The sequence below is a fragment of the Apium graveolens genome, chromosome 2 (assembly GCF_009905375.1).
Source record: "Apium graveolens cultivar Ventura chromosome 2, ASM990537v1, whole genome shotgun sequence".
In the NCBI taxonomy this organism is placed as follows: Eukaryota; Viridiplantae; Streptophyta; class Magnoliopsida; order Apiales; family Apiaceae; genus Apium; species Apium graveolens.
This window is the reverse complement of record NC_133648.1, coordinates 115,464,711-115,536,799: the sequence shown is the minus strand read 5'-3', so window position 1 is coordinate 115,536,799 and position 72,089 is coordinate 115,464,711. Positions and strand designations below refer to the sequence as shown.

The 72,089-nt window shown below is 35.0% G+C and overlaps 5 protein-coding genes across 8 annotated transcripts; 1 reads left to right on the top strand and 4 right to left on the bottom strand.

Moving 5' to 3' along the window:
- Positions 1-5,615: 5,615 nt before the first annotated feature.
- LOC141692365 (uncharacterized) lies at positions 5,616-6,038 on the bottom strand. Its single transcript, XM_074497178.1, has 2 exons — positions 5,711-6,038; positions 5,616-5,620 (listed from the first exon to the last, which is right to left on the bottom strand). Exons 1-2 carry the CDS (start codon positions 6,036-6,038, stop codon positions 5,616-5,618), a joined length of 333 nt encoding a protein of 110 aa, XP_074353279.1.
- A 5,349-nt stretch (positions 6,039-11,387) lies between these two features.
- Positions 11,388-14,070, bottom strand: LOC141692356 (uncharacterized). Its single transcript, XM_074497167.1, has 3 exons — positions 13,945-14,070; positions 11,757-11,945; positions 11,388-11,585 (listed from the first exon to the last, which is right to left on the bottom strand). The coding sequence occupies exons 1-3, from the start codon at positions 14,068-14,070 to the stop codon at positions 11,388-11,390; spliced, it is 513 nt and encodes a 170-aa protein (XP_074353268.1).
- Positions 14,071-28,123: 14,053 nt separating this feature from the next.
- Positions 28,124-28,486, bottom strand: LOC141692347 (uncharacterized). The gene has a single exon (XM_074497156.1). The coding sequence runs from the start codon at positions 28,484-28,486 to the stop codon at positions 28,124-28,126; it is 363 nt and encodes a 120-aa protein (XP_074353257.1).
- Positions 28,487-36,202: 7,716 nt separating this feature from the next.
- Positions 36,203-48,467, top strand: LOC141707771 (putative E3 ubiquitin ligase SUD1). Of its 3 annotated transcripts, none has more exons than XM_074511121.1 (9): positions 36,203-36,574; positions 42,206-42,889; positions 43,412-44,167; positions 44,249-44,460; positions 44,551-44,907; positions 46,177-46,328; positions 46,432-46,595; positions 46,677-46,823; positions 47,586-48,467. In XM_074511121.1, the coding sequence occupies exons 1-9, from the start codon at positions 36,335-36,337 to the stop codon at positions 48,090-48,092; spliced, it is 3,219 nt and encodes a 1,072-aa protein (XP_074367222.1). In that variant the 5' UTR covers positions 36,203-36,334; the 3' UTR covers positions 48,093-48,467. The 3 variants fall into 3 exon arrangements, with proteins under 3 accessions (XP_074367222.1, XP_074367221.1, XP_074367223.1); XM_074511120.1 differs by having other exon boundaries at positions 36,204-36,574; positions 46,171-46,328; XM_074511122.1 differs by lacking the exon at positions 36,203-36,574 and adding an exon at positions 39,322-39,472 and having other exon boundaries at positions 46,171-46,328.
- Positions 48,468-49,186: 719 nt separating this feature from the next.
- LOC141707770 (polyadenylate-binding protein 2-like) lies at positions 49,187-57,149 on the bottom strand. 2 transcript variants are annotated; one of them, XM_074511119.1, is made up of 9 exons: positions 56,488-57,149; positions 53,814-53,932; positions 53,057-53,713; positions 52,900-52,977; positions 52,723-52,812; positions 52,328-52,462; positions 50,279-50,422; positions 50,017-50,190; positions 49,187-49,669 (listed from the first exon to the last, which is right to left on the bottom strand). In XM_074511119.1, exons 1-9 carry the CDS (start codon positions 56,714-56,716, stop codon positions 49,424-49,426), a joined length of 1,872 nt encoding a protein of 623 aa, XP_074367220.1. In that variant the 5' UTR covers positions 56,717-57,149; the 3' UTR covers positions 49,187-49,423. The 2 variants fall into 2 exon arrangements, with proteins under 2 accessions (XP_074367220.1, XP_074367219.1); XM_074511118.1 differs by having other exon boundaries at positions 50,279-50,443; positions 56,488-57,148.
- Positions 57,150-72,089: the final 14,940 nt, after the last annotated feature.

The following is a 72,089-nucleotide window of genomic DNA, read 5'->3' as shown; positions in this document are numbered from 1 at the left end:
TCAGGGTTTCAAGGATTTGGTCTTTCAAAGCATAAGATATCATGGATTGAGTATATAATACTTCAGTTCAGTGTCTGGTATTTAATTTGTATGTATTTGTGGAGTAGTATCGTAGATTTGTGGTTCTTGTTTGGGTATACAATAATCAATGGATTAGAAAGAATATGGTTCATAGCTCAAGAACAATAACTGAAATCAGGATTTAGGTTTCCGTGCTTCAAAGCACTTGCAATGTCAACAAGACTATCAAGAATTACAATATCTCGAGAAAGTTCAGAACACTTGCCTGATATTAGCTTACTATCCTGCACTTGCTTTCAATCACAATCGTCTTACTCCTCAACTACCTGTTTCCCTTTCCTACGCCTTGCCTCTTCTGCTCACATATCATAAGCATCTATCAATCATCAACTCACAGGATTCTATTCAACACATACTTCTATCTACCCTTCGTTTTACCCAAATCCGATTAACGGATTGAAATCTATGCAATAACCAAGTAAACATCGAATATATAGACCGATAATCAAACAACAGGTCACGTATAACACATAATACATCACGTAATCAATGACATATCATCTATAAAGAAGTCTCGGGTCATAAATATGCTTTCGGGTATTTAAAATGATTTTTAAAACATTTTTCGGAATTAAAACGGGTCGTTGGATCAATTTCGGGTTAATAAACAGGGTTCAGTTGGCCCATTCTGGCTCCAAAATAATTTTAGAATAATTATCGAGCCTTGGAAATAATTTAGAATAATATTTTAAAGCTCGAAACTATTTTTCAGAATTTTTAAATCATTTTTTAAATAATTAAATCTAATTAAATAACTAATTAAAATCAATTAATAATTAATTAAATCAATTAATCAATTAATTTTCGAATTAATTGACCAATTGATCAATTATAAATTAACTGAAATTAATTAACTAATTAATTCAGATTTATTTGTGAAATAAAAATAATTTTCGGAATTAAAATAATAATTTTCAGAATTTTCAGAAATTAAAAAAATGAATTTTTATCATAAAAATAAATAGGAAATATGATTTTTAAACATTTTATAAACAGAAATCCTATTTTTGAAAACTTTGCAAACTACAGGGACTAAACTTTACCATCTTCAAAAATACAGGGACTAAACTGCAATTTTGCAGTTTCAGTCGTCGGAAAATCGGGGGTGGCCGGAGAAGACGATCCCGGCGTCCTCACCCCACCAACACCTCCAGATCAACACTACACAACACCAGGAACTTATTCATGCATTCAAAACATTCTAATCATCCCTGTTCTGGCCGGAAATTGGCCAAGAACATAGTCGGTTTCCGGCGAACATCGCAAATCTTTAAAACACAACTCCCTTCGATTCAAGCATCCTCTGTTAACGAGCTATATATCAATCGATTGCAAATTTTATAAGGAACACAACCCACTATAAATTAACAGCTAATAACCCCTGAATCAAAAACCCCCAAATTTCAATTGAAAACATTCATACGGGTTATAAACCCTAATTTTGAAATTCGAAAATTAAACTCAAATTTGAACAAGTTATTGAACTCCAAATCAGACGTATGACATATGAAATCATCAGGAAAACAAGCTCTACAACATGCAATCATCAAATCATACAAACAATCATCCGAACAAAAATTCATAGTTTTAATAAAATAAATTCAAAAATAAATAATTTTTTAGAAAAATACCCTTGATTTCTGTAGTGAAATAAAGCTCAGAATCTGATAGAACACCTCAAATCCTTCGTTTTGGTTACTCAAGCTTTAAAAACAGAGATCGGTAACGCCTTCGTTTTGCTGTTTGATTCTTAGAACAGTTTATGTAATTAGGGTTTTTCTCTGAAAATTATATAATTAACTATCTGTAAATGATTTTGATACGAAATAAAATACGGTAAAAGGCTATTTATAATTATGAAAAAATTGTATCCCGTTGGATCATTCCGGATATAAAACGGTACGTTTATTCGTAAAAACTGATCCAAACGGTATCGGTTTTCGGGATAATTATCCAAATCAGTACAATTTGTACTGCGGTCTTGGTCTCAGCGCCTGGTTACACGTATTACGAAGTGATAATTGGGATAGTTTAATAAAAAGCTCTCGTTTATCGAAAATACGGGTTTTATTGATTTACCGAAACGAATATTGTATCGAAAATGTTGCGCCGGGACCCGCACAGGACAAACCGTAAGCCGGATCGAAAAAGTCGAAACATGAAAAATGCTCGGAATATTACAATTAGGTTAGTAAGGAGTTCTCGGAAGAATTTCGGGTTTCAAAAATGTAACAACGGTTGACGTCGGTTGGTTCCCGTTTTTATAAAATAGATTTTAATTACTCGGAAAAAGATTTTAGAAATTTCATATGATTCTTATAAATCCATAAACCAACATAAAAATAATTAGGAAGATATGACAATTATCTATATTTTATTTTGGACATATAAGAATTAAAATACTCAATTAATATTATTTTTGAATATTCAAGTACATATAACACTTAACAATTAGCTCACAGAATAGATACTGAACACACATAATAATTATATAATAGCAAAATAATTACACGATATGTCCCGGATATTACAAATTACATAACTCTTCTATGGCGACCTGAGCAAGCTTCTGTGGCGACCAGTGCCTCTGTAAAGCTCTAAGGCGACCAGGTGATCTCTATGGCGACCAAGTGAACTCTATGGCGACCATGTGATCTCTATGGCGACCAAGTAGCCACTGTATCTTATCTATAGTGACTACTTTCTATGGCGACCACTGGTGCCTTAGAGAATCTCTATGGCGACCACTGTGGTGCCTTAGAAAACTTCTCTATGGCGACCAGTTGTGTGGCGACCATAAATAGTCTTTGTATACTCTTCTATGATGACCTGTGAGAAGACTGTCATGCCTTAGAATGTTCTTGCTTTTGTCAAACCATTCTTCATTATATCAACATTTTCTTCTGTAACTGAATCATAATTATTTCTTGAGTACTGATGTTTGGTGCACTGGTCTGGTTCACAAACAAATAGCATTGATAGAATCCTAATTTAATTTGTCTTGTGTTTCTGAGCTGATACAAATTTGATTATCCATTACTTCTTTCACTTAACCCTTGATCTGTAACACTGGAAATCAATTCATGAAACTGATGCTTAAATTCCCTTGTTGTCTTATTCTTTATGGCTGCTTGAACATGACAATGAACTTCTTTCCATGATCTGTTAGAGGACTTAAAGAGTCAATTGCATCTTTTGGTTCTTTGTGTTTATCCTGTCTTCATCTGTAGGGTTCCTGTGCTTCACAGTTTAATATTGTTTATATGTTTCTTTTTTCATGTTGAGTTATAAATGGCACTAGTCTTGTCACACATGATAAGAATATTTTGTAATACTGGGCTATAATCCATTAGTTAATTTCTAATTCAAAGCACTTGAGCACAACAACTTCCATAAACTATGTATTTAGCCTCCGTTGTGGAAGTTGACATAAATTGTTGTTTCTTACCATACCATGATATAAGACTTTGACCAGGGAATTGACAGCTCCCACTGATACTCTTCATGTCCACCCTGCATCCAGCAAAATCTACATATGTATGTGTATCCAACATCTTTAAAACCAATTCCTTAGAATACCACAATCCCAAGTTTGGTGTTCCCTTCAAATATCTGAAAGTCCTCTTGACAACCATTAGATGTGATTTTTTAGGATTTGCATAAAATCTTGTACACAGACATGTAACAAACATGATGTCTGGTCTACTTGCAGTCAATTAAAGTAAAGATCCAATCATTCCCATATAGCTTGAAATTTCTACAACTTTTTCCTTTCTTATCTTCATTCAATTTGGTAGCTGTAGACATAGGCGTAGATGAAAGTGAATAATCTACCGTTCTAAAAAAATTCAGAAGATCTTTGACATACTTGGTTTGGCTGATGAAAATTTCATAACTTCTTTGACTAACTTGAAGGACAATAAAGTAACTTAATTCTCCTATCATGCTCATTTCATATTCATTTTGCATGAATTTTGAGAATCTTTGACACAACTTCTCATTAGTAGAACCAAAGATGATATTGTCCACATATATTTAAACCAGGATGATGTCATCACCATATTTCTTATAAAATAGAGTTTTGTTAATTGTGCCTCTATTGATTCCATTCTTGTTTAAAAATTCTGACAAGGTATCATACCATGCTCTTGGTGCTTGCTTTAAACCATAGAGATCCTTTAATAGTCTGTATACAAAATTTGGAAACTTTGGATTTTCATATCCAGGAGGCTGTTGCACATAGAATTCTTCCTCTAGTTCACCATTGAGGAATGCACTTTTCGCATCCATTAGATACACTTTGAAATTTGAGTGTGCATCAAATGCAAGGAAAATTCTTATTGATTCAAGTGTTGCAACTGAAGCAAAAGTTTCATCATAGTCAATTCCTTCTTAATATGATTAGCCTTTGGCAACTAGTCTTGCTTTATTTCTAGTAACAACACCATTTTCATCCATTTTGTTCATGTACACCCACTTTGTTCCAATGATACTTATGTTTCTTGATGCAGAAACTAATTCCCAAACTTTGTTTCTTTCAAATTGATTTAACTCTTCTTGCATAGCAGTTATCCAGTCAGGATCAAGTAGAGCCAAAATATATTTCAACGTTGAGTGATCCGTGTGAACAATGACTTTGGAACCAATGAGATAAGCTCGAAACTTGTTAAGGGCATAAACAATAACTAGAAGCTCCTTCACAATGGCAACATAATTCAACTGAACTTCGTCCAAGGTTTTACTTGTATAATAGATTGCGGCAACACCTTGTCTTTTATTTGATCGAGAACTGCTCTAACAGCATAGTCACTTGCATCACATATGATTTCCAATGGAGGACTCAAATCTAGAGGTTGTATGATTGGTGCACTTATCAAAGCTTCATTAATCCTGTAAAAAGACTCTAAAAAACCATAAGTAAACATAAAAGTGGCATCTTTAAGCAATAATTGAGTGACGGGTTTTGCAATTTTTGATTTTTTTTATAAAATGACGTTAAAACCCCCCATGACCTAAGAAACTCCTCACCCCTTGACATTAACAAGAGGAGGAAGTTTCTCTATCACCTCAATTTTTGCTTTGTTAACTTGGATGCCACGTTCAGAAATAAGATGACCAAGTACCACTCCTTCATTGACCATGAAGTGACACTTTTCCCAATTCAAAACCAAATTTACCTCTTCACATCTTTTAAAGCACTTTTGAAAGATTATGCAGACATACATCAAAATCAGAATCATAAACACTGAAATCATCTATAAATACTTCCAAAATAGACTCTATGAAATTCAAAAATATGGTTGTCAGGCAACGCTAAAAAGTAGCAGAACATTGCACAATCCAAATGGCACTCTTCGAAATGCAAAGGTACCATATGTACATCTGAATGTAATCTTTTTCTGATCATCAGGGTGTATAGGGATCTGAAATAACTCTGAGTACCCATCCAAGTAACAAAAAAATTATGTTTAGAAAGTCTTTCTAACATTTAATTAATGAATGGGAGAGGGTAATGATCTTTTTATTGGCGGTGTTTAACCTGCGACAGTTAATACACATTCACCAATCAGTGACAACTCTAGTGGGAATTAATTCATCTTTATCATTCCTAACCACTGCTCTAAGGAACCAGTCAGTAAAATATGAGGTAGCACATCATGCACAATTTTATCAATGACATCAATCCTGCAACAAGTATTCTCAAGCAAAGGGGGCTTAAGAGCAGAGCTTAGAGTAAAAGTAATTTTATCATCATCAACACTCAAAGTAAGAGTCCCATTTTTAACATCAATAATATCACATGCAGTACAGATGAATGGCCTACCCAAAATAATGGGGATTTGGCTATCCTCTTTCATATCCAACACTACAAAGTCCACAGGAATATAAAATTTTCCAACCCTAACAAGTACATCCTCTAAAATACCCAAAGAATATTTTATAAATTGGTTCGCCATTTGCAATATCCTTTGTGTATATTTCAACTAACCCATGTTTAATTATTGAAAAAATTGAGAGAGGCATGATAGAGACACTAGCGCGTAAGTTACATAAAAATTTGTCAATAAATAATGCACCTAAATGACAAGGGATTGAAAAATGTCCAGGATCTTTAAGTTTAGGGGGAGACTTATTTTGTAAAACAACACTACACTCTTTAGTAAAAGCTACTGTCTCCACCTCACCAAAATATCTTTTCTTTGTCAAAATATCCTTTAAAAATTTTGCACAAGATGGAACTTGAGAAATTAAATCAGTGAAAGGAACGGTTACCTCAAGATTCTTGACAAGTGTCATGAATTACCAAGCTGCTGATCTACCTTTGTTCATTTCATCCTGCTAGGGAACGACAACTTTGGCACCAATGGTGGAGGAGCATTTATAATTTTCTCGTTATCAGCTTTCTTGCTTCCTTCAGTTCCACCCTTGTTGTTTAATTAAAAACCTCATCCACCTTGTTATCTTTACTAATTTACTTTTCTTGCTCAAAAGACACATCAACAGTAGGCATTGGAGGACCATCATAGGTAAGACCACTCCGAAGAGAAATAGAATTCACAGTCTCCTTTAGATTTGTTGGTTGTGATGGTAAAGAGCCAGGATGTCTCGCAATTGAAGAACTAGCCAATTATGCAATCTGCGTTTCCATCATCTTGTTATGGAATTTCATATCTTTAAACTCTTGCATCAGTAATTTTAGCATATCATTTATCTGATCAGGTTGTGCAGCTTGACTAGCTTGAGGAGCATAGTTTTGAGGCGGCTTCTGAAATCCAAGAGGATTTATATGTCCCTGAGAATGCCTATATTGTTGTTGATTAGAATGTTGATATGATTGTTGATACTGTTGTTGATGATTAGGAACATAAAGATTCTAAGCATTGTTATTCCTATATGATAAGTTCAGATGATCTCTCCAACTAGGATTGTAAGTATTGGAGTAAAGATTATACTGTTGCCTTTTCTGAAAAACATTTGCTTGCTCCATCTAAAAATTTTGTGAATTCTAAAATTGTAAGAACATTCATAACTTAGGTGGCCTTGAATACTACACACTTTATAAACAAGATTATTCATAGGAGCCATGGATAAAAATATATTAATGCTTATAGGAGGATTAGATGACTTTGAATTCTTCAATGAATAGATCTCCTAAGTTAATGCAGCGAGCTGAGATGATAAGAGAGAATAAGCATCCACTTCAAGTTTACCTCCTTCTTAGGTGCTCGCGAGTTATTGAAGTGATTTACAACCAAATTTATAAGAAAATATACGCATCATCAACTTCTTTGTCTAGAAATACACTACCTGCAGAATTATCAACTATACCCTTTGTTTCAGGGCCAGGACCATTGTAGAAGCGTTTAAACAGAAACCATTTCTCAAGACCATGATGAGGGCACGCACGTTGAAGGTCTTTGAATCTCTCCCAAACATCTTTAAGAGACTCCCCATAATCTTGTTGAAACTCGTCATCTTGTCAATCAAATCGTTAGTTCTGTTTGGAGGGAAAAACTTAATTAAGAAAGCTTGAGCAATTGCATTCCATTCAGTCGCATTGATATCATTTAACCACGTTTGAGCTTTATCACGAAGAGAAAAACCGAACAACATGACTTTCAGTTGGTCTGCAGTGACACCCCAATGTTTACTGGTAGAGCGAAGTTATTGAAACCTTTGTAGATGAAGTGTGGGGTATTCAGAAGGAAGACCAGCAAACTGATTTTTTTTAATCATGGTGAACAACGCCAGTTTGATCTCAAAGTTTGTTGCTTCAATAGTAGGCATAACAAGTGCATTAGGCACACCACTTGAAGAGGGTTGTGAATAGTTCTTCAAAGATTTAATTAGAAGTTCTGCCATTTTGATCTTCGAATCACCAAAATTTTGTTGTCTTTTTTTCCTTACTCGATCTATATATTGTTGACAAGTAATTCCAGAATCTGTACTAAGAGGAGTTATTTCTACTTCTTTTTTGGACCTAAGCATTAATAACTAAAACAGTAAAAGTAGTGAAATATGCCTCAATTGGAAGTAAACTCCCAATATGACAATGGAAACAATCTAAAATTTATATAAACTAGGCTTTACCCCGGCAGCGGTGCCAAAAACTTGATGTGTTAAATTATAATACCGCAAGTGCATGGTGTCTGCTGTTAGTAGAAACTGGCAAGTACGGGCCGAATCCACAAGGAGACAAGTTTCAAGAAGTTTAATTTAATTATTGAAAATTGTTTATATAGTGACAACAATTGTTGAGAATTTTATCTAACTAAATAATGCAACTAAAGGTGTGTTTAAATCAATTAACCAAATTTTAGGGCAATTAAGTTCCACCATGCTTACATCAAACCACTTATAAAAATATAAATAATCAATGGGTCAAGTAATTGGAGTAATTGTTAATCTTTCTTAGGAATTAACACTCATAAAATTCTAATAATGCTCTCGTACTCACATTCATTCTATTAACCGTACGTGTGCCTCTAGTGAGTAAATTCTCTCGATCTATTACCTTTATTTGCATACAATTTAATCCTTGATATTGGCCAGTTACATAAACTAAGCAATATAACATATCTATTAGAATCACTCATTACCCATTAAACTACTAACAAATCAAAACATAGTCATGGTGCAAACATGGCTTCCCTTTTGAGCCCTAGAAAAAAATTACTCACTCATGATAAAAGCAAAACCAACAAGAATAAAGAAGAAAGCCATACAAAACATATGCTAATAAAAATTAGAGATTAAGAATACCTTAATTCTTGTACATACAATGAATCCAAGGTAAATCCAAGTACATACAATGGAAGAGGTGAAGAATAAAACCCTAGCTTTTATCCAGTACGTATGTCTCTCTATCTCTAGTTAATGATAAAAATAATAAAAACTCCCCTTCCAATAATAAAACCTGATCTTATTTCTAATAAAAAAGTATTTTTATGTTATAATAATAATAATATAAAATGATATCCATACTGAAGTAGGATTTTAATATAAAATTTGCAGCTATTTTTGCTCCTCGGTTTTTGGGCTCTTTCAGTTGGATTTTGCTTCTGGGCTCATCTCTGAATTACGTAAAATCTCGAGAGCTCCGCGTAGACTATAAGATCATTAAAACGGATTTCTGGATCTCTAGATACGGCCCAAACAATATTTGCATCCAGTGTAGCTCAATAATATAAATTTTCTTCTATGTTAACTCCAAAATATGTATTTTTGCTCCAAATCCTTTTAAGTCATAGATTCTTTATTTTCTATCATAATATACAAAAGCTATCAAATAAATATTCAAATCAATGCAAACCATAATTAATATGAGAATAAAAAACATCTAAAAAATATACTATATCATTGATAAGTTCAACGTATATTCCATCTCAGATTCCAACATCTTTGTCCTACGGTGCCACTTCGTATGTTCGGGGATTATCATCATGTTCACCAGAGAACTAGTCCAAAGACTCTTCCAAAAAACATTAATCTGTCAGGCTGTTGAACAACCCCCCCCTACGACGAGGCACTGGTGCGGTATTAGTGACAGGTTGTGCACTTTGTTGTGGTTGTTCTACTTGTACTATAGGTTCCTGGTTATTATCTTTCCCTCCCACTAGTTTTTCTAAACAGCACTACTTGTGGGCTTGTGATTCATTATATAGTCTTCTTCTCAGAATCTAGCATCGGTGCTAACAATGACATCCCAATCCTTGGGACTATAAAATATATAACCTTTCGTTCACATGGGATAGCCTACAAACAACCTTATTTCTGTACGAGATTCTAACTTAGTCGCATTTTTGTTCAGCACATGTGCTGGTAAACCCCATATCCTAATGTGTCTTAGACTCAGTTTGTCCCTGGTCCACAATTTTAGGGGTTTTAGGAATCGACTTAAAAGGTACTAGGTTCAAAAGGTAAGCCGTTGTTTATAAGGAATTAAAAAGAGTTCGAACACATGTGTGGTCTAAGTAAATCAACGGGTAGTCTTGGTCCTATTGAAAATACCAGTAAAAGTAAAGATCTGCGTTGAAATGATATAAAGAGAAAAATAGTCATAATTGGGGTAGTCGCGACAATTCTAATTACAAAAATGCTGATTATTTATTCGGCATCAAGAACATTCAGAATTTCACCTCTGATTAAATGTCCCCAAAATGATTTAGGTAATTCCGAATAACTCAACATCGATCTTACAATCTCTAAAACAGTCTGGTTCCTTCTCTCTGCTACACTGTTCTACTTTAGTATGTCGGGGAAGTTAACTGGGACTCAGTCCCATCCTCTGATAAATATTCCTCAAAATTTTCCAAGCAATCATTCACCACCATGATATGATCGTAGTGACTTGATACTCTTGTTAAGTCGCTTCTCTGTTTTAGCTTTGTACTCCTTAAATTTATCAAAGCACTCAGACTTATGGTGCAACAAATAAACGTACCCATATCTATAATAATCGTCAATAAAAGTGATAAAAAAAGTCATAACCACCTCTTGCTTGGATATTCATAGGTCCACATAAATTAGTCTAAACCAGTTCTAACACTTTTTTGGGTCTATTCCCCTTTGCCTTAAAAGGCTTTTTTAGTCATTTTACCTTTTAAGCAGGATTCGTAAACTAGAAATAGCTCAAATGCCAATGAGCTTAAACGCCCATCTACTATTAGTCTTTAAATCATCATCAAGTTAATATGACATAATATCAAGTACCAAAGAAATGTTTGGTTTAAACTAGAAGGTTCCTTTTTTATTAGAGGTAGAAAAATTGTTGTTCAATTCCCTATGTTGTAGATGCAGTGCAAGTTGACTAAGATTAATTATATACAAATTATCTTGCAATGTACCAGAACATATAATTTGTTTATTCATCATAATAAAAATATTACGATCAAAACAAACATAATAGCCATCCAAAGCAAGTTTAGAAACCAAAATCAAATTCCTTCTAAAAGAAGGTACATCAAGACAATTGTTCAAAACCAAAATCCTATCAATACCAAAAGATAAAATAATGACTCTCACTACAACTACTGCTACTTTCATAGCATCATATATGAACACATATATCTCGCCATCTCTAAGCATTCTGGATTGCTAGAACCCCTGCATAGAATTACAAACATGGTTAGTGGCTCATGTATTTACACACCAAGTGCTTGGAGATATAGCCGCTATATATGTTTCTATAACTAGAGAAAGAGACATACCAGTATTGTTTGTCTTATTAGGAAGAGAACAATCATGTTTCCAGTGACCCGACTACTTACACCCCAAGCAATTTACCTGAAGTTCTTCACTTCACCTTAAACTCTCACTTCCTTCACAACTTTCTGTGTCTGAGCCTTTTTCTTCTTCTTAGTAACTTTCAGCTTAGAAGAAGAATCTTTCTCAACCGGATTCACTTGAACACTCTGTCGAAATAATCCTTCAGCTGCATGCAAGTCTGTCAGAAGTTCTGCAAAACTATACAACCTTTTATTCATGTTATAATTCAAGCAAAACTGCTCAAAAATTTTGGACAAGCTCATAAGAATGATGACAACCTAGGTTTCCCCATCAAGTTCAGCACCAACGATCTCTATCTCATTCAGATGTGACATCATCTTGAGAACATAATCCCTTACAGGCATTCATTTAGCCATTTGAGTGTTCATTAAAGCCTTTATGGCTACTTGCCTAGTAGCTATATTTTGATCTCCAAAAAGTTTCTTGATATTAAAGAGAATATTTGTAGCAGTGACCATAGACTGATACTGCAAAACATCTGATATTGCTGCCAGAACGTAACATCGTGATATTGCATCAGCCTTAATCCACCGCTTAGAATACTCTTTCTCACTTTCAGGAGCATCTTCAGTAGGCTAGTCAGGTTTGGGTTCATAAGTACAAAACTTATACTTCTCAGCAGTCAACACAACGTCAAAATTTCATTTCTATTCAATGTAGTTAGGCCCGAAAAGTTTCATATCCTTAAATATGGTGAATAGTGGATTAATGCACATTGTATCATGAAAATCATGCATTAAAAGCTATCACATAAATAAATGATGCATATAATTTTAAGACATATTGGTTTTTCTAACAACTACTAGAATTAATGCACTAACATTTAAACAACATATGTTTTCGGTCCGCCGTGATATGTGACAGGTATACCACCTAAATTTATTTAAATGTTACTTCGGTCCTATTACTAAATAATAGGCCATGTGGGGTAGTCTATATTATTTTTCATGGCTAAATATATACTGTCATTAAATCTTAAATAAATCATAATTTAATCGAAGTCCACTGTTTGATATATTAAATATAGTTAATTCCCAGATCTGGGAGAAGTCACAACAGTTTCACTTAAAACCCACTTTCTAGCTAGAATTCTCCATATTCAATATCAAAAAGGGTATCCTATAATTATTCGAGTTTTATGAAACTTGGCACAACACTTTTAGTGATATGCAGTATACCTTTTAATATTCATTATTAATTTAAGAAATTTATTCTAGTAATTATCATAACAATCTAGACCCCATAAATTACATGCCACAATGGGTGACGTATACACAGTTAATATTTGCCTTAGTGTTAAATTACATACAAAGAATGATGGAGACCGTGAGATTTAATACCAAATTTATTTCCTCACCCACTTAGTATTTTTTAGCAAGGATTTTAATCTAAATGCATCGTCCTATGTTATATCTTCAAATTCCACATGTATCATATTTATAATATAAATAAAAAATAACATAAAAACATGCTCAACATGATTAAAATAAAAATATATCAATATTATGTCCATGTCGTTCTAGAATACTAAGGTTAACATCATATACCATGAAAACACACACAAGGCTTGTATAACGGTAATAATCAAAATAAGTGGAAAATATGTAAAATAATAAAAAACATATTAAAACCATCCACTATATACATACATATATAATTATGACATGGACATCATATCATACAATGCATAACCCTAGAACCAGGCTCTGGATTCCAATTGTTGGAACAATTGAATCATGGTGCTATATTTTATGATATATTAAACTAATGAGTACAGATAGAATATTAACTGTAATTTCTACAGCGCAAGCAATTTAATTTCATGTTCTTTTATTGTATTACCTTATTTCGCTTGAGCGAAGTGTGGCCCTCGATCTCCTAAGGTTTACCTCTCCTCAAGCTTTAAAGTTCTTGGGAAAATTGTTCTTGGCTGCCTCCTTGTGCGGCTACTCCAAAACCCTAACTTTTTTCCAATCGAACTTTAGCCTTTAGAGAAAGAGTATATATATATATAATGTTATATATATTTCAAATGAATAGTTCAGTATAATTCATAACACTTTCATCGTTGTGGAGAGCTTTTTGGGTAACCAAAATTTCGAAAAAAATCCTAATTATTGGTTGGAGAGGTTTTCAAAAAAATTGCGCAGAACTAAAGAAATACTTTACATAAATATAACTAATCATAGAAATTTCCCGTTATGTGGATTTGAGGAAAATTCAAATGCAAATGCAGTTTTTTGGTGTCATTTTACACAAGAAAAATGAGGATTTTTTATTATCCTTTCATGAGGGGCGTAAGGAAGGTATCTACTTTTAAGATGTGTTATTTTTAGCTACCAAACTTCTAAAAAATTAAATGTTTGCTAAGATGTTAATCATTTCATGAGGTATATGGACCGAAAGAAACAAGAAAACTCATGGTCAATAACATAAATCAGCAAAACGGATAAGGATATGGTTATTCATGTATTATGAGAAGATTAGAAATGTGAATGCCCCAAAATGTATAATATTTTCAAGAGAGGTCTTGACACAAGAAGAGAAAGTAGAAGTAAGTCTTCCGGATCTTACACTTTTTGTGGATGCGTCCATATCCACATCTACAGAAATGGTAGGGTTAGGAGATGATATAATTTTTCCTGCAAATAAGAAGGTCCAGACATCTCTCTCAAAACCATTAGAAAACACATCATCCATTTTTATGCCGAAGCACTGACGATTCTAGATGGGTTACCTGAGGGCGAATGATTGGACTTTCCGTCAATATTATCTTTTCAGACTCCTTATCTTTGGTTCAAGAGGTGAATAACACAAATAAATATCAAAATGAATTGGGAATCCCCCTCTCGGACATTAAAATGCAATTAAAAGAATTCTCGGAGCATCTGTCTCCCATGTTAATCGTAATGTAATATAGTAGCTTATTACCTGGATAAACATGCACTTCAACTAGATGTTAAATCCTTATGGGTGGAAGAAATTGTTCAACATGCCGAGAATTGGTCTTCACTACATTTTAAATATAATTCCTAATAGATTAATATGACAAGAATGGAAGATGCCTCTGGTCCCCAAGCCATAAATTAGTTTACCGACTATATCTATGTTAAGTTTACTTGTTTTAAGAAAGAGTAAATGGTTAACTATAAAATATTAGATATACACTAGTTTAAGGTGATTACTGAACATGTTTAACACTAGAGATTGGCAGAAATAATGCTACATCAGTATAAGTTTGATTATAGGTATGGTCTACTAATATAATATTAATATATGTTATAGTCGTTTGAAAGTTTGTAGTCTTAATAAAGGATTACTGTCAGCTCAATATAAATATATTTATACATTGTGATATATGATTATGAGATGTAATATTCTTGTATTTAACATATTTTTTATTTTTACAAAGTTATAAGATCTGTGTGTAACAATTTGCAGGGGGATTAGTCAAGTAGTTTGGGATAACGCCTTACTTATTTTTTTCAAGAATATTGAGCTTTGCTGTTATACCATCGTCGGGGCTTTTAGTACTACTTCGGTGTACTGATTTGCGGAAAAGAGTTCCACTTTTAATAATTCGTAATATTTGATGTAATACAATTAGCCTAGGGGGACTACTATTTCACATGCTATTTCTACAATTTGCTTAATTTTGGACCCTGTTTTTTTTTATTTGTCAAACATTGTGAAAATGATGTTTTGTGTGAATTTCATCATGATATCGCGTGTAGGGACATGATGTTTATCCTAATGAAAAATAATGTTTATGTTTTCTTGGATCATTTTTCTTTTCAATCATCCACAAGAATAATATTTACCTACTTTAGTAAATAGGCTTACAAATTATATTTATAATAAATAAATTTATTTACAGAGGTGAAATACAAATATTTTTAATGGATATTTATAATTCATAAATTTGACAAGATTATTATTGAGTACAATTTCACGTAAAGTCTAGCAGAATTGATGTATAATCTCGCTAAATCTAGTTGATTTATGTAAAGATTATATGAAATTTTCAAATACTTATGAATTTTAACGAGATTTCAAAATTTAAAAATTACACAAGTAAACCAATTAAAATTCACCATTTTATTAAATCCAACAAAATCACGATAAGAATGTTTATCAAGTGAATAACCATGTTTTCATAAACGTTTAATATACACAATTTTATGCAACGATAAAGGTCAAATTTGATTGTGTTATCATTTAAATTAAATATAAAAATTACAATTTCATAAAAATTGTACAGTTATTTAAAAACATGCATAGTTATATAAATATCGTCAATTTTTGGTGAAAGAGCTCTATATGATTTAGGATCCACCTGTAGCTTATTCAAGTTATAAATGTGTGTGGTAAGAAAATAAAAAGATATGGAATGTTTAAAAAATTAACACCGATAAATTATTATCAGAGAAAGTCAGTTATTTTATCCAGACTCTTATCTTACTATATATCATTTTATTTGGGTGTATAAGAAAAAAAATGTTTACTTGTCTCCCATCGCCCTAGTGACATGGTTCTAGGGGAACACCACTCAGGAGTGGTGTTAAAATAAGAAAAGTACAAAATCTTAAAATTTATTACGAAATTGAAATAATAAAATGTCTGAACAAGTTTATAATGGAAATGGATTCAATTGATTTGTGAGAGAAGATTTATAAAGCGAAGATTGGAGAGGCAGCAAATGGTCGTAGAATAAATGTAAATGTGAAGACGAGTGCTTAGAGATTAAAGATGTTGTTGCTAGACGACTTATTGGAGAAAAGACGAAGCTAAAAGTGTATTGGATGCTTTGAAGTATGACCATAAGTACATGATTGATTCATATATATGAAAAAAATTGAGTTATATAAATTTTTTCATGAACAAGTTAATTTTGACGTGTAAGGCTTTATAATGTGTGTTCAAAAAAGAATGTCCAAAGAAGACGTTCTAATATTAATTGCTATATGTGAGGCATTATGATAAAAACATATTACTTGATGCTCGTTTGGAGTTCTTATATTATCTTTAATCTTTAGTACTCGGGCTATGCTGAATTAACTTATTAATTTTATTACTATTTTATTATTAGATTTTATTAAATAATATTCTAAAAGAGTAATATTACATTTATAAAATAATTTATTTTTATACATTTTTGTCCAGATATATAGAATTTTGTAGAAATTGTATTTGGTAATAGCTCTTATATTTATTTATTTAATTGAAAGGTGCATACCGAGATAGTCCAATCTAGAAACAAGTGTCAACTTTTAAATCTGAACACATGTACTCAGGCATGAATAAATGTCATTGTTAGATTAAAAGAGAGAATTATTAATCAATTTATTTAATACAATATTATTAAATGTAAAACTATAAGGCAGAAGTGAGAATAACATAGGGGATAACAGGAGGTACAAACAGATACGTCGACAGGCATAAAAAAGAAGATACAGGTTTTAAGTATTAATAATCTTTTTAGTAAAAAAAAGTAGAAGAAAAGTTGTGTGTGAGTTGTGGCTGAACCGAGAGTAAAGGATTTCTATAGCTTTCGGATTTTGGGAGTGATTTATATTGTAAGTTAAGAATTCACCGAGAGGGGTTGAACAAAACAAGTTAAACTATTCCTCAATTCTCTTTTTTCCTATATGTAAAGTTATTTATTTATTTTACAAATAGCAACGCGTTATATTTTTCCTCTATAAAATATGTCTATTGTGTTAACGTTTAGCACTAGAATAATTTTTAAATGTTGTTATTTTAGTAAACTAGCAATTTTACTGCTATATTGATATGTCACTGGTTAGTTTTTCATAAAAATATGGGTGAATTCTTGCTGATATATTTCTTGGAGTCTAAATTAAGTTGAACAACCTCTGTTTTATTAGAGATAGATTTCCGTTTAATATGAAACTTTACAAGCCACATGAGGCCAGATTGATTTGGAGTAAATTAATAACAGTATTGAATGCAATACAAAAAATTTGGAGCAATACAAGGTTGATAACCTTGTAGTGATTTTGGAGATTTGTTCAAAATGGTCGGGGGATCGTTCAGTTTAATTTTACATGTAATTTATCGAAGAATAAGAACGTGTAAATTTGAAAATGATGATAAGATTTCAATATGGAGAGAATTGGTATTTTTTTCACTCTTGCTTTTATCAATTTTCACTAAAAAATTTCTTAATATTCCTGGATAGTATAACTTGCTGAGCAATTTTTTTATGCTCACTTCTATTTTTAATATTTAATAAGAAGAGCAGGAAATTGATAAAGGTCTTGGAAGGTTCAAAGGAAAAGGAAGTGGTAATTACTGACTTGAAGAACTAATAATGGATCTAATATATAAAATATTCTATCTTTTGTGCGTGTAGTATCAAATACACAACTGGTAGATATTTTATTGTATAAGATAATCTAGTCAAGTCTCTAATGTTGTTTTGAGATTCTAATGTGCTTATGTTATGAATTTGTATAAAATCTGATACAGTAATGTAAGATTATATAAGAATATTAATATGATTTTATAAGAAATTATGATTAATATGATTTTATAAGAAAATTATATAAGAAAATTAATATGATGAATGATGCTAATGAATTTCATTATATATGAATGAAATAGTATGTTTAATATGTTTTTATAAGAAAATTATGGTCTGTTATCAAATAGTAATTGCCTAGTAGATTACGTACAAGTATATCTTTAGGTCATGCACAAGAAACATATACATATTTATAGAATATCAAAGATTTCACCGAGCAAATTCCAATACTGTGTGCTATTTAAAACTTTATATATATATATATATTAGAAAATGCAAATAGTGAAAAAAAGATCTTTATAAAATATTTTTAATTTTAAAGGTGTTGAAAATACTAGAATGTATAGACCGCTATCATATCGGTAAAATATCCATTTTTTTTGCTATAACCGCAACTCAAAATTTAGAAGAAGTTGTTATACTTCCTCTTTAAGGATTTCAAATTTTATGTCCAAAAACAATTGTTTCGCGTATCAATGACACCACTGTTCTCAATTACATTATAATTCTTTTTGAAATACCCTGCATTCTAACTTATTTTAGTTTTCACTAAACTTTGAATAATGATTTAGATATTTTTATTATTATTCAATATATTTTAGATGTTGTACGTGTTAGTCATGATAACATTGATGTTGTTGGTGAAGGCTAAAAAAATGAGATTTCAAAATATTGACAAACCAATAATATTCTACTAAATTTCTAGTAACTTTTAAACATTAAGTAGTATAGTTATTTTGTTTTCTTATCTGACAATTCCTTTTATTTGATTATTCATTCAAAAAATTGCAAGATCATTTTATGAGGACAACTAAATGAATTGTGCGATCTAATTTTATAAAATAAAGTCTGTGGACCTTTTTTTTAAAAGCAATTAAATTGATGATAATGGGTACAAGCTAGTTTGGACACTGGTCCCAAAAAAAAGCCTAAATACTATTCATCCTAACAAAATGTCACCAGAAAATATTTAGAACAGAGGATTTTTTTTATCGTAGGTAACCCGCAGCCGCTACCCTTCGGGTGCGCACTGGGTAAATCCTACGGGCTCACGCAATAGCCTGCAAACCACGTGAACCAAGGTAAACCGCATTTAAGCGATAGGCTCTGGCTCAGGAGACATAATCATAAATTCTCCTCCCGTGGGATTCGAACCTGTGACCAAGAGGATAGTTTTCCTCTATTTAACCAACTGAGCCAACCCTAGCGGGCGAACAAAGGATATTCTACAAGATACTCGTGAAAGTATTATTATAAGACTTAACAAAATAAAAATCTACAAACCATAGTATTCTTATAATGACTAGTTAGATAACAACCAATGACTAACTAATATAACCAAACTCATTGAAGAAGACCATTTCCAACTGAATTCTACCAAGAAATGCTCAATAATTACCAACTAAGTCCAGTTATGTGTTCCCTCACGAGCAAAATAAAGAACCAACCAACATATATGCTTCATGTTCAACCTCAGATTATTGTCCACCTTGCGCTTCTAAAGCTGGAACCATAACTCAACCAAAACACATTATACGACCCAAAACACTATAAGTATACCACAATACCAACACCAAGTACTTAATATTTTTCCCCAACAGGCTCCAAGTTTTTTCAATCTATCTGCTTCATAGTGGGGATTCTATCAATTTTTAAACTCAGTCTTGGATTCCAACAAAAATTCTTTGATACTCTCTTGACAATCATCACTATAACCATATCTAACAAGCTGAACACACTTAATCAACTTCAAGGAATCAGAATATATTAAGCAATGGCAATTTCTTCAAGCACCCTCCATAATATTATGAATCAAAAAATTCATTGCTTCAAACTCACGTTGGTAAGCTGCCGAATGAGCTTTAACAGGACCTGAGAACATGAATAATAGATTACCACAATTATCTTTCAAATATACACTTGTAATAATACGACTTTTTAGATTATTAACTCTTAACCGAAATTAATAAAACTTCAATAATTAATCCTAAATTTTAATTCAATGATGAATATTACAAAAGTGCAACTAAAATGAAAATCGAAAAGTCAATCCACTCAAAAACTAAGGTCCTCGAATTTCCATTACTATCCAACTCGAATTTTAGACGAAACCTGAAATTGTAAGTAATAAGCTATACAGCCCAACAAAAAAACAATCGATCCAACTAGCAGGCCAAGTAACACATACACATATAACAAAATATGATTATCTATATGATAAGATATACGAAAAAATACTTTCGATACATATTTTTATTCTTATTCGATATGCACAGTATACATACCACATAAAAAACAATAATTCAATACCCATAATCAATGCCACGAATACTACAATCCGGAGATAACAATCCTAAATTTTCAGAAAAATGTCACTAAAATCCGGTGACTACGGCACTAAATTCTTATTTGATATATTCACTAACCATGGCATAAATCAGAGATCCAAAGTTAGGGATGGCAAAATAATCTGATCCGACGAATACCCGATCCGAAACCCGAAATTTTGGATTTACCGAACCCGATTTTTTAGATTTGGATTTGGATATGGATTTAATTTTTAAACCCGAAATTTTTTGGATTTGGATTTGGATATTAGGTATACCGATCCGAAATCCGAAACTCTATCCGAACCCGAAATCCGAAAAAAACCCAAATTATTATTATATATATATATAATAAATGTATATATATAATATTAGAATTTTATATATTACATATTATAATATTATATAATATATCTATATTATAATATACATTATAATTATATTATTATATAATTTTTTAAACATATATTTTTATATTTATGTTAAATATTAACTAATTATAAAGTTTAATAAAATATAATTATTCAATCATTTAAACGGGTGATAAGCTTTATAAGGTTAACAAACATTTATTAGTAATAAATCTAAAAAACTGGGTATCAATTAAGTTGATTTTTTAAATATTAGCATAACCCATAATAACACAATTAATAATGTGGTGGAGTGGTTGAAGATAACACGTTAAAACTCTTTTTCTACAAGTCGCGTGTTCGATCGTAAGCACTTGAAATATCAATAATTATACAAATTTTCAAATTCCGGGTTCGGGTTCGGGTTTCGGGTTCGGGTACGAATATCCAATTCAAAAAAAATTTGGGTTTCGGGTATACCCGAATCCGATCCGAAATCCGATGAATCGGGTTCGGGTATTCATTTTCGGGTATTTTTTGGGTTCGGGTCGGGTTCGGGTATGGATAAAATTTTCGGGTTTGGATATGGATTCTGCAATACCCGATCCGACCCGATTGTCATCCCTATCCAAAGTTATCATCAAGATATCACATATATACATCGATACATATTCTATAACTCATAATACTTTCAAATATTTAATCACTTAACCCAACTTTTGATATTCAACTATACACGCACAACACACAATTTTGAAAATACTAGTAAGATCGATCGAAAAATTAACTCAAAAACTTACCATATCTGAAATTTCCCTTTTCGACACTCTAAACGATGCTTTCTTAAAAAACACGAAAGTTGTGGATAACGAAAATACTTTTCCGAAACATCCAAAATAACCAAATTCTGACTTACAATGAATTTCTATAAATTTTACAAGACTGCTGATTTTTGTGGAAAAAACACCTACGAATTTTGGTATTAAAGATGAGGCAAGGGAATATAATGTTATTATAATGTTACAAAATATTTTTTCTTAACCTACAAGTTATCAATATTAAATTTTAATCAAAATTCTAGGCCCAATAGACTAATTCAATTTTAAATCATAATCATTATCAAATTATTATCCTTTTCTATTATTCTTTATAAATTTTAAAATTACCATTTATAACATCCAAGCAAACAACCGAATGCATATTGGACCCAACAACCCACCACAGGTCCGTCCGAAAAAACTAGCAATTTGGTACACATTAGTTGTCGACTTGTATCTATAAAGGTACCAAACACTCTTATTCTTATTGATGTGGGATGTTACACACACCTACAGTTATTAACAATGAATATAGATCTTAAGGCTTCTATAAGTCATTTTGTCATATTTGTTTTAGAATCTACAATTCACCCTAGAAAAAATAATCATAAATAAACCACCCAAATATGAAGATAATACATGTTTGATTTAAATAAGAGAATTCATTCATAAATAAAAAACATCAAAAAATTAAAATAAATTCATAAATCAACGAACCCAAAACCACTCTCCCCAAATTTAATTTCTGAATAACTAGTAATCAGCTTTCATTACATCCCAGTGATTATTGAATTGCTTAACAATCTACTTTACAGCTGATTTTTGCTTCTTAAATTCATGGTGAGCCATACTCCACCCTTTGGTTGTTTAAAGTTCCTCCAACCTTGTTACCCTTTATAACCTCAGTAACACATAACTCACAAAATATGACATGTAACTCATACGTTCACTTAGCGGATCCAAATCCAGATGACCCTTCCGCCTCTATCTCTGTCATCCGCAGACGATAGATGAGAAGTACAGGGGCAATTGATAATACAGAGCTTCTTTGAAAGAGATTAGGCGAAATTTTGAAAGAGGCGTATAAATGATTTGTGTGGATAAGGAGCTGCTAGGGTTAGTGTAAAACGAAATGGGAGAAATGGGTATATGATTGGATTGATCTGAAACGTGGGCTGAAATGGGATTCTACCGTTGAACCCAATTTCATATTTTGATCATATATAATGCTATATGGTCATTCTGCAAGAGCTGTAAAATGAATCATCCTAATTGATAATGGGTTTTCGGCCCATATATGATAAAATGTGGTGGTCCCAAATAGGGATTTAACGATCTAGAATAGAACCTACATGAAAAGATTAATAATTGGACGGATACACCTCGTAAGTGGATACTGTTGTAAGAGAGACCCGTTCAAATGTTAATGTCCCTGGTGGCTAAATGATCAGTCCTGTATGCCAGATCAAGTATTAAATAACATGTAAAAAATGTTGAAATATATTTATTTTACTCAAAAGATTATCCCGAGTTAGCAAAAGATGTCTTTATATTGAATTCAACTAAGTTTTCTACAGCTACAAATCTCCTGCTATTGAGGTTTTTAGTTTTTGTTCGTAATACTTATGGTCCTTAATATTTTTTGGCATTAGAAAATAATTAAATTTAATTTTTATTGTTTGTTTCGTACTTTTCTTATCTTGAAAATTTGTAAGGTAATTTTGGGAATCTCCAAGCGCTTGATTTTTGTGTATTATATTAAGGAGAATTACGAGCGCACTAGAATCTCATAAATATTACATATATTTTTTTTAAAACTCCTTCAATGTAAATTTTAAAAATTAAAATTCTTTTTTAGGTCATAATGTTAGATAAGGCAATAATTATAAGAGAAAATTGTGTGTGAGGTTGACCTCAAGTAACTTAAATAAGGTTTTATTATATTTTTATAAAAATACTGAATGAAATTTTTATAATACTGAAATATGCCTATGTATTTATAAAAATAACCTCTATTTATATTATATTTGTCTTAACCTCAGGGGTGGTATATGAGGAAGTGTCAACTCTAATTTTAAAAGACACATGTCTAAATAAATGTTAAATACCTTGTCTTTTTAATATTTTTTTTAAATACCTTTTTTAAAAAAATATTTGTGAAAAGTATTTTTATAATTTTGCAACCATATCTACAACTGTTATGGATAAAAAAAACTATGGTGTATTTAAAGCTGTATTTATTAATAGGGTTCGTGAGCTTAAAGGCTCTATTTGACTGCTCTCGTATTTCGTGACTCTGCATTCAAAAGATGCATACGTACCTTGTTGTGTGCAAAGGATCAAGTCAAGAACGTAGTTCTGATTTATGGGGTGAGACCCCTTATATAGGCATGAGATACCCTTGAATTGGATTAGTGTTAGAAGACTTGGTGGACAAGTCTCAAATTTATAATAGACTTTGGAGTCCTAAAATGTAAAAAATTGATCCCTTATTACAGTGAGGTTTCTTGGAGTCCAATCTTCAAGGAATTACACCCTTATTTAAACTCTACTTGTCAGCTGATTTTTTCCATATTTACTAATTACGATATTAATTAATATTCAATGTTTTGGGCCTTTCTAATTGAGCTTTATTTATAACCCAAATCGAGCATAATTAATTCCATATTAATTATGTAATCAAAAATTATTTTATTCTCTATCATTCCCCCCAACTTCTGGAAAATCGTACAAGATTTCCTAGAAGTCAAGTTTCTTTATTCCCTTGCAGGGTTACGTTTTTAATGTAAAGTGTGAAACGACCTACACATTTACAATGATTTCCCTTATCCGAGGCTTCAAGATATTTTCTAGAATTTTCATTATTTTCCACGCTTATTTTCTTACCTTATTTCTATTTTTAGGAATTTTATGGTATTTTTCCAAAATTCTCGGGGATTAATTATAAAGTATCTCTCGGAATATATTTTCCAAAAATTGCATATAATTCCCTAAAAATTTCCTAAAATTTCTAAAATTTTTTTGAAAAAAATCGACCAGGAACTTATTTTCGACCATGAATCCATTTTCGACCATGATCCTGGTCGAATTATGCTCCCATTTCTTCTGCTCGTGAGTTTTTCGGTCAGAAGGATTTTTTACCAGGATCATGACCGAATTTCTGTCAAGATTTTCCTAGGTTTTGATCCCTGACCGAATAATACACTTCTGAAATTCCTACTCGTGAGACTTTCGGCCAGGATAGATTTTGACCAGGATCCTGACCGAATTCTGGTCAGGATTTTCTTTGGTTTGAATTCCTGACCGAATTATGCCCCCATTATTCCTGGTCGTGGGTTTTTTGACCAGGATAAAATTCGATAAGAATTCTGACCGAATTTAGGTCAGGATTTACCCCTTGACTTAATTTTTGACCAAACTAAGGTCCCATAATTCCTGGTTGTGGGTTTTTTCGACCAAGATGAAATTCGATCATAATACTGACCAAATTTAAGTCAGGATTTACCCCTTCACTTTATTTTTGACTGAATTAAGGTCCCATAATTCCTGGTCATGGGTTTTTCGACCAGGATGTAATTCGATCAGAATACTGACCGAATTTAGGTTAGGATCTACTAGGAATAAAAGCTTTATGACCTTATTGGTCTCCTTTGTGGGACTTGTATGACCCAAACTTGTTTGGACTTGCCAAGCCGGCCCTCATAATTGGGCATGTTAATCCTTTCTAGAATCTTCTAAATTATGGGCCCTTGAGCTGAGCTTTTGACTGGGCCTGTCTTTTTATTTTTCTTGACTTCCCAGAATGTTCAGGAGTTTTCCAAATCACTTTTATTATTACTTTTAATATCCTGGAAGCTTCCAGAATTGGGCCCAAGCTTTTTGGGGTGGCCTTTTGACCGGTTATAACTAGTTAAAATTCTCCCTCTACCGGCCCAATGACCGGCTAGGGGCACTATATTTGTGTGGGTGAAGTGAGATCACTTCACACTTCACTTCTCATCTCCTCATCTCTTTCCTCTCATTTCTCCTCTCTTAACCTCCTAAGGTTTTTCCGGCGGTAGGCCAAATTTTTCGGTCATGATTTCTGGGTTTGTGCTCGAAGGTCAATTGAATCTTCATCTTCTTCATCCAATTTCTGGTTTCAAGCATTCATCCCATCTCCATCAATGACGGATAAGAGTGCAGAGAGGGTTGTTAAAATTGCCTCAGCTTCTAAAAGAGGTAACGAAATTCAAGTTTGTTCATCTTACATGTCTCTTTTAAATATGATTAACACTAGGGGATGAATATCCATCTAATGCTCACTTAGACTCTTTCAATCACTGCAATAAATGGCATAATGTTACTGATATTAACCAGCTTAACACCACCTATAATATCCGTCCTCTCCTTAGAATAGTTCCTGTAGATGGCTGTACCCGTACTTGTCATTGGAAAATAGATACCCTTTTTATATATGTTGATGCATTAACTGCTGGATTTAGATTTCCATTTCATGAGTTCATTCCTAGATTATTAGTTGACTTACAATTTAATCCTTGTCAATTTTCTTCAAATGCCTGGGGGAATATATTGTGCTTCATGGTCTTATGCCTTAGGAAAGGTTTTCACCTCTCCGTAGCCGTTTTTAGAAAAATCTTTCAATGTTATCCAGTGCCCAAACCTCTTGTGGTTGGGTTTACATTAGGCAGAGACCCAAATCCCCGTAAATCTTCAATAACGCCTCCATCCCTGATAACAACCAGCAGTGGAGGGATAGCTTTGTTGGGTTGAGATGGGAAAATGGTGATTGGGCACACTTTTTAGATCTTCTTTTGGTAAAGTGAGTGATGGTAGTTCCAAAACAATTCACTTATTTGATGAGGAGAACCACATTTATACCGAACTTATAAAAGATGATGACAAAACCGCGAGTTGGACTTTATTGGAAGAGTTTTCTCTAATCCATGTCGGACTCTCTTTCGTCACTTTGCAGGGTATTTATTTTCCCATTTTGTTTTCTTCTCTATTTTTCACCTTTACTAGCATAACTTATCCTTGTATTTGTTTTCCTTTTAGCGGCTCAAGAGATTAATAACGCCATTGTTCCCGTTATTGAGGAGACGGTCGGGATGAAAAAGGCCAAGTTTGCGGGGCTTGATACTCGAGATAAGGCCACATAGCCTAGCTTTTTGAGGAAACACAAGGAGCCTATTGTTGAGGCTTACTCGGATGGGACCGAGGGCGGCTCGGCCAATCCTGTTTCTCCACCCCACACAGGCTCATTTCAACCCTTATGGAACTTTCAGCGAGGCGACATCGTGATTGGCTCGACTAAGCAGTCATGGGATTGGTCTCATTACTCCATCACCCCAATGTTGTGGTCGGGCAAGACTTAGAGCGTGTGAAACTCATATGAGCCAAGTCCATTGCTTCGGTATGTCTCTCATCTTTTTCTAAGTTCATTTTCTTTTTTGATAACATTATTATTTCTTTGTCTTATGTTTTGTTATTGTTTCAGAACAATGCTTACTTCGAGGAAGCCGTTTGTCACGCGTAATCTTGGAAGACGGCTTCAGAGAAATCCGACAGGGCCTTAAAGAAGCAAAAGATCAAATAGTCTTCCCTGGAAAAGAAGTTGAAGCATAAGGATGAGGAACTTTCAGAAGCTAATGCAGAGTTGGTCAAGCTTAAAGCAGAGCGAGACATGACTATAGATGTTTATCCGGATACAGATAAGTTTACAAAGTCTATGCGGGTCATGGATTGATAACACGGTATTTCTTGAGTGCTTTAGGACTGTCTGAGGATCGACCATTGGGATCGTAAATGATGCGTGTCTATATATTAACCCGGCAGACTACCCTTGTTCGGACGATGAGGCCCTCCTTCAGAGGTTCCGTGCTCGTGTGATAGTCTCCGAGGACGTCCCCCGTACCGAGCTCCTTCCTCCTGAGACATCTTTCAGGGCTGCCATAGAGGAATCTAGCTCTTCTTCTGGTGAGAGCGGCTCCAAGGGGACAACCGACGAGAGTGAGGGAGAGGATGGCATGGATGTTGAGGGTTCTCCCACTCATTGATATATTTATTTAGCCCTGTGTGGCTGTTTATTTATTTAAAACTCGTGCTTTTATGCGTTGAACTATTGTCCTTGATTTTTATGCACTGAACTATTATATTTATCTTCATTTTCGTAGTTTTATTTGCTTATCATAGAAACTTAATGTCGTATACTGAAACTTCATAAATTTTTTAAGTCCTTGGGATCCATCACTTACATAGATTTTTATAAAACTAAACTTGAAACATAAATCCTATTGAACTGAAATATAAAATCCTAAGGAGCCAAATCTCATGGTTTCTCTGAATCTTATTGCCAATAAATAAACTCTCCTTTCTAAGGAACTATATAATAAGTCTTCAGGTTTTGAGCATGCCAAGTACTTGGTACTTCATCCCCATCCATAGTTTCCAACTTGTAGGATTCTCTTTCTTGAACGCTTTTAACCTTGTATGGCCCTTCCCAATTTGGGGCGAGTTTTCCTTTATCTCCTACTCCAGAGGCTTCCACCTTCCTTAAGACCAAATCACCTTGCTTGAAGAATCTTTCTTTCACCCTCGGGTTGTAATAGAAAGAAGCTTTCTTTTTTATATTCCATAAATTTTTCATGTGCTTCATCTCGCACTTCATCTATTAAATCCAGGGCTAACCTTTTCCCTTCCTCATTTTCTTCAACATTGTATGCTAGGATTTCTTGGAGACGAATGCGATATCTCCACTGAAACGATCATTTCTTCCCCATATGCTAACATAAATGGTGTTGCTCCTGTTGTGACTCTACATGTGGTCCTGTAAGCCCAAAGTATTGGAAATATTTCATCTACCCAGTTATTCCTAGACTTCTCAATCCTCTTCTTTAACCCATCTAAGATAATCCGATTCGCCACCTCTGCTTGCCCATTAGCTTGAGGGTGGGCTACGGAAGTGAACCTTAGATCAATCTCATTCTCCTCACAGTACTTCTTGAATTTCTCATTATTGAGTTGTATTCCGTTATCAGTCACCAAGATACGTGGAATTTTATATCTGCACATGATATTTTCCTACAGGAATTGTGCAACCTGCTTGGTCGTAATTTTGGCCAAAGGCTTGGCCTCGATCCACTTAGTGAAGTAGTCAATAGCTATAATCAAGAACTTCCTTTGCATTGCGGCCATGAGAAAGGGCCCAAGTGTTAGTGTTTGTGCCCTAGAGATAACACTATGATGTTTTAGTTTAAGATATTAGGATTATCAATATGTATGTTCTATCGATTATTCCCTTTATAATTTATTAATTCTTAATTTACTGCGATATAAATGTTAGATTAATAAATGTCCTTGGAATATGATATGCAATTCCATATCTCTAAGTACGTGACTTAGAAATGAGATTATGAGAATGGTATCAATATTCCTAAAGGTCCCTAATCGAGTATTATTATTAATGGACAATAATAATGCATTAAGACTGGTGTGTTTGTTGAATGATGATCACATCTCATTGATCATAGGTATAGTGATACTAAAGTTAAAAATATAGGCATATGTAAATGTACATGGTGCTGGACAGACCTGATGTGAGATTCTACATGTTTGTTGTGTCATTAGTAATTCTCACAATGATAATGATGTAATGCTCCTTAGACCTGAAGTCATTATATATCTATACGAGAATTAATATACATTGATTCCATTAAAAGTTATCCTTGACCGGGTAATGATAAAAGTGGATATTGGGTATATTATGAATCGTATGAGAAATATGAATGATCTAGATGGGATATAACCCTCCTATTTTATGAGTGATATTATTGTCCTCTTGTGTGAGCTAGACTATGAAATGCGTGGCCACGCTCAAATGTTGATTTGATATGATAGTCTACTCATTGATCAAGAAAACTTGGATTAAACTATGATGAGGATGATACATTACATGCCTCTAGTTTAATCTATAATATTTGGTTAAAGGGATTATATTATATTGTACATTATTCACGAAAGGTTTAATCGATCACCGATTCAATTATTATTACTTGGATAGAAATGATGTATTACTAGATGTCGCTCATTATTTATGATTTTAAATTAGATTTAAAATTCGTTGCCAACGTAATAATAACCTATAGGGTCACACACTAAGAATGCTTGAAGGATTATTTAATTTAAATTGGATTTAAATTATATTAAAGTAATTCGAATTATTTATAATATTAATTAAGTATGACTTAATTAATTACATAAATATTGATCTTTGAATTTACTAATATTAATTATGAAATTCAGTTGTTAAATAATTAGGTGTGACTTAATTATTATACAAATAGAAATTTTGAATTAATAATAACTCATAATTAGTTAAGAGTTATAATTCTTTTTCTACTCTCTATATAATATCTCTTGTATAGCTGATTTTGGATAAAAGGCTTTTACTAAAACCCTAGTCACCAAGAGAGAAGATGAAGAGAGCAAGAAGAAATGAGTTTGTGCTAGTACACATCCAATCCTTGAGTTCAAGTATTCGTGTGGATACCGATAGAGCGTAGATCGCAGAGCGGGATGCGTGGTGATTGAACAAGTTTTGGATCTCCATTAGTCAACCAATTTGTAAAGCTTCTTAAGGTAAACAATCTGATCTACGAATTAAATATCTATTTTTCGCATGGATCCTGTGGTGGGTTTCGAAAATTCTAATTTTTCACGTTTTTAAAAACTGTTTCCGTTGCATTTATATGCTTGAAACCCTTCACCAAGAATATCCAATCCCCACATGGCGAATGAAATAGGATAATTTATGAAAGTTAGCATCTCGGGACGCTGTCGAACAACCGGTGCATGCTTCTGACAACGATCACACTTCTTCACATAGTCTTTGGCATCAACCATCATTTATGGCCAGTAGAAGCCTGAACGAGTTATCTTGTGTGCAAGGGCCCTGCCCTCCAAGTGTGCACCGAAAATACCTTTATGTACTTCTTTAAGGACCAGTCGCGCCTCATCGCGCCTCATCGCGCCTAAGGCATCTAAGATAAGGAACCACATAAGATCTCTAGTATAGGATTCCGTCGATCAGAGAGTATCTCAGTGCTCGCACAACCAACTTTCTTGCTTCCATCACATCATTTGGGAGCCATCCAGTTTGGATATAGGCCTTAAAGGGATATATTCATGATGCCCAAGCCCTATGGGGGAAACAAGCTTAACAACAATGCTCCGTGTTTTCAAGACACGAAAGTATACACTCCCGGAACTTTCTTCCACTTTCGAGAAGGAAAATTTGGACAGTGCATCCGCCTTAGCATTTTTTTCTCTTGGAATGTGCTCGACATGGCACTCGTTGAATTGAGTCATCACAACACTCACTAGGCGTACATACTTCATCATGGTTTTGTCCCTTGCTTCGAATGTCCCCTTGACCTGGGATATTACAAGCTTCGAATCCCCACAAACTTTCAAGTTTTTGACTTTTAATGTCCCAGCTAGTCCTAGTCCAACGATCAACTCTTCATACTCAGCCTCATTATTCGTGGTAGAAAAATCTAACTTTATAGCATATTTAATTATAAACCCATCGAGGCTTTGTAAAACTAGCCCTGCTCCACTTGAATTTATATGTGATGCTCCATCAAAATAGAGTACCCGAAATTCCTTGTCATTGACATGTTCTCTTTCGTTCTCCTCTTTGCCCTCCATGCCTTGAGGTATAGTATCTTGCTGCCCCCGACTTCTTGGTTAGGGATGGTACACTCAACCACGAAGTCAGCCAAGGCCTGGGCTTTTATCACCTTACATGGCTTATACTTAATATCAAATTCCCCCAGCTCTATGACCCTTTTAATCAGCCTTTCACTGGCTTTAGGACTGTGAATGATGTTCCTCAAAGGCTCATTTGTTAGCACCTCAATCGTATGAGCTTGGAAGTAAGGACGCAACTTCCTTGAGGCCATCACCAAGGCTAAAGCAAACTTTTATATAGTCAAATAATTCAAGTCAGCCCTATGCGGGATCTTACTGACATAATAAATGGGTTTCTAAAATTTAAGCTCCTCATTCACCAATACGGTGCTCAGGGCATTTTCAGAAACAGCCAAGTATAAGGACAGAGTCCCATCCAAGACTGGCTTGGCCAACAGAGGGGCTTGAACCATATATTTATTCAACTCTTTGAACGTCATCTGAATTTTATCAGTCCATGCAAAGTCTTTTACTTTCTTTAAAGCTTTGAAGAATGGAAAACACTTGTCCCCAGACTTAGAGATGAAACATCCTAAAGCTGCAACCCTTCCGGTAAGTTTCTGAACATCTTTTACGGAACTTGGAGGTTCCATGTCTAAGGTGGCCTTTATTTTGTCTAGATTGGCCTCAATTCCCCTTTTAGAAATCATTAATCCTAAAAAATTTCCAGAACCTACTCTGAAAGCACACTTGACAGGATTCAACATCATTTTGTGATATCTTAAGACCTGAAAAACTTCCCTTAGGTGGGTTACATGGTATGTCTTCTCGAGACTCTTGACTAAAATATCATCTATATAAACCTCCATGGTCTTCCCAATAAAGTCTTTAAAAATCTTGTTTACCGATCTTTGGTGCGTGGCCCCTGTATTCTTGAGACCAAATGCCATAACGAGGTAACAAAAAACACCAAAGTCAGTGATAAATGATATCTTGGGGATGTCATCCTTATGACATCATTATTTTCAACTTGTGGGTGAAACTCTAGGTGAAACTCCTTTTCTTTTGCTTTACGGTCTTTTGATTCAGATCCACGTTCAACTTGTGGGTGATCAACTCTAGGTCTATACCGGGCATATCTGCTACCGGCCATGAAAACACATCATTATTTTCTAGCAAGAACCTTATTAATTTTCCTCTAAGGGGTTCCTCCAACGATGCTCCAACAAAAGTTACTTTCTCGGATCCTCGGGAGCCAAAGGGATCGGGATCAAATCTTCAGTCGGTTTCCCTCGCTTCTCTTCATTCTCACGGATATCCAGATCTTCGATGGGCAAGACCTGCCCCCCAAATCCACCTGCCCTCAACGAGGCTACATAACAGCTTCTGGCCATCTTCTGGTCTCTTATTTCTTCTCCTATCCCGTCTCTAGTTGGAAACTTGATTACAAAATGGTAGGATGAGGGGACTGCCTTGAAGGCATGTATACCTGTCCTCCCCATGATTGCACTATATGTTGATCCAGCCTTAACTATCATAAAATTCAACATATGTGTGGCTTATCTTGGTTCATGCCCCATTATTGTTTATTTATCCTTTTTCCGCATTTCCAGTATACTTACTCAATCTCCTTTTTTGGATAAGGAATTCAATTTCATCTTTCAGTTATCGGCACTCATCGGTGTCATGACCAGCATCTTTGTGGAATCTACAATATTTTCTTTTATCTATCTTGGCAGTATCGACCTTCAGGGGTTTAGGTCAAAAAACATCCTTATCTTTCTCGATTTCCATCAATATCTGGCTCCTATGAGCATTCAACCTAACATACTTGGTAAACTTTTGTCCAGGCCCTCCCTTCTTTGGGGTTGAGCCAACTTCTTTGTTAACCCGCAGATACTTGTCCTTCACATCATACTCTTGATCTATTTTCCTCTTCTTTCCACCAGCGGGCTCATTGTTTACCACTGTCTTTTTCATGTTTTCCTCGACTTGAATATATTTTCCTGCTCTACTTTGGAGCTGCATCATATTTTCTAGTGGCCGCTTGGCTAGAGACATCTTAAAGAACTCATCCTTGGTTCCTTGTTGCAACGCTACTATAGCTACCTTGTCATCAAGATCTGGGACTTTCAAAGCCTCCTTTGTGAATCGATTCAAATAGTCCCTAAGAGATTCCTTTGCTCCCTGAACAATACTCATGCGAGATGCAAAGCTTTTTTCATGCACCTTTCCGCTGATGAATTGTTTGATGAAAGCTTGACTTAACTCTCTAAAGGACCCAATTGAGTTTGGTGGCAAACGGATGTACCACCTTTGAGCCATGCCTCATAAGGTTTGAGGGAAAGCCCGACATTTGATCGCATCATTCACGGGCTGCAGCAACAATACATTAGAGAATGTCTTGACGTGATTAGCGGGATCCCATGTTCCATCATAGGCCTTTATAGTCGGAATCTTGAACTTCTTCGTGATATTGGTGTTCATGATTTCTTCCTTGAAAGGCGGGGTTGGATCGTCTGGGTCTCCGAGGGGAAACAACTCAAACGGGTTTCCCCTAGGGGCATCCATTGATTTTCTCCTAGGAGCTTCTTCTAAATCGATGACCAGGGTAGTTCTTCTAGCTCGGATGGCCCTTGTTGGCTGCCTAGCCTGAGTCCTCTCCATGTCCCTCCTTAGCCTTAGGATTTCTGCCTCATGGGCACGTAACCTTTCCTCGAAAGTCTGGGATGCTACTCCCTGAACTTCCTGAAATCCGGGTTACCTTCCCCCACGGGCCCAACGTGCCTACCTTCAATGGGCTCTTTATCCCTTCTCATCCTCCTATGATGAGCATCTTGAGCATCTTCCTTAGTTGTCCCAAATGAGCATTCAGATTCGAGTTTTGAGGGTTCGGCCGTAAAGCTTGGGGTGGCTGTGATTTAGATGGGGATTCAAAGGATCCGTTGTCCCTTGGGAGTAAGTTGAGTGAGGGGGAATCTCAATGGCGGATGAAATTGTTTGGATTGTCCCAGCTGGTGTTCCTTCAGGGACGTTGTTTCTGCTCTGTGTGTTCATCATGGTTGTTATTGCTTTTCCCACAAACGACGTCAAATATTATGGATAAAAAGTTAGGATGTATTTAAAGTTGTATTTATTACTAGGGTTCGAGAACTTCAAGGCTCTATTTGACTGCTCTCGTGGTTCGTGACTTAATATGCCTTCACAGGATACCTACGTACCTTGATGTGTGCAAATGATCAAGTCAAAAACGTAGTTCTGATTTGTGGGGTGAGGCCCCTTATTTAGGCATGGGATGCCCTTGAATTGGATTAGTGTTAGAAGACTTGATGCCTTATTCTGTGAGGTTTCTTGAAAGCCAATATCCAAGAAATTACACCCTTATTTGAACTCTACTTGTCAACTGATTTTTCCCATATTTACTAATTTCGAAATTAATTTATATTCAGTGTTTTTGGCCTTTCTAATTGGGCTTTATTTATAACCCAAACCGGGCATAATTAATTCCATATTAATTATATAATCAGGAATTATTTTATTCTCTATCAACAACTAAAATGAATTTCAATCAAAATTAAAATACTTTTTGATCGCAGAATACGATGCTTAATAAGTTGTATTGATAAAATCAAATACAACCTAAAAGCATCAAATACAACAAAATAAAAAATTTAATTATAATCCGGAAAGTTGGAAAAAAGAATCACATTTAGTTAATTTTGATTGCAAATGATATTTTTTGAAAATATTTAAAAAATGATAAAATTGAATAAAAAATCTGGAAGAAGCGATATTTTTTATTAGGGTGAGCAAAAATTTCCATAACCGTCCAAACCAATAGTTTCAAACCGCCCAAACCGAAATTTTATGGTTTTGTAACGATTTGGATCAGATATGATTTTGTTATTCTGAAACCCGAAAATTAATGGTTTGGTTCGAATTTGTCTTTTATACAGCTCGTTATATCCAAACCACCCAAATGTATTAAAATATTTAATTATATATTTTGAGGATACATATATTACATGAATTATTGATATTTATAAGTAGTTCAATCCATATTATGTTAAGTGCACTTGATGTTAAATAGTAAAATTAAAAGATCCAAATTATTATATAATGAACTTATTTGATTGATAATTTATTAACTTATTAAATTTTTTACCTAGTATATATATATATATATGCACATATTTTTCTTCGATTTAAACGGAAACCGTCCAACCTGAACTGTTATAATTTGGATGGTTTGATTATATAAGTAACGGTAATAATTACGTTAATAGTTAAATAAAATGTAAAAACGATAAATTTGATTTTGATGGCTGCGAGCTCCAAAAGCCGCCCATTCCACCTAGAGCGGATAATTTGGTGCACGACACGAAACGACACGAAAAATACGGATATGAGTTTTAATTTTTGGTACACGGAACACGAATGTACACGAACACGAAATTATACGATAGATTTAGTGTCGGATATGAGTTTCAATTTAGGTACACGAAAGTACACGAGATAAATATATTTATAAATTAATATATATAATACAGGCATATATTTATGTATATAATATAAATATTTACAAGTTTTCAAAGTATACTATGTTAAAATATACTTCATCAATCCCATTGAATTCTATACATTACTTTTTGACACACTTTTCAATGCTCATTTAAAACATAACTTTACAATATTTTTTTCTGAATAAAAGTTAAAACTTTTATTCAAAAAAAAATTTAAAAAAACATTATAAAATTATACTTGATAGAAAACTCGAAATACGTGTAAATAGTGAATATATATAATCACATGGCACGGAGGTAGTATATATTTATATATACACTCTCCATATTTCATTAAATTATACATTAAAATAGATTTTTTTTTATATTATATATATATTATATTAATTTTTTATTTAATATACACGAAAATTACACGACACGATTCGAATTGGATATGGGTTTCACGTATGGGTATATAAAATCATTTTGGGTCGAATATGGGTTTCATAGCTCTAATTCCACCTCATGCTCACCGCTATTTTTTATAAATTCAAACCAAAGTACCCCGATATATAAACGCGCATTCAAACCATTTGCATTTGACTAATCCCCACAAATTGTCACCGCCCTACTAAACTTAACCGAACAAATTACACACACAACTTGAATCCCTTTTCCCCAAACCCTAAAAACCTATAATCTCACCGGAACCCTAGCTTCTCCGATGGAAATCGAACCAGCGACGGCAACATCTTCATCACAAAACGAGAGTAATATCAATAACAGGAATATTTCGAGCAAGTATGATGATGATGAAGACGAAGATGTCTGTAGAATCTGTCGAAACGGAGGCGACGCTGATAATCCTCTTCGATATCCTTGCGCTTGTAGTGGAAGTATCAAATTTGTTCATCAGGATTGTCTTCTTCAGTGGCTTAATCATAGTCATGCTCGTACTTGCGAGGTAACCGAATTCAGCTCATTTTTTTATGTTTATTTATCGGAATCTCGAGTGTTTGAGTTCTCGTATTAATTTAGCTCAGGATTCATAATTATATTGCATTTCTTAATCGTAGTTGTGAAATGTGATTATATCAGTATATGCGCGTGTGTGTAATGTGTTGTATATGCTCATTTGGTTTTCTTTTATTTGAACTTTCGATTGATGCTTTGGAAGTTTGTAAGGATGTAGGAATAATATTAAGCATAGTAAAGGAATGGAATGCAGAGACAGTATTATGGTTTGAAAAAATTTAATAAGACTTGGAAGCTTGTAAGGATGTGGTGTTAACGAGTTAATTAAAACCTAATTAATTTTATGACATGAAAATTGGTGGATTAGAAGATTGATACGTAATTAAAGTATGAGATTATGTAAAACTAGCTTCGTATCGTATTGGAAACTGATGATATGATTCAGAGAAAGTGAAATGGATTGAGAACTAGAAAATTTTAGAAGTATGACATACTGGTATACCACGTAATTTTATAATGAGATGACCCAGATTTGTTTTGTTTTACATGCGGGTGCCTCTATGTGCGCTAATTATGGAGTGACACGTGACAAGTGTGGTAAATTTAATTAAATATTTATATTCCATAAGCTCTAATAAGTTTGAACCAAAATTCCATAAGTGGATTAATGGAATGGGAGGTGAGTTGGGGTTAGAGGAATGTGAGGTTCCATGAGAAAATGAATGAAAGCTCAAATTTAAGATTTTGTTCAAAAAATTTAGATGATTGCTTAATATTTTGTTTTAAATTGTAAGATAGACTATGGTAGTTAAAAATTGCATTTCAACATTTCCAGAAGCCAATCTATGATTAGCGTATTTGAGCACCGGGATTTACTAAATTAAATATTGGTTGTTTCAAAAAGATAGTCAGTGGTTTATTTTTTCTTTCCAAGCACCGGATTTGATGTGAAACAACAATTCTCTCAACTTTGGTAACTATTTTCAAAACATAGTAAATAAAATTAACTCATATTAAATATGAAATCAAGATAATGGGTTAGGTAAATCTTTTATATTTCGATGTCAATTACTTTTTATATCAATTTAAAATTACTTATGTATGTTAAGATGTATAATTGATATATTCATTTACTTTTCTGGGTTTATTTTCTTTGCATAAACATTCTCTATAAAGTGGTCAACTGGATCACGTCTGTTGACCTTGGAATTTAAGTTAAAAATTGGAGAATATTTGGGGCAGGAGGGCTTAAACTCAAGAATATTAAAAACTTTATTAACTTAGTTATGATACCATGTTAAGTTACAAGCTAAGCTCTGAACTGAGTAAGACTTAATTGGATAATCAGTAGTATATTTTTAAAGTCAAACTTGAATTCTCTTGGTTGTTCAGGTTGTCTACTTGGTCAAGTATTAATGGGGTCCTAAGATCTAAACTTCCATTATTAGTAGTCTTTGATTATTTATTGACTTGAGAGTTGTTCCTTTTTGTTATGGGTGTGATCTATGCAAATTCTTCTCTTCTAAATCGCAGTGTAGTGATTCCTCTATGTTTGATTCACCATAGGGCAAGTAGGTTTTTTGTAGTCGATCCACCTACAACTAAACCAAAGTAATCTTTAAGGAACTGTTATGACAAAATTATAATTCTTGTAATTTCTTTGAAATGGTTAGTTATCATCTCATGACTAGCCGTTCAAAATTAGTAACCTATCACGTAGGTCATTAAAGTCACGAAATAAGTAAAGTCCGTGGGATCTCATTTGACTTGTTGAAGTGCCCCTTGGTATCACTATATTAAATGATCAGATTTTTTGATGGAAACCGTATATGAATGACATATCATTGCCTACGTGGAACATACATAATTAAAAATGTATAATATATACTAATTATTATTTCCCGTTCTGTATCGTATCCGTTCTTCCATCTCCCTTTCACCCTTAATCTATTACCTTCACCATATTTACTCTCATTTAAATCCTATTGTATATATATATATATAGGTTTTTGGTCAAATAGAAACTAAAATTAGAACAGAAACTAGAAACCCCCTTTTATTCTGACGTTCTCATCATCTCTCATATCTGCTATAATCCACAACAGAATAAATTACATTCACACTATCATGTCAATCACCCTTGAAAAGATATTATAGTATGTAATGTCTCATATGCAATTTTAATGACTTCAAAAATACAAGTTGGTGATTTTTGTAATATAAATCAGTGATTTGTTTCATACAAGTTAGTGATTTACGTAATATAAATAGTGATCGAAGGTTAATTCTGGTGACTTTTAAATATAATCAAATTTACTGAGTGAAGATAACTGAAGATAGTGGAGAAAGAAAGATGATGCTGTCGGAATTTATGAAATTGATGATGGGAATCACGCATGTTAGTGGTCTGGAAATGGTGGTGGACGAAGGTAGATCAGAGATGGTGGTGGAGGTAGATAGAGATGACCGGTGATTGAAGATGGTGATTATATTTTGAGATAGTTGTTTGACAGATTGTAATGGAAGATGGAGAAGGTGATGAAGCGGCGTTGGCAATAATTACTTAGTTGGCCTGGGCTCTTAGTTAATTAACTTTGTTTCTAGTTTCTATCTTGATATATAAACAAACTTCTTTTTCAATTTTAAACGTCATCACTTCTTCCAAAATAACTAGTATCATATTTTTGAGCTTTATATATTTGAGTCTCTCTCTTAAAAAACTGGAACAATTGATAGAGATTTAATTTGATTGGGTGTGAGTATTTAGTGATTTGTATGATTTTTTGGGATGGATAAAGGAATAGTGGTCTAATTTCTCAATTCCTCTTCATATTGTTGGTGGAGTGCTCGTGCTGTCTCGGAGAGAGGATAGGCTGAATCTGAGACGGTTAGTTTGTTTGAAAAATGAACAATTTGTATCGTATGTGTATATTTGTTTTGTTTTACAAGGCATGTCATTGTCTAATCCTTTTACATGTGAGATGTTATATTTATGCGAAAAATACTGAAACTTAGCGTCCAATAAAAAGTAGTAGTAAATGGATCACCATCAACTAATAACAAGTTAAGACCTTGCAGACTTGGGCAACCTACTTTATATTTTTTAACTTTGTAATTATGACTTTGATAAACCCATTTTTCGTAAGATATTTTACGAAAAACAACATAAGAAATGATGTTGAACATGTTGTTTCACTTGTTTTTTAATTAAATAAAGTTTTCGGTCGAGATTTTGCCTTGTATTCCATATTTAAAATTCAAATTTATTTTTTTGTACAAAATTTTGTTAGAAAGTTAGTTCAATACTAAGTGAGTAAATGTGATAGTATGATAGTTTAATCACAATTAGAAACACTTTTTAAGTGCACAATCCTATTTATTTATTCATTAAATAATTATACTAATATTGTAGTTATTCTTGTTTTATGTACAGATTTATGTGCTATGGTATTTAATAAGGACAACTAATGATGATGAATTTTTAGCTAACTCGTTCAAATAGCCCGTTGACATAGTCTAATTACGAAAACTAGAATCCATATAAAATCTTGTAGTTATGAGTGAGAGGATCTCGTGGTCTTCATTTAAGGGGTTTGTAAGCATTTCTATATTAGGGGAATATATTGTTTAAATTGGGGCTTAGTTTATTAGGCACTACACGGTTTTGTATGAGAGGAATAAATTTTGTCCACCTTATTTTGTATGATCTATTTTTGTATGCACTTTATAATGATTTAATTTTTTATTTTTTTTAATTAAAAGATTAAGGGAAAGCCTAGTGGCAAAGGCTCATCCACCTTCCCTGAGACTATGTGAAGTACCCAAATTAAGTTAAGAAGGTTAAGGCAGAAATTTAATTAGGCAAAGCAACTTTTTATTTAGCATTAAATATGTACAATTCCACTACAATTATGTAGGAATGTGTTTGGAAACATACATTTCATTTAAAATGACATGATTTGAGTTGTCATTTCAAATTTTCATATTTGCACCAATAGTTGAATGTGTTGGATTTCAAATGAAATCTAAATCGCAATACTTTTAGTTATCCAAACATGTTATTTGGCCAAATCCAGAGTTTCAAATGAAATCCAGGTTTCCAAATGGTCCATAGAGGCACTTGAATTTTCAGCATTTCTTTTGTTAAACAGCCTCGGGAGTGTAAAGGTTAAATACTGCTGTTGTAGTTCACATATTACACTAATGTGATTTTTATATGATTATGGTTTGGTGCACACATCTATAAATATGTGTCTTAACTTTTTAGTGATGATATAAAATACAAATTGATATTAAACTTAAAGATAGCTTTTACCTTCTCTTTTGCTTAGAAGGCAGTATGCATGAACAACAGTTATTTTGTGGGTTAAAGGCTGTCAAGCTGATGTTTTGAAAGGGAGATCTATGAAAATGTTTGCTTCTAAACATTAGTTGACTATTTTCTGGATCAAATTAGAGACATTGATAGTCTATAAAGGTGATTAGTTTTGATTGTATATACATTGTTTAATAAGAAAGGTGTTAAGCACTCTTTCCAGTTATTCCCTCAAGAGATGATATCTTGGCCTTTTAGAAAAGTAATACTATTTAGGTAGATGCTAGTAAGAAGCACAGTTATTTAAATTCCAAAAAGACTCTAAAACTCAATCATTATTATGTATATATACACATACCCAAGAACTATATTACCCTAACTCATTATCTAACCGTGAGCATATGTGGCAGAACTTGACCCTATAACATGGGTATAGACTCCACGCTCGCATGGACTCATTGAAAAAAAGACCACTTCTACACTTCATATTTGGATTAATATATGAAAGCTAATCCGCGAGTTAGCCACCTCGTGCAATGTGTTAGCAAGGTAATAGACACTACTGAAAGGCGGTCAATCTTGCATAATCACATAGTAGCCTATAGTCTTGTATGCTAACTCTCTATACCGTATATTAGCTAGCCTTGAAGTACACTTATAAACAAGCCATGTAGAGTAGCAAGTTTACAATTTCTCTTTCGGATTCTTGTTTAATTGGGTTACTGCAGGTGTTACAGACTCGGGTTATATAGCGGTTAATTTTTTTAAATAAACAATTCTTGAGTCAGATTATTTATGTTAAGACTCTTCTAGCTGAGTCTGGATTGCATTTGCTCAACTGACAAAAGCTACATTCTAAACTAACTTGGTGCTTAGTTGATGCAGTGTTTTTAAAATTTAAATTCCGTACTCTATGCACTGAATTGAAAGTGTTAGGTCTCTCTCTCCCTTCCCTTCCCCCTTCCCCCCCCTCCTCTCTCCCCCTCTCCCTTTCCCTCCGTCTCTCATGATTCTGAATAACTTCTGTCCTCTGTTTCTGACTTCTGACATTGGCTCACTCATCCATCAAAGTTAATGCCACGTTTTTTTCCGGTATGTGCAGCATATATCTGACTGAATCATCTTTTCTATTGAGGCCTTGAGGCCTGATCACATAATTGATATCTGAAAAGCGGGATCAGAAATCACATAATCAAAGATCACTTTTATGGCTGCGCTATTTTAGTTTCTGTTAGCTGTTGACATCTCTGTTCAGAAACATGTTTCTAATTGTCATCTTCTTGGTGCGGTCTATATGCATTACAGGTCTGCAAACATCCTTTTTCATTTTCCCCAGTTTATGCCACAAATGCTCCGATGAGGCTTCCTGTTCACGAGTTTTTGATGGGAATAGCTATGAAAGCATTGCATGTTCTGCAATTCTTTGTGCGGCTTAGCTTTGTACTTTCCGTGTGGCTTCTGATTATACCATTTATGACGTTTTGGATCTGGCGATTGGCATTTGTTAGGAGTTTCGCTGAGGCACATAAACTCTTTGTAGGCCATATCTCTACCACAGCTGTTCTTACTGATTGTCTACATGGGTTCTTACTCTCTGCTAGTATAGTGTTTATTTTTCTTGGGGCCACTTCTCTGAGGGATTACTTTAGACATTTACGAGAAATTGGAGTGCAGGATGGTGACAGAGATGTTGGAGATAGAAATGGTGCCGGTGTTGCTAGAGGACACCCTAGACAAGCCAATAGAGTTGATGATGTTAATGGAATAGATGCTGGTGGAGCACGAGGTGTTGCTGGTGCTGGTCAGTTGATTAGACGGAATGCTGAAAATGTTGCGGCTCAGTGGGAGATGCAGGCAGGCCGCCTTGAGGCTCATATGGATCAGATTTTTGATGGTATGGATGATGCTGATGGTGCAGAAGATGTGCCTTTTGACGAGTTAATCGGCATGCAAGGGCCCGTCTTTCATTTGGTAGAAAATGCATTTACAGTGAGTTTTTTGCTCTTAGCTTTATTTTGTGTCATGCTTTGTTTGAATTCTTGTGTCTTGAACTCTTGGTTGCTAAATTGTTTTATATATTTACTTCGATCTTAGCGGATATTTGGATCCCAGATGTTGGTAAATTTGTATTCTAGATTGACATTGACTAATGACAGTCGATATATTCAAGAATAACTAAGTGGGTGCCAGATAAATTTTCTCGTTTAATTTACAACTTCATTATATTTTAAAGTTATACTAATTAAATCTTACACGCCATCCATGACAATATTGCTACCTGGTTTCTGAAATTTTCATTGAATTAATTTTGTTAAACATCGACTGAACTATACTCTTTATTCTGTACCATATATTTGAGGTGACCTACTAGGCTACTACGCTTTCTAGGTGATAGAATCAAGTGTTTATAGAAAGATTCTTAGAATGTGGATAGTTTTTCTTCACTTACTAATACTGGAATTAATCAATTGAAGATTAGTTGTATAATTTTTTATTATCTTTTCCCTTCAGGTTCTTGCTAGCAATATGATATTTATTGGTGTTGTCATACTTGTGCCCTTTACTTTGGGAAGGGTTATTGCCTACTACTTGTTTTGGCTCTTGTCCTCCGCTACCAATCTGGTGCTGGCAGCTGTTGTTTCATTTACAGAATCTACTGTTTCTCTGGCCAATGCCACTATGTTGAAGGTATTACTTGCAGGCATAAATATGACATCCAATAACCATGAAACTCTGGTGAACCAAGTTGCAGAAAAAATGCGATCAAATGCAAGTGTTCTAGCTGACCTGTCGAACAATGGTACCGCAGCGCTTTCTACTGATCTCTTGAAAGGGGAAACTCATGGCACTTCACGGTTTACAACCCTTGCAGTTGGCTATATGTTTATCTTCTCATTAGTCTTTTTCTATCTCGGGTTGATTGCATTAATACGGTATGTCAAAGGAGAGCCTTTGGCTGTGGGCCGGTTCTATGGTATTTCAACAATTGTCGAGACAGTTCCATCGTTGTTCAGGCAGTTCTTGGCAGCAATGAGACATTTGCTTACTATGATTAAAGTTGCATTTCTCCTTGTAATTGAACTTGGTGTTTTTCCTATTATGTGTGGTTGGTGGCTGGATGTTTGTACTGTAAGGATGTGTGGGAAGTCGATTGCAGAGAGAGTAGATTTCTTTTCAGTTTCTCCTTTGGCCAGCTCAGTCATTCATTGGATTGTAGGGATTGTCTATATGCTACAAATAAGCCTCTTTGTCAGCCTTCTTCGAGGGGTATAATATTTAGTCAGCTGTTAATATCCGTGTTCTATTCTTTTGGTAATGACTATCTAACACATGCAATGGTATGTATAGGTATTGCGAAACGGCGTTCTTTACTTCCTTCGAGATCCAGCTGATCCTAATTATAATCCATTTCGCGATCTGATTGATGACCCTGTTCACAAGCATGCTCGTAGATTGCTTTTATCTGTTGCGGTTTATGGTAGTCTCATTGTGATGCTTGTTTATTTACCTGCCAAACTTGCGATGCAAGTTGCTCCTTCCATCTTTCCTCTTGATATGTCGTAAGCTTGCCCTGCATTCCTATTGTATTGAATTTGTCTTTTTTGTATTGTCTTGTTGAATTTTTATAAACTTGTTCCTTCCTTTTGCAGTGTGTATGACCCATTTACCGAAGTTCCTGCTGTTCTGCTTCTGTTTCAAATCTGCATTCCATTCGCTATCAAACATTTCAAGCTCCGAACAACAATAAAGTCACTTCTTAGATATTGGTTCACCTCTGTAGGCTGCGTGCTTAGTCTGACAGACTTTTTATTACCTGCACCTGAGGTTAATAGTGTCCAGGAAAATAGAAACGCTCAACCTTTAAGGCAGGGTGGACAGCAACCACAGCTAGGTGGACAACCTGCCTTAGAAGGCCTTGATCCACATGCTCTTAACAGCAATAGGAATTCAGAAGCTAGTGCTAATATTGCAGATGAGTACGATAACGATGAGGAATCTGATGCAGAGTAAGTTTTACTGCGACGTTGTTCTATTAATATATGCAATTAATCTCTCTCTCTCTCTCTCTCTCTCTCTCTCTCTCTCTCTCTCTCTCTCTCTCTTTCTCTCTCGCTCGCTCTCTCTCTCTCTCTCTCCACCTCACATACACACGCATTAGTATCTTAATAGCTTTTTGCAATTGCATTTATGATCCAACATTGCATCAAAAAATTTGTAGGTGCAATGATAAAAGTGCATCCATTTAAATTTTCTTATTCAATTATAAAGAAACCTATGATTCATTGTATCTTTTTTGCCACAAATTATATGAAGTGAGTGATGTGGTTTGTGGGATACAATCTGAGTTGCTGCCTCTATTACTCTTTTCAATTTTGTCTTTGTACCCGTGTTAGACACACGACAGTTGGACATGGATATAAATGGACACCTTTAGGCTTCATTTTTGACCAAAAATATGCAAAATTTGATAATTCTGTAAAGTCCGGAACGTGCAAACGAATTTATATTGGACACTAGCTGAGTCTGGCTGGCTGGGTAAACATAGGTTGCTGTCTGTTGGGGGTACACATTTGTGTTATTATCATAGAAATCGATGACTGGTCCTTCCTGTTTGTTTCTTGTATGTTATATCATGATCCTACACAATGTTTACAGGAGGGGAGAAACATCTTATGGCAAGCACAGGGAATTGATATATGCTATAAAATTTTGCTAGAACTACTTTTTACTCGACGGACACAAAAAATCAGAAACTACTAATTTACTAATGTTGCTGTGTGTATGTATGACTACTTCTGTTTTATTTATAAATTGTAGAAACTTTTGCTTAAAATCACCTAGTTATTGAGCTAGAAAATCAATTACTACACTATACCAGACTTCATCCATAAAACCAAGCTTACTATTGACCAAGTCATATTTCTCTTAGATAAAAGAAAAAATAACATCTCCTTAGCTTTCGCAATGTTGTTTTTATTGGGTTAAATAATGAGAAATTGAGATAGCAAATATCTAGATGCTGCTATATTAATAATTTAAAATAGGTAGTTTTACATTGTGTTTAGTTTATTTCATTGTGATCTGAACTGCCTAATTTTTTTCTTAAAAGCTAATTTAGTTCTGGTACTTTATGTGAGGAAACTGCATGATATTTCATCTATGTAGCAGCATATGCGTGTTATTTTCTTCATCAAAGATGGAACGTCGATTCGAACATTTCAGCATTGTTCCCCGTATAATATTTGTATTATGATTTTTTTTGGTTGAAGGTACAGCTTTGTGCTTCGCATTGTGCTTCTTTTGTTGATGGCCTGGATGACTCTTCTTGTATTCAACTCTGCTTTGGTGGTCATACCCGTTTCGCTTGGACGAGTACTCTTTAATGCTATCCCCACTTTGCCGGTAACCCATGGAATCAAGTCTAATGGTGAGAGATTTACACGAACGGGCTTTACTGTTTATGTATTGTGTTTTGGGGTTGAAAATGCTGATGTTTTGGTATTCTTTTCTTTCTATTGTCAATCTTTTAGATTTGTATTCATTTGTCATCGGTAGCTATGTCATTTGTACTGCCGTAGCTGGAGCAAGGTATACCAATGAGTACATCATAACTAGGAGAACTGCAGATCTGTTAAACTATATATGGAAGTGGTGTGGTATTCTTCTGAAGAGCTCTGCTTTGTTGTCAATTTGGGTAAGATATATTCATTTAGAAGTTGTATGTTTTTCTTGGTTATTTATCTCATTTCGTTTCTAATACACCTTTACTTCCCAGGTTTTTGTCATTCCAGTTTTGATTGGATTGCTCTTTGAGCTTCTGGTTATTGCGCCAATGCGGGTACCTGTGGATGAGAGCCCTATATTTCTTTTGTATCAGGATTGGGCTTTGGGTCTCATCTTTCTCAAGATCTGGACCAGACTGGTTAGTGACTTTGTGTTGCATGTTTTTGTTGTTTCATATAAAGCGCCCACACTTTATGATGTGCAACCAGATTGTTCAACTTGCATACTTTTTTAATATGGCATGTTTTTTGATGTTCTTAGTAAATTTATAACTCTAATAATGTTTTTGCTTTGCCATTTGCTAATACGCCAATACCTTGTGTCCCATGTCTTGAATGTTTATGCTTGCCATTTTTGAAGACAGTAATACCAGTGTGTCCTAGCTTTTCTTTATTGTTTAATTTATAGAATTCATTACAGAACTTGTAATTATGAGTGAGTTTAACTACCTTACTCTTTCTATCCAAGTGGCTCAGCATATTTGCCAATTCTGGCCAAAATGTTATTTCACGCTGAGGTGTTTTTATCTTAAAATTCTAAAATTGTTTACTAAGTTTGATTTGTAAGTTTGAATGATTTGAATATCTATGTAAAATCCTTGACAAAAATTAGAACAAAAGAATATCTATGTAAAATCAATGAATCCTTTTCAACTTTACATTGGAATATCTATGTAAAATCAATCAGTGAATTATAGAAATATGAATCCATTCATTGATTCTGAGATTGTTCTATAATTCTAAGAAGGTGTCTGTTATTTGAATATGCTAGTTATGTTCTTGTTTTGATCCAATGTTCTTGAGGCCTGGGCCTTGAATAAAGATAAATCTTGAGGTTATGGTTCATAATATTGAAGTCGTTGAGCGTATCACTAGCTTCTGTTTTTTTTATGTTTAAACAGGTAATGCTGGACCATATGATACCCCTGGCAGATGAGAGCTGGAGAGTAAAATTTGAGAGGGTAAGAGAAAATGGGTTTTCCAGGCTGCAGGGATTCTGGGTTCTACGGGAGATTGTGATCCCTGTCATAATGAAGCTGCTGACTGCGCTATGTGTTCCCTATGTGTTAGCCAGAGGAGTGTTTCCAATTTTTGGGTATCCAGTAGTAGTTAATTCGGCTGTATACAGATTTGCCTGGTTGGGATGCTTAGTCTTGGGTTTGGTGTGCTTTTGTGCCAAGAGGTTCCATGTTTGTTTCACCAACCTCCACAACTCAATACGTGATGATATTTATTTAATCGGTCGTAGGCTGCACAACTTTCGAGAAGAAAAAGATGTGAGGCAAATTGTGGCAGCGGTTGATTTAGCAAAGCCTGATCCTAATATGGAGGACGGTGGATCTTTACATAATGGTGAAGGAGCTGATGCAGTATTGAGGCAGCGACATGTTATTGGACAAGATGTCTGAGCCGGGATCCATCATAAGCTGCTAGTTAATTGCCCACACTTCGTTAAATGTGCAGGATCTTTTCACATCTGCCCTACAGATTGTCGTAAAAATATTAACTTAGGGGTTAGGGTGTGTTGGTAGGCGGTCTTGGTGTTAAACTTTTATTGGGAGTTATGAAATGTGAACTACAGAAAGTTGTCCATCAATAGAGAATGGATGATATGTAAGTAAACAATTTGTCTTGTATATGATGTAAACTTTACACAGTAGTTGTCTATCGTTACAGAATGGATGAGATGTGAACTAACACAATTTTTTTCAATTAATATTGATACTAGGGGTGGCAATTGGGATCATACCCAACAGCCCCTTTGGCATTTGGTTTAAAGAAAATTACATTCAATGTTATATAATTATATATGATATCATATTTGAATATCATATTATGTTGGGTATAAAGTTATAACTTAAGCGTGTTTAGTAAAAACCCGAAAATCAGAAGTGTGGATTGAATGATATGGCCCCTGCATTCAAATCGATTTTTTGTGTTAAACCTAATCACGGAAATTTTTAGCAGATGGATGGTTACATCCAGTCATCCACCAAGAACTCCACCCATCCACCAAGAACTCCACCGAGAACTTTCAGATATTGCAGAGAATAGAGATGCATGTATCTTTGTTTTCCGCCAAGTCGGTTCTTTGTCAGTTTTTTGTTTTCCGGAAGCTCAAGTCAGTTCTTTGATGAAAATAAAAGTATTATCCTAACCAAATTTAATTCATTTTTGAAAAAATCTGAGAAGAAGCCTCTTTCTTTGTTATAGGTTCAAAGCCATAAAATGGATGCTTTTTATTAACAAAATGTTCTAGAAGTCCACTGATTCTTAGACTTAGTTGAGCGTGCTAGTGATGTATAATAATCTTTGTTTCTTTACTTGCCGCAAGTAGATCAAACAATATTGTTGTTACTAATCGGTGGTGTGCAGATGCCTCAGCGAAAACCCATTTTATCATGGACCATGCTCTCGTGCTCCATTGTGCCTTAATAGCATCAGATTAAAATCTGACTACGAACCTTAATGCAAATTGGAATGGATATCCAAAGACAATGAATTGAGCTATAAAATAGTGATGTGCCTTGAACCTCAACAAAACTAATATTTGGAATGTATACAGATGGTCTTAAATCCACAAAGTTTTGAAACATTTCAGATCCAACGCAGCAAGCAAAGAGCACAAAATATAGCAACACACAATGCAACACATTCGGTTCAAATGATCATAACCAGTCGTCAGGCCATTTTTAATGAGGACACACTTCCCCTACTATAAGTGCACTCCAGAATACATTTAAGACACATGGTCATCATTTAGCGATAGCTCTGCCAATTGATCAGCGGGGTTACCAGCTTGTTGCTGTAGAGAAACATTCCTCAGGACCTCCATAGCTTCCTCTACCTTAGCCCTAAGAGCTTCTGGTGATTCTAGCAAGTGCAGGACCTCAGTCTGATCCATTTCCAGAAGCATTCCAGTAACCTTTGCAGAAGATTCAGGTTCTAGCTGTTCAACCAGTGGGTACAGACTTTCACCCAACATCTACCAAACACAACAAACAATAATGCCCATAATCAGCAAATTTATGTTGTAGTACTCTGAAAATTATCCACAAGGACAAAAAGAGAAGTCTGCCTATATGATCGTTGTCAATTTATGATATATACACATAAAGACCATTGGTATTCATAAATTTTACGATGACTTTAGGTACCTTTTCCTCAAGACTAATCTAAACTCGGCAACACAAAATGGAAAGAATGCGACTAATCAAGGATGCAGCTAGGATTAACAAACAGTTGTTCTTGTAAGGGTACATTTGATCCGTTTCTCGATTGATATCCATTAAGGAAGTTGATGTTTACAAAAACAGAAAAAAGAAAGCATACCATTCGCTGCTCTGCAGGTGAAGCATTTGCAAGAAGTGAGGCTAGGGCCCCAACCGGAACAGAATGCTGAGGAGTTCCCTGATGCATTTGCATAGCACCCATATCATATGCTATACTAGTATCTGGGATTCCACGAGGTTGTGGGTAGCGGTAGACACGGCCCCTTGGGAGCATCTGCGATCAAACAAGACAACAGATGAACGCATATGGTCACACAACTACGAATAAGAAGAAAAAAGTTTAACTTTCACATTCCACAGACCTGATGTTGCATTGGCTGCTGTGGTTGCTGGCCAAGAACAGCTCCACCACGTCTGCCACCGGGACGTTGACCGTGTTGAGCCACCGGCACAAAAAAATTTGGCATTGGAGCCCCAGCAGGCGGCCTCATACCAGGAATAAGTTGCTGTTGATACCCAAAACCAGGCTTTCATTTGTAGACAAGAACAAAAATTATCAATAATGTGTATACAAATGCAAAACATGAGAAATTCCATCATGACAACGGTCAGAAGAGTGTGTGTGTCTATGTATAAAATTAAAACACGGATTTACAACAGATCAATTTTTTAAAATTTACTTGGCCTACTTTTTAGAATGAGGGAACACTTTCATTTTCCAACTCAATTCCTGATCCTACTGCAATCTAACATCTGTTTCAACAATAATTAAATTTAGACCTCAGTGTAGAACAGAGTCCTATCTACCCCTCTTGTCATTCGTCGGTATATAACTCAACACTTCAAGCTCTCTCTCGCTTAAATTTCATGCCTCAGAATATCCGCTCTATTACGAGTGGCTCTAAATTTAGTGCTTAAGAATGCTCTTCTGTTTAATTTTTCCACTTTTGGAATATTATTGACTTGCTCATTGATACTTACTAAATTTTCACACATCACGTGATGAAAGAAACAGACTATCAGTGTATTACTAACTCCCAGGACTATTTAATCTATTCTCCAAACTCGGTATGTAACCCCGAAAATAGTTGGCTATACTGTACATCCTATGTAATTCCAACCCTTCTGTTTCGGTTCCCGTACCCGTCTCGAGACTTGGACACTCGGACAAGACACTTATTTCGTGTCGAATCCTTTGACTAAAGTATGGACACTTTGACCAATTAAAAGATCAAATATAGGTCAAACTTATGATTCAAATTAACTATGTGAGAAGAAATGAGGGAATTTGTACAATATGTCCCAAAGTAATTCCCTACTTTATAAATATATCCCTTTTTATTCAATAATTACAAATATGTCCTATGGTTAATTTTAACTCATAAATTGCACTTGTTCGTTGTGGCTGATGATGAAGGCTCTATGCTGAATCCTCTGTAATGTTTCGTTACTAATATTATAGCATCCGTTTATAGAAAAAGAATGTTCTCTATAAATAGTTTTTGAGAGAATATTCTTAAACTGAAAAGAACAAGATATGTATGCTACACATAAAATTGTGAACTGATAGAAACATTTTTGATGATATTATTTACGTAGTGAAGTAGTAAATTAGAAAGATTATATATATAATTCAAAATTTTGAAGTAGTGATGTTAACTATGATAAATTTAAAATTATATAAATTTTTGAATATGGGACATATTTACAAATGTATTGTAGATGGGATACATATGTAAATGAGTTTTTAAAATGGGGAATATAAATTAAAAAACCCAAAGAAGAACGAAGCAAGAATGAAATTTGCAAAGTCTTTAACAAACTTATGTTTAATCTAAGTTTTTTTTGTTACTATTTGTTTGTAAGATGGCTTGCTTACAATACTAATCTATTGATATATTATAGTGTGTCCCCGTACCCGTGTCCATAAATAGGACACGACATTCAGGATATGTTCCGTGTCTGACACTACATACCCAAGTCAGAGTAACATCGTGTATGATATTGATAAGGCCAGAACTGGCAAAAGCTTATTTGATTGACCATGTTATTGTTATAGATATTAAGCTGCATTTATTATACTTATATCCAATCCTGAAACGTGAGAACTGAGGAAGTGGCGGAGAAGATCTGTCCATGTTCTGCAAATATTCTCACTGCTAAAGATTAAAATTAACATTTCTAAAGAATCATCGTAGTTTTTGACAATTTGATTTGTCCAATTAAATTTTTAAGTTACAGGGTAAGCAAGAACATGTATCTTATTGAGATTGGACTTGCTAGAGTTTTGCCTAATGCCTTTGTGACTTGTGAAAACATTGAAGTGTTTATAGGCCATAAATTTCTAACATAATTTAGATACCATATATAAATGAGTGACTGATAAAATTGTACTTGTGGAGAATATATACCTGTGGAGGAATGAAAGCAGGAGGGGCTTGTCCGTAGAACATTTGTCCTAAACCTGGACCACCTGGAGGGTACATAGGGAGACGTGGACCAACCGGAGGTGCCATTGCAATAGGACGCATCTGAGAGAACTGTGCCTGCATAAGCAAAAATTTACTTCGTCATGCTTTTGTTAGTACAGTACTTCGGTGTCATGCATTGTTGCTTATGTGGTGTAGAATTAGAATATGAGGCTTAATGTGCAGTGTGAATTCAAATCTAATGTGAAAAAAATAACAATCTTAAATCATTACTCCTAATTTAATCATATCATTTAAGGGAAAACAAGTCATGCATCAGTATATTCAGATATTCAGGGACAAGTCAATAGTTAAAACTTGAAAGATTTTTACTACACCTGGAGTCTAGCTCTTCTATCATCTTTACGCTGTGCAAGTGCAACGTAAAGAGGTTTGTTAAACACCATCTTTCCATTCATCTCCGAGAGCTACACAAAATAATAGATTTTTATAAGTGATATGACCTTTAACTTGAAACAGACCACAAAACAGACCACATGCACGAGACAACTTACTGCTCTAGATGCCTCCTCTGGAATTGAAAATGCAACAAATCCTGATCCTTTACTCGTTCCAGTAGGATCTCGCATAACCTATCAAAATAAATATATATGATTATAACAAATGCGGAAACAAATGGGTAATATCTTATCAAACTTCTGATTCACAAACCTTGCATGATGTTATTGTACCAAAGGGAGTGAACAATTCCTTCAGCTTATCATCACCAAGGCTATCATCCAAATTTTTTACATATAAGTTCAGCCCTTGTGATTTATCTGCTGTCTCCTTCAAATTTTGCTCAAATTTAACTTTCAATTCCATCTCTCTCTCAGACTTTTTCTGAGCTTTCCCGACGTACCACTCCTTGTGATCAAACTTTTTACCATTAAGAGTCTCCACTGATCTAGCAGCAGCATCTGCATCTTCAAAGTTAATGAATCCAAAGCACTTAGATTTCCCGTCTCCATCCCTCATCACAACGACACTTGTAATTTCTCCAAATTCACCAAATATCTTTTTTAGGTCTTCTTCACTTGTAGCTTCAGCTAAATTCTTCACATAGACGTTAGTGAATTTTGACTTGTCTGTTGCCAGCTCCCTCTCCTGCTTACGTAGGAAGGGTCCTACATATACTTGCTTATCATTCAATAGCATACCATTCAGCTGCTCAATAGCTTTCTGAGCACCTTCATCGCTATCATATTGCACAAAACCATAGCCCTTTGATTGACCAGAGTCATCAGTCACAATCTTGCAAGAGATTATATTCCCAAATGTAGAAAATGTGTCTTGAAGTGCTTTTTGGTCAATTGTCTTGTCCAAATTCTGAAAGAGTATATGGCCAATTAAAGATGAAGATTAGAGAGTAGGGAGGGAAAATAAGAGAGATGTACAAGTCAGAGGTGCGAAAGTAGGGAAGTAATACCTTAATAAATATATTTCCAGATCCACTTTTACGTACAGTTGGGTCCCGAAGAGACTTGGCTATCCTGATGAGCTTCCCATTAAGAGGAGTAAAGTTTAACAGCTCCATTGCCCTAACAGCTGTTCAGAAAACAAAAGAAAATGTACAAATAACATAGTTAATTCTTCGCAGCTTTAAAACTACACTTATGGCAATGTGCACTTTTCTATATAATTGTATCAATACACGGATAGATATACCACACAGCATGCATGGACAGAAGAAACCATATATTATTTTTTTAATATATTTAAACTTCATGAACAAGATGATGTGACCGATTCTACCATCTGGCTTCTGTAGTTACTTGCACATTACAGACGTTATTATCATCCTTGCCGAATTATCATCCCAGTACAAATGGAGGAAAATAAATAATAATATCCATATAACATCACCACATATGGATGTATTTGGTTGAATTTTGCAATTAGCATTTGAATACAAGTTTCATTGTAGCACCAAAAGTAGTTTTTGGTGTCAATACTTGGATTTCTAGTAATTACTTGATAGTTTACTGAACTTGAGAGTTTATAAATGACTAAAGTACTGGTGTGGTGTAAAATTTAAATATAGTGTAGTGTATGTGTAGCTTCGATTAGGCTCACACTTTGCACTTAGACCCACCTTCATGAGCCTAGTGCCTTTCAAAAGATATGAGTATCTATGAATGGGGAAAAAAAACTAATTACATTGTATGCTATAACTGCTAGTGAATAATTTAAAGGTACCTAACTATATAATGTATCAGTACCAGGTATATTTACTGGAAACAGTTTAAAGTTCTTTTAGTATGGAGTATCACTCTTATCGACACCAAACGTACTGCTAAAAGTCTTCAATATGAAGTAAAAAACTCAGCTCCTATTTTTAGCTAGTGTAGCTTTTGAGGAGGGTCTACTGCATTAAGACATTTACGCCTCTTGCATTCTCTCTATTGACCTCTTGTACTTTATTACGTTTAAAATGCATAATGCAAACCTTCCTTTGCAGTTTGAACAATTAAAATTTTCCATATCCAGTTCTTTCTTCCTATATTTGTATAGACATTAAGAAGCTTTGAAAATCCAATCAAAATGATATTAAACTTCAATGCAATTAATCATTTTTCTCATATATCAAAGGTTTCACAAGTCCACAAAGAATGAATCCCCGAAGCGCGGGGGATTTTGTGACATTCCTGATTGGCTGTCTTGTATTTCTAATAAATCCCCCCCCTCCTTGTACATCTGTATGGTTAGGAATCAAGGGAATGATCCTTTTAAAGGTACTTCAAATAAACTTTTGAGTACTCCATGCAATTTGTTACAAAAGTCACCACCTCCCGCTCTTTAAAAAGGACTGTACAGTTTCTAAGGTGCAAGAATGTCTTCATTTCCAGAAAGTAACCCTATTCTTCTCTTTAATTTAATAACAATGCACTTTATAATGTCGAAGTTGTAATACATTATATTATTAGTTGAAGAACTGGTATTCCTTGGTTTGCAATAGCCTTGTTTAATTTGTAGGGAGTGGACATTTTTTTAGAAGGGTGTTATTCTAACCCTTCATAGTTAACCCAAACGGGACCCTAACACTCTCTGGTGTTTAGACCACAACTACAGAGGAATAACAAGGTTAACTAATTATGTGATCAACATATATTACCCACCCATTGGATTATTTGTATATAATAAGATGAAGAGAGATCTTATCCAAACAACCAACAACATATTAATATGAAACTTATTTTATGAATACGAATGTTTCGTGATTCAAGCTCTGACTAATGCATTTGTTTTTTAAAAAGAGAAGAGCTTAATACTTGACAACTGCATATGTTTCAATTATACATGAAAATACTTATAACATATAATAAGAGAATCATTGTATTGATACGGTCCTTTATTGTTGCTCATATTGAACACTAAAGATTATCAAAAAAATGAATAAATATTATTTTGTTATGCATCACCCAGCATGTCCCACTCGGGAATGGTAAGATCTAGGCAGTGGCGAAACCAGAATGTAAACCCAGGGCTGAAATATCTTATAGTAATGTTTTCACCTGAAGATTATCTTAACTATAATCCTAGAAGTAGATCAGTTGTTTCCGTAAAGTAAAGAAACCAACTTCCGAGGGAAAAAAGTGGAATGTTTTGGAAGATGGTAAAACAAAAAATGTGAGGATCCGAAAACCGGAAAACTTTCAAATGTCAAAGACATTGTTAGTAGTAGGATAAAAAGTGCTTATGATCTGTACTAGCTAAAGCCAACATAATGTTCTCCTAACTGCAAAGGCCATTAGAATGACTCTTGCTTTTATTTATTTTAGAACATTTCTATCGTATTTGCATCTCTCTGGTCCTCCCAGACCACACTATACCCCCAAACCCCATCTACTCTGCAATAAGCACAATTAGGCATCACCACATTACCACAGACAACTCTTATAGCTTACTTCTACTACAAAAAAGTTTAAGGCTGCCAAATATCTAATTACTTCAGCTACTGAGGATTATTAACTCCAGATAATAACTTAATTTCTCACTATCACGCAATTAAACATTTACTATACAAACACTTAACAAATCAACTATCCATAAAACATAAATCAACTGAAACAACTATAACTTTAAACATTCAATCAACTAACCGTCTTGCGGATTGCTATAATTGACATAACCATAACCAAGAGAACGTCCAGTGACCAAGTCCCTGCAAACACGAACCGAAACCACTTGACCAATCTGATTAAACAGATCATACAACTGAGAATCAGACACATTCCAATCAAGATCACCAACATAAAGCGAAGACATCGGCACAACAAATTGGTTGCCACTAGAATTCACTCCCTGCGTTTGAACTTGAACCTGTGCCATTTCACTCCACAAACCCTAAATAAATAAATATATGATCAACTCTTTTTTTTTAACTTTTGTCTTAAGTCTTCCCTCTCCTCTTCTTATTTATAAATAAAATTATAAAACACAAACAAATTACAACAAAAGTACATATAAATAATAACTAGAACTTGATAATCGAAAGGGTCCTGGTCCCTGACAAGCGATTAGATGCGGAGATAAATATGATAATATTATAGAAATTTGTGTTTTTTTTGTTTTGGATTATAGAGGAGAGGGAAGTATGAAATGATAAGTATGGATAGATTAGCCGGGAGTTCCGACGGAGGAGAGTCGCCGGCAACGGCGATGATGAGTAAGAAAGAGGAGGAGGAGAGACCGTGGAAAAGTAGAAGAAAAGTTTAGGAAAGAACAAATGGGGGTATAAAAGGAAAGTGAGTAAAAATAGGGTGCTTTGAGGGAGTTGGGTGTACTTGCAATTGCATATCTAGGAATATCTAGGGACTGTTAGACAGAAGTCGCAATTTTGACATGACACGACTTACACAATTTACATGACACGAAACGATACGAAAATTTAGTATTTGTGTTTGTATTTTTAGTACAGGATACGAAAGTACACGGACACGAAAGTACACGAACACGAGATTTAGTGTCAGTTTTGTGTTTAACCTTCAAGACCCGACACGAAGTATACGACATAAATAGATATTATAATTAAATTTAATATTTTTTATAAATATATGTATAATTATAATAAATGTATGCATATTTATTTTTAAAATATTATTTGATTTCATTATATTGTATAGATATGAGATCTAAATATATATTTTTCATATATTTTATAATATTTTTACCTAAAAATTTTATATTTTAATTTATATTAATATTAAATTTGATATATATTAATACTCAATTAACACGAAATACACGAAACGAAACGAAAGTACACGAACACGAACACGAATGTACACGAATGTTAAACATGTCGGTTTTGTGTTTGGCCTTTAAGTACACGAAACACGAAAATACACGGCGCGAAAGTATACGACACGAACGAATTGTCAGGTCTACTGTTAGATTGTCCTGGAACACAAACTTTTTGCCAGCTCACTTTCATAGATTCACTCGCTGTCCTAAATGTCCCCGTAAAGCCATTAGTTTTTTCCTTTCTCTTTTGTAGAAAATATTAGGTTTAATAAATTTAAATGGGTTAAATATTAATGAGATGATTTTTGCGTACATTTAACTTAAGCAGGTGATTGACTATAAAACTGACTCGTTGCGGTCACCGGTTACGTTAAATTAATCAATCTTTCAGAGTTAATATTCCCTTTAACGGTCAAACTTATGACCTAGTTGTAGAACAACCGATTGGGTGAGGTGGAGCTGCTGGCAACGGATATATTATAATAGGTGTGTTATATAGAAAGTCAAATATGTAATGAAATTATAGGGTTCTTAAGAGAAAAGAAGCATAATTATGCAACCCCATATTATTTCTCTAATTCTTTCTAGGCGTAGTTTTATTACATATTGAAGATCGAAAGCCCCATGGCAACGAGATCTGGAAGATCATCACAAGTATCGACGAGTGAGTATCTTTGTTATTGTGGGAGAAAAGCCAAAATGTATACTTTTTGGTCATTGAATAATTCTGGGAGAAGATTTTACACTTGTTGCCTACCACGAGTAAGCAATGTATACTAGTTAATTTTGATAAAATTATATTCGAATTTTCAGATTCTTATCAAATGTTTAAAAATGCAGGAGATAAGATGTAACTATTTTCAATGGTATGGTGCTGAAACTAAAGGAATATATGGTGGTGTTATCACCCACTTGAATAATTGAATAATAGAAGAATTTTTCTCCTATTATTCAACGGATAAGAATCAACTTTCAACGGATGAGCTTTATGTTTCAAATGATAAGTTTCATCATTCGTTGATTCAACATCTGTTGATAATCCATCAACTAACTCTTGGTGCAGTTTCTTCTTGTTCTTTTTCCAGGCTTCTTCACAGAAAGACTCAATTCCTTGAACTTTGGCAATTTGGGCACTTACATCCCTTGATGATTTTTAGGTCTTGACCACCTCTTGCTCACGTTCAAGCTGCTTACTCAAAATCTCTTCTTTCTTCGATGATTCAGTTAATTCATCATTGGCAATCTTACACTCTCTTTTCAATTTCTCAAACACAATAAATTGAGTTTCTAACACAACATTTCTATCACTCAAAAACAAAGTATTCTCTTTAATTCTATTGTTTTCTTTAGTGAGTGATTTAAGTGTGATACGCAAGTGATACAATTCAGTAGACATGTCATTTATAGCATCATTGCATTCATCTTTAGAAAGGTGTGCTAGTTTTGTAGTGATTACCTGATTGCTTGATGGACTGACTTTTGTTTCATCTGACTCGACCATTAAAGCTAGGCTGACATAATTCATGTTTTCATCTGCATCCTCATCATCAGCTTCCCTGTCATTTTGTTGAGTAATAAAAGCCTTTTCCTTTTGTTTAAGGAACTCAAAATATTTCTTCTTATTATAATTCGCAGGCTCAAACTTCCTCTTTTCTAAGCTTGGATTTCTGCACTCATTGGCAAAGTGACCATTCATCCCACATTCGAAACATTTAATTTTAGCTTTATCAACCATGTTTCTGTTGGATTTTGCAGCTTCAAAGTTTCTCTTAAATTTGAGTTTTGCAAACCTTTTTGACAAAAAGGCCAAATGCTCATCAATATCATCCATTTTATCCTGGCTTGTACAATCTCCATCTTCAGCCATCAACCTTTTGCCCTTGCCTTCAAAAATACTTGTTGTAACGCCCCCAAATCCGGGGTCAGGAATCTGGGTCGTCACGTTATCCTTCACTCATGTGTAACCTGGCATTGATTCAATAATCCAACAGACCCCAATCTCATACTCACAAACACAAGTTCTAGCCTTAGAAATGACGTACAAAATGTAATCTTCTTTTATTACACTTAAATGTACTTTACAGGATCTCAAACAATTATTTATAACATCTACATGAAGTTACAATAATTACGACTGATATCTTATATATATCTGATACTCTAGCACACCTGAGACAAAGCTGCTAGGGATCCTCCCCATGACTGCAAGCGACCAAGTCCCACACTGGCATACTGGTTATCTGTTGTGTTGTGTCATTTAAAAGAAAGCAAGAGTGAGCTATAATGCCCAGCATAATAAGGTACAGTATGAAAATGACTGTATGATAATTCACGTAAAACATCATATATGATAATTACGTTTTATTCGAAAATAGTTTTTCTTGGTGATACACACCTTCTTATGAAAACAATCCTTTAGTGGATCTTATTATCATGCGAATACATTAATAGTAAACCCAACACCTAGGCTTGGGTTACGGTATTGCATCACAATTCCAATTGGAAGAATAGGACATTCGTTGGAGCCACCGCATACGATGATCAGTCGTACTACGATAAAAGTAATCTTTTCTACTAGTAGAAGGACGACACCTTCGTATCCCGGTTATCACCCTTGCCGCATTCGGGCTACGTGTCCCATTTTTGGGTATACACATACTTCACAAGTTCCTGAGTACATGTTAGGGCGAAAACACGCGCTAATAACATACGCAAGTATACGCGTTCGCAAGTAATATAGAATACTTTCTAGTTCGTTCCCACAGAGACTCGGACTAATTATGTTCAATTAAACTCACTCACCAATGTATGATTACTTCTCAATGTTAAGACAATAACACTTAAATTTGATTAACTAATTATTAACTACAATTAACTACCAGAATTACGCACTTAATTAACACTTAAATTAATAATATTAAAATACTCATGAGATCACAACTTCATTACTACTTCCTTCAATAGCTATTATTATTACCCTTAGCATGCAACAGTGATGATATTAATCGAATAACACGAAACTGATAAAAACCAACTTTCATTGTACTAATACCATTCTACCAAACATCCACAATTAAGATAGAAGTTGAATAGGCATCAGTTATGTTAAGTCCCTATATGTCTACAGAAATTGATAACATAACGATTTAAGCACAAGTTATTCCTTTTGATTACACAGGGCGAATAAAACGGTTAGAGTTACCCACTAATCATGCATACTCTTACATGAACCTATGATAGCATGGCAAGTTCTAAATCTCAAGATCCACCGTCGCTTCACAAGAGATTAACACCTTATCTTATATGTTCGCGACGCACATAAGACGAATACACACAACCAATACTAGATATCATACAAGCATCACATACTAAGGTAATAAACAATTAACTAAAGAACTCCATAGTAAATCCGTTACGACCCCATGATCACGATTAGCCCATGATAGTACTCATCGTCATCATGGGTTCATATGAAAACATGATAATAACACACGAGAATAATAACTAAAACTACTTATATTAAACTAAAGTACGTTACAAGAGTAAATAGGTTCAAAGTAAAGAAAACTAGCATCCAACGTTACAACGAAATAAAGAATCACAAGAAAATATGCTTCCTCTTCGTTGCGGTGTGCTAAAACGGTCTTCTTCCTTATCTCCTCACTCTTCGATTAATACTACGATCCTACCTTTGTGAAACGTCTCTGAAATCTACTTATATAGGAGTCCCATAAAACCCAGATAACTCAGAAGTTGGAAGCCAAACAGAAATAGGAGTCTAAAATAATTAATCTGAAATTACGACCCTACGCGGCCGCTCAGCATTCCGGAGCGGGCGCTCAGCTTCCTGAGCGGTCGCTCAGCCCCCTTCTGGAAACTGATCTGTTTTTCTCCCGTTTCTTTGCTGCAATCTGCTCCTATCTTCCCACTTGCAATGCTAAACACATGCCAAGGCTTATTATTGATGAATTCTCTCCTGAAATGCAACTAATACCCTGAAATGCACAAACACTAGAAAAACGAATCAAATACACAAAATACTTGATTTCAAGACACCAATTCAAGCTATTATAAGACGTTCTAAGTGGTATAAAATGTCACTTATCACACCCCCAAACTTAAATCAATGCTTGTCCTCAAGCGTCACAGACTCAAAAACAAAACAAAAACATGCATGAATGTAATTTATATGAAATGCAGCAATCCCCCTTACTACGACCAAACCAACCAACTTACGACATCTCAACAAATGCAATTAGGCGAATAAAGATCAATCAAATCATACAAACTAACATACAACCAGAAACGTGGTGTGTGCAGATGCTTAACAGATATGCTTCGAAACTAGATCAATTATCATAAGTCAACTATCCTCAAGGCAATCGCATGATTATACGAAGTATAAAAATTCTAGGCACAAAGTGACTTATAACACTTCAAGAATCCTGGAGCTTATTACGGAATCATGCTTTTATTTATAAATGCTTATTTGACCGTGCAATGAGTGAGGTCCACAAAAGACTTATACAATGGCATCCATGTAGCGAGCGTTAGGTTAGCGGATCCCAGACTATAAAATCCTTAGGTCACTAGGCACAAAGTCCCCTAAGAAATTAATAACTTGAATACCAAAGAGTCCACTCGTGATCAATTATGCATTAACTCTTTATTTTTTTTCTCTTTTTTTTCTTTTTCTCTTTTTCTTCTTCTTTTTTTTCTATATTTTTTTTTCAAAATTTATGAGTAAGTGCGTTTCGCTCCATCTTGCTCAATCCTAGACTACTCGCATAAAAATATGAGCCGACTACTAGCCATTTGACGCCTAGCCACAATTAGCAATGGATTCCATTTTTTACTCCATTTTTTTTCTTTTCATGCCTTTTATCACTAAGAACCTATTATAAAATTCTAAGCATAATCAATAGATTAACCTCGAAAACCATTAAACCATAACAACAATCTAGTCCTTAAGCATTCTCTAAGACTTAATGAAATTACAAGCGTTTCTAGCATGCATATCAACCTACACGACTCAACATCACTTTAACGCTATCACTACACTCGCATCAATATCACAAATCAATTGGTAAATCAGCGCAACAGGGATCATGGTATATGCATGAGCTACATGACATGATAAATAAATAAAGCTATAATTAAAAAAAACTATATGGCAACAAAAATGCAACTATATGAACTAAACTATCATGAATATGCAACTATATGACACACACACAAAATATTCCTTAACTACCACCCCCAAACTTAAAATCTTCACTGTCCCCAGTGAAGGTAGTAGAAAGGAACACATGGTATACCTACTCGGAGAGATCATCATCATTATCACCCTCAGAGGGTGGTGTATCAGGAGGCGGATATGCAGAGTCCTCACCAAAAACTGGCCACTGGATGTTAGCTCCAAGGCCTCGAAAAGCAGTCCCAAGTGCAAGGGTGAGCTCCTGAGCAAACCTGCTCTGTGTCTCGTACATAGCGTTCATCCTCCTCGATAGCCTCCTATACTGGGCATCAGCCATCCCAGCACCCTCTTGAGCTCTAGAAGAACCGGCCTCATCTCGCCTTGGCCTCGTCATGGTAGCACCTCGTGCTGGACGCCCTCCTGGAAGACGATAACCCAGCCCATGCTCCTCGAGCTCACCACCGGTCCACTCCTACATCGCATGCAGAGTCCCGGAATCAATAGGAGCGGCCGGCAACTGCAACTGCTCATGAGACGGCCACTGAACTCCCACTGCTCGACAAAGCTTTGTAACCGTGGATGCATAAGGGATGTTCATGTGCTTAGCTCCCCTCAAAAACTTCAGAATTCCTTGGTAGATGAACTCACCAAGGTCCACATAGTACTCCTCATTCAAAATTCCCCATAACAACTGTGCTCTCTCAACTGTGACCTCATGTGCATGCGAAGTAGGCAGAATATTAGCATAAATAAAAGCATTCCATGCACGGGCATACCTATTCATCGCGATCGCCGAAAAGTGACGATACTCGTTAGTCCCAGTCTTGAAGGTCCAAACTGTGCCCGGCCTACAGAGAGTGGCACAAATCAAATCCAAGTCAAAATCCTCAGCAGTCTTCTTGTTCCAATTCTCCTCCGTGGGCTTCCTCTGTCGCTTCCCAATCACACGGCGAATCGTCGCAGGGTGATAATCAACCGTCAACCCCCGGACCACAGAATACCCATTCTTCTTAGCCTTCGCGTTCGCATAGAACTCGCGAACCACGCTCATCGGCACTGCTTCAGGAGACTCACAAAAAGCAATCCAACCCTTCTCAGCAATCATAGGCAACAACTCACCATCCTTCCCCGATGGCAAGAACCCCCTCTCCATCAAAATTGGCTTCCTCAGAAGCCTAGTGTACTCCTCCTCAGCAGCCCTATCATTCAAACGAGGCCTCGCAGCAGTACCCCTTGAAGAATCAGCAGTAGGGACAGTGTTGCTACTATCGATAGTCCTGGATCTCTTGGGTGTCATCGAAACTAAGTAAAAGTGTTAAAGATTAGTGTTTTTGGGTTTGGGAGAGAGTTTAAGGTTTGAAAGTGTATGGGGAGTATATGGAATAGGTATATGTATATATAGGGTATGGATTAGGGTAAAATTTGATTAGGAGTGGGTTTGAGGGTTAAAAACATGGGATAATGGAGAAATAGGTCGTGGGTAATGGGCTGTATTTTATTTTTCATATTTTTTTGGAATTTTATTGGACTTAAAAAAATTTCTCCCAGTCAGCCCCTGAGCGGTCGCTCAGCAAAGCTGAGCGATCGCTCAGCAGAGCTGAGCGGGCGCTCAGAGGTCTTCTGAAATTTTTTTTTCCTTGCCCTGTTTTTCTGATTTTTTTTGTGGTTTTGGATAGGTTACTAACTTCTAAGGGTTCCTGAAACAACAAATCATGGGTTGCCTCCCATGAAGCGCTTCTTTTTCGTCATTAGCTTGACGTAGCGTACATTACTCAAGTTGACAATAAAACGACACTAACCACTTCCCGGTTTGCCGTGTCCCCATAGTAGTGCTTCAAATGCTGACCATTAACCTTGAATGCTTGGTCCGGATCATTCTCAAAAATCTCCACCGCTCCATGTGGAAACACAGTTTTGACAATAAAAGGTCTCGACCACCTTGATTTCAACTTCCCAGGAAAAAGTCGGAGACGAGAGTTGAATAAAAGAACTTGCTGCCCCGACATGAATAACTTAGGATATAGCTTCTTGTCGTGCCACCATTTCACTTTTTCCTTGTACATTTTGTTGGTTTCGTACGCTTGGAGTCGAAATTCATCAAGTTCATTAAGCTGAAGCATTCGCTTCTTTCCAGCTGCATCTAGATCCAGGTTCAACTTCTTCAACGCCCAATAAGCCTTGTGCTCAAGCTCCGCAGGTAAATGACATCCCGTACCATACACAAGTTGAAACGAGGACATCCCAAGTGGAGTCTTATATGCTGTTCTGTAAGCCCAAACAGCTTCATCGAGCTTTAAAGACCAATCCTTCCTTGACGGACAAACAACCTTCGCTCAAATGCGCTTGATCTCTCTGTTAGACACTTCCGCTTGACCATTTGTTTGCGGATGATAGGCAGTAGCAACTCGATGATTCACATTGTAGCGCTACATCATAGAAGTAAACTTACGGTTGCAGAAATGCGACCCTTCATCACTTATGATTACTCGTGGCATTCCAAACCTTGTGAAAATCTGCTTATGAAGAAAATTCAACACTGCCTTTGCATCATTTGTCGGTAGAGCTTTGACTTCTACCCATTTTGAGACATAATCGACTGCCAGCAAGATGTACTGATTATTGCAGGACGAGACAAAAGGCCCCATGAAATCGATTCCCCAAACATCAAAGACCTCGACTTCAAGCATCACATTTAACGGCATCTCATCCTTTCTCGTAAGATTTCCCACTCTTTGGCAACGATCACACCTTAAAATGAACTGATGAGCATCCTTAAACAAAGTAGGCCAGAAAAAACCTGCTTGCAGAATACGAGCTGTCATCTTCTCACCACCATAGTGTCCACCATAAACTGTGGAGTGGCAGTCTCGTAATATCCCCTCCGTCTCACAGAATGGGATACATCTCCTGATGATCTGGTCAGCTCCCTGTCTAAACAAATACGGTTCATCCCACATATACCACTTCACCTCATACATAAACTTTTTCTTTTGAGCTGTGGTCAAATTAGGAGGCATTATATTGCTGACAAGATAATTCAAAATATCTGCGAACCATGGCTCTTCCTCCTGAACTGCGAACAACTGCTCATCCGGAAAAGATTCGTTGATCAATGTCTTATCATGTGAAGTAGACTCGGGATTCTCTAATCTAGAGAGATGGTCAGCTACTTGATTCTCAGTACCTTTTCGATCCTTGATCTCTAACTCAAATTCCTGTAGTAAGAGCACCCAACGAATGAGTCTCGGCTTCGAATCCTTCTTGGAAACCAAATAGCGAATAGCCGCATGATCAGTGAATACTGTCACCTTTGTCCCAAGCAAATAAGATTGAAATTTTTCGAAACCAAAAACTATAGCCAAGAGCTCTTTCTCAGTAGTGGTGTAGTTCATTTGGGCCCCATTTAAGGTCTTGCTAGCATAGTAGACCACATGAAAGAGATTATTCTTGCGCTGCCCAAGAACTGCGCCCACCGCATAATCACTTGCATCACACATCATCTCAAAAGGCTCTGTCCAATCAGGTGCTGTAATAACTGGTGCAGTAATCAAACTCTTCTTAAGAGTCTCGAATGCCATTAAACAGTCATCATCAAATTTGAAAGGCACATCCTTCTCAAGCAAGTTGCACAACGACTTAGATATCTTCGAAAAGTCCTTGATGAAACGCCGATAAAAACCCGCATGACCAAGAAAACTACGGATTCCTTTCACAGAAATAGGTGGTGGAAGATTTTCAATGACTCCCACCTTGGCTTTGTCCACCTCAAGACCCTTGCTAAAGACCTTATGCCCAAGTGTTAGGTCCCAATTTGTTTGTAGAAGGGGGGTTGAATGCAAACAATACCGTTTAAGCAAATAAAATGCGGAATAAAAAGTGAAACAAAATTCAAGTTAAATAAAACTTTTATTAAACTTGAAAGGTGTTACAACTACGGTATCGGTTACAAGGGATTAATCTCAAATCAATTATTACAAATCTAGAATAAATTCGACATGAACTTTTTCTATTTTTGCAATTAAAAGATCAAATGCTAAATGCGATTTGAGATTAAGTTCTAGGGATTTTAATCCGCTAGATTGATACACAAGAACAAGATAAATAATTCTAGTGGATTGGATTTAACTTTTCAATCTAGAATTTTGATCTTGAATAAAGCAGATGAAAAATAAAATGTTGAGCCTTTGTTTTCTGCTGAGTTCTTGACTTGTGTTTTTGTTTTTTTTATTGCATCATTGTCTTCTGCTGTGTTTTGTTGTTTAAGTAAACAAAACCATCTAGTTTACTCAGCAAGACTTTCGGCAAGACAATCAAATGAACTGGTATGACAATCCATTTGAACTGGTAGGACTTTCGGTGAGACTATCCTTTTGAACTAGCAAGACAATCCCAATAGCTAGCAAGACAATCAGAATGAACTAGCAAGACTTTCGGTATGACTATCAATTGTCATACTGATTGTCATAGTAGTTCAAATCAAATTGTCTTACTGAATTATTAATAGATTTTAATCTAATAATAATTCTGAAAATCCTTAATATTAATTCTGAATTAATTAATCAATTAATTCAATTAATTAATAAATTAATCTTTGCAGATATAATTTATTTTCTTAATTAAATTATATGACTTAATTAATTAATAGAGAATTAATATTAATCTTGAGCAGCAACCATTCTTCTGAAAATCTTCTGAAAATTACTGTCAAGTATGAATCAATTCCACCACTTCAATGTTGACACTTGATGTACTGTCTGGTTCATGAGTGACTAACTTCCGTGACGTTTCTTCAAGTCTTGACCTTGATACTCTTGATTTTCTTCAGACTAAATCCTTGTAATTAATTGATACCCTGACGAGATCTCTGTCACTTGATTAAATCCACAATCCTGATTTATATCACTGAGGCTTGATCAATTTCTTGAGCTTCTTCCAGTGAATTAAGTCTTCAAGTCTGTAGATGAATAATGTTTCTTATCCCTTTGACAGATGTTACTATATGAGATCTCTCTGACGATAGATCCACTATTTACTTATTACATTCTTATTTGAGTTGAGTTAAATCCTCGAATATACAAATAGGCTATGCCATATGCCTTTCAATCTCCCCCTATTTGCTTGTTAGACAATAACAACAAATACCTAGAGGATAACTCAACTAACAAATAAGACAAAGATATAAACAGAAATGCAAAGTAAATAGCAGAAAAGTTCTGGATTATATTTAACATTTTCCAGATTCCAAAAGAAATTTACAAGTGAATACAAGATAGATGTTCCTCTAGCCTGAACATATAACTACATTAGACTATCTTGATTCATAAAGCTCTAATCATATTACATTGAGTTTTGAGCTAATTGATTTCAGTTGTCTTCTCTTCTGACTTCACCTTCTTCTAGATCTTGAAGCAACTCTTTGTCAAAGACACGATCCTTTTCTGAAGTGAAGCTTGTTGGTCTGACTGGTTGAACTCCAACTGACTTCAGCTTATTCTTGATCTTATTGTACCTTTTAATATTCTTTTCACAATAAGCTTGAATCATATCAGCAGCTTGAGTCTTCAACATGGATGAGTATCCAGCAGTTCTTAAATGATGTTCCATCCATACCAGATGCTTAGCTGAGTAGTCTTTAAGAGATTGTACATCTAGCTGACAGATTTGAAGACAATCAGACTTAAAGAATCTCACCTGATGAGGATTGTTGACCACTTGAGGACTAGCCCTGCTGGCAAACTCTTTTTAAGCCTTTCTCGAAGAACTTCATTCAATTCTGAGCTTCTTTTTACCTTGTTGAGAAGAACCCAAATCTCTGACAAAGAACGATTCTCAAACAGATGAAGTGACACCTTGAAAGATCCTTCACTCTGACAATATACAAAAATGCTCATCTCATTTAGGGATCTATCAAAAGCAGCTGTGATCCTTGAGACTTCAGTCTTGATAGCATTCATGTACATATCATTGTTAGGATTTGAGGTTTCCAGCTTGTCAAGAAGATGTAGGAACTGTCTATCATTGTTAGTGCTCAGCTGAGGCATATCAAGTACTCTCCTAGCTTCATCCCATTTTTCACCAATCTTCAGTCTGACATCTCTTCTCCTTTCTTGAGCCTTAATGTCATGAAGACGTTGCTTTTGAAGAGTTTCTGTTCTTTGTATGTCTTTCCTCTTGTCAATGATCTGGGAGACCTTTTTGAGTTCAGCTTCTTTTCTTTTCATCTCTGACTGCTGCTGCTGAAACTCTTTCTCAAAGATAGGATCCACTGTAGCTTCCTCTTCCCAATCTCCAAAATCACTTTCCTCTTCAGCTTCAAATAAACCATCTTTATCTTCCAAGACTGGTTCAGTGGGAATATCAAAAATATCAAAGTCATCCTGTTCTCCACTGTAATAGACATCATCAGCCTTTCCTTTGTCCCCAGCAGAGGTATCTTTTTCTTTCCCCTTTCCACTACTCCCTTTCTTCTCCCCCTTAGTTGAGGGATCCTCTACTGACTTTCCCTTAGATCCTCCATGACCTCTATCACCTCCCGAGCCTGAGCCTCCACCAGACGGCCCTTCAAAGTAAGTCCTTTGTTCTTCATTGGGACAGTGAGAATTTTTGATCATGTAGTACATGTGCTTCATCCCTTAATTCAGATGTTCCATACCTGTCTCTATCTTCAGAAATCTAGAGGAATCCAGTGAATGATTCATTTCAACCAAATCTTCAAGAGAAGTCATCCTTGTATGTAGAGAGCAGAATTTAGAAATGTCATCAGATGATAAAGTTGGAGTTTCCTGAATGGAATTGAGCTTTGGTGTGACAGTGTTCTTGAGATCTGAGATATCATTCCTTATGAGTGCCAGCTGATTGTTGACAGAGGTGGAAGAAGAAGACCGTTCAACCACTTGTGCTTTGAATGCTTGAGCTTCAGCTTGGCTTTTAGCAAGTTCTTCTTTTAGAGCAGCAATTTGAGCCAGCAGGTTTACAGTATCTGTGTCTGTGTGTGCTCTCACCTGAATTTCACTCGTGTTTGGTTCACTCACCTCACGTGCTTGTGTTTCTCTCAATATAATTGCTCGTGAGGAGTCTTCCTGTTGCTGTTCTTCTGTACCTGCAGTTAAAATCACCCTAGCCTCTTCAAGAGAGGTCAGTGGTGGTGCAATGGGAATTCGCGAGTCCCGATCCTCAGTCAAACCTATCATTTCATGTGAAATAGATGTCTGAATTGCTTCAGGGATAGATTGACCGAGTTGCCCTCCACTTTCTCCAGATAAATCTGCGAGTGGAGAATCCCTTGAGGGAGCCAGAGGTGTTTGATCTGGGAGGGGAGAAAATGACTCTATTAAGGGTGGCTGAGAGTCAGATTTTCCCTCAGAAGCATGTGACTGCTCTTCTGCCATAACTATGGCAGGCACTGTAACAAACTCTATGTGCGCTCCTCGCTCTGTGTCCTGAGTATCATCTGTGGGTATGTATGGTTCCATTGTGAGTAATGGAATTGTGCTTGATTCAGTACAAGATGCCATGGCCCTATGGCGAATTTCAATAGATTCATCCTGTTGAGTGAATGTCTCTAGTAACTGTTCATTGGCCATTTCAAAGTCCATGTCCTGTTGGGAGGACAAGGATGGGCTTTCAGATGCCTCAGTATAAGTTCTTCTTTTCTTTGGAGGAGGCAGAGCTGAGGGTTCACTCACATTTAACAATACACTACTTCCTATTAATCTTCTGGGTAACATTTTAGACAGTGGGGGAGAGGTTGAGATAGAATGTGACTCTGTGTTTGGCTCTATGACCTGGGATTGAAGCTGTGGTTCTACAACTTCATGGTCAGCCCTATCAACCACTGGGGGTCTTTCAACAGAAGTAGGAGTGGAGTGAGGGTGAGGAATTACTACCTGTAATGGAAGAGCATCTGATGTTGGAGGAGCCTGAGTGGCTTGAACCACTGGAGGTTGAGGTTGCTGTTCATGACCGGGAAGATTGAAAATAGGTAAAGGAATATAGATGGCCATGAAAGCAGATACAAGTACCGGAACTTGCATGAATTTGAAGGTTGTGTCTTGGCGGGTGTAAATCTTTTTGCTTACCGGAGGGGGTTCGGTTACTGCGGAGTTAGCAAAAAGGGCTTTGTGCTCAGGTGTGAGAAGATGATCTGCTATAAGCATGAGAAAACGAGCATAGTAACATGATACCCTACGATTTGTAGAATAATCACGTAAAGCAGTAGTGAGACGTCTCAAGAGAATGGGAAAAAGTAGTTTGCGAAAATTGATCCTTTGATTGAAAACAACCGCAAGACCAATATACTGTAGAGTGGAAGTGATGTTGTGAAAGTTGGATTTAGTGCAGTTGGCAAACACTTTAGAAAGTGTATCGAAGAAAATATCCCATTCAGACACCAAATTGGATTTAGAAAGTTTGGTTAAATTGATCACCCCCTGATAGTGAATAGCATGGAAAAAGTTTGTGATATCATTTTCAGAGGGTAAATTACAGAAATTGTCCAATGGAAAATTTAACGCCTGATTGACTACTGTTTCATCAACCACATATTGTGTGTTTGCCACGGTGAATGAAAAAGATTTTGAATCATCGGCCACAGTAGAGGTTGTGCAAATCAGTCTAAGCAGATCGACATTTAAAATCACATTTGATTTAATAGCAGAGCTAACAATCGAATGGTCATTTAAAAATTTAATCCAAGGCTTAAATTTTTCCACATCACATTTTTCCGGATTAAAATAACCAACCTGATTATGCGCGACAATTTGGAAATTGAGAGCCATTTTAAAATAATAATAAGACACACACTTTCAGAATTTTAAGAATAATATTAAAAAAATTCGAATTAATTAAATTAATTTAATAATTTGAATTAAATTAATTATAATCGAAAAATTTAGACAGGAATGTATCTCGTTAAAATTCCTAACTCACAAACACAGTTTTGAAAAACCAAAAGACACAAATCAGAAATTAAAAATAAAATAAAATAAAAAATACCGAAAATCAAAAAACAGAAACTGATTTTGATTAGTTTGATTTCTTTTAACAAAAATCCAACAGCACTTCTGTATGTATATACTTGTATGTATATATCACAGGAGTGATGATTTTTGTATGCTGAGTAAAAACTCGAGCAAGAAACAATGGTGACTTTGGAGTAGCAGTTCGAAGAGAGAGAGAAAGAGAAGAAGACTGTTGAAATTTTGAAATAAAATGAACTGATGAAAATAAAAAAAAACAGACACACAAACCATTAAGTAGTAT

What these genes read in the sequence shown, in the direction of transcription:
- LOC141692356 (XM_074497167.1), bottom strand. Translation starts at nt 14,070, where the DNA reads ATGGATGATGTGTTTTCTAATGGTTTTGAGAGAGATGTCTGGACCTTC. An exon ending in TGGACGCATCCACAAAAAGT is followed by an intron (nt 11,946 to 13,944) that starts GTAAGATCCGGA and finishes AAACCTGACTAG; the next exon opens with CCTACTGAAGATGCTCCTGA. An exon ending in AAAATATAGCTACTAGGCAA is followed by an intron (nt 11,586 to 11,756) that starts GTAGCCATAAAG and finishes ATTTTTGAGCAG; the next exon opens with TTTTGCTTGAATTATAACAT.
- LOC141707771 (XM_074511120.1), top strand. Translation starts at nt 36,335, where the DNA reads ATGGAAATCGAACCAGCGACGGCAACATCTTCATCACAAAACGAGAGT. An exon ending in CCATGGAATCAAGTCTAATG is followed by an intron (nt 46,329 to 46,431) that starts GTGAGAGATTTA and finishes TCAATCTTTTAG; the next exon opens with ATTTGTATTCATTTGTCATC. An exon ending in TCAAGATCTGGACCAGACTG is followed by an intron (nt 46,824 to 47,585) that starts GTTAGTGACTTT and finishes ATGTTTAAACAG; the next exon opens with GTAATGCTGGACCATATGAT.
- LOC141707770 (XM_074511118.1), bottom strand. Translation starts at nt 56,716, where the DNA reads ATGGCACAGGTTCAAGTTCAAACGCAGGGAGTGAATTCTAGTGGCAAC. An exon ending in TTATAGCAATCCGCAAGACG is followed by an intron (nt 53,933 to 56,487) that starts GTTAGTTGATTG and finishes TTTTCTGAACAG; the next exon opens with CTGTTAGGGCAATGGAGCTG. An exon ending in GTACAATAACATCATGCAAG is followed by an intron (nt 52,978 to 53,056) that starts GTTTGTGAATCA and finishes TTATTTTGATAG; the next exon opens with GTTATGCGAGATCCTACTGG.
- LOC141692365 (XM_074497178.1), bottom strand. Translation starts at nt 6,038, where the DNA reads ATGGCGAACCAATTTATAAAATATTCTTTGGGTATTTTAGAGGATGTA.
- LOC141692347 (XM_074497156.1), bottom strand. Translation starts at nt 28,486, where the DNA reads ATGTGCAGATATAAAATTCCACGTATCTTGGTGACTGATAACGGAATA.